A 60,948-nucleotide genomic window follows, 5' to 3' on the forward strand; every position below is an offset into this window, starting at 1 on the left:
CTCACATTCTGGATTTATCTGTTTGTGTGCTTGTGTAATTTATCTTGTTCCTCTATTCCTAATATTTCCTCAAAACAGAAAGCAAGCTCTAAAGTCTTGCTTAAATTCAGGTTAGGCTTCTTCTTGTTTTAAGTGTTTCTTGTAGGTGATGCTGTGTACTTCAAAAGGCAGTGTGTACCCTGACGTAGTGCCACTCTTAATGCACACTTAATCAGTGGGTTCAGGTGCTGACAGCCTGACTCCTCCCACTGTAAAGTTTCCCATCACCTTTTCAGCTGAAAAGTTTCATCCATTGACCTTTGTCTAAATGTTATTTTAGTAAGGGTTGCAAAATGGTGACTTTATAATTCTGTAATTCTTGCCACTTTTATTAACTAAAATTCTTCAGTAATACTGTTACATTTTTAGAATGCATATTTGATTTTATACAAACGTATAAATTTAATCAGTGTTCCTACCCATCTCCCGAACAAAACTGACCTTAGAATGAATGCCCGTCAGTTCTTCCCATCTACTGCATTGTTGTTGCCTAGTTGTTTAAATTTATCTTGTTTTAACATCTCCCTCAAGTTAGTTATTATTGTTGTTTTATGCAACCATTGCTTTTTTAGACTTGCCAATATATTTTATTTTTTCCTCACCGTTGCCTCTTTACATTCTACTTATTTTTGGATTCCATTTTCTTCTGACTCAAGGGTTAGTTGTCCTTTCAGCAAGAGTGCCCTTACACTTAAAAAATAGCTAAGCTGGATGGTGAATTCTAGATTGATAGTTTTTGTTTTTTTTTAAAATCTCAATCCTTCAGAGATATTATTCCATTGTCATCTGGGCTCTAACACTGCAAAAAAAATCTGCTGTGAGCCTACATTGATAGTAGGTCATCTTTGGTTCTTCTAAGATTTTATCTTTGCATTTGGTATTGAGTTTCACTGGAAGACATCTAGGTGGATTTATTTTCATGTAACTTGAGAGGGATGTGGTATGCTTCCTTAGTCTGAGGATTGATGTTCTTCATTTCTAGAAAATTCTCATTTGTTTTCCACTTTGAAAGAAGCTCTCCTTATTCTCCCTCTGGATTAGATTCTGCATCAGACATGTGTGGGACCTTCTCATTCCATCCTCTGTAAATTTTTTTTTTATGAGAAATGTGTGGGTTTTTAAAAAATATATTTATTTTTTGGCTGCATCAGGTCTTAGTTGCAGCACATGGGCTCTTTGTTGCAGTGTGTGGGCTTCTCTCTAGTTGTGGCGTGCAGGCTCCAGAGTGCATGGGCTCTGTAGTTGCGGCACACGGGCCCTCTAGTTGTGGCGTGTGGCTTAGTTGCCCCATGGCGTGTGGGATCTTAGTGCCCCAACCAGGGATTGAACCAGCGTCCCCTGCATTGCAAGATGTATTCTTAACCACTGGACCACCAGGGAAGTCCCATCTTCTATAACAATGAACTCTTTAATATTTTCTAATTCTTTATCTCTCTGTGCTACATTCTGGATGGTAGCCTCAAACACTAATATTTTTCTTAAGCTGTACTTCACTTATTCTTTGAATTTTAACTCTAAGTTACAGTATAGCAGCTCCATTGAGTTTTTAACTTCATTTACTTTATTTTCTTTCAGATTATTCTACGAAGATGCTAAGTTCTTTTGATGCTAATTCTCCTATTTGTTGGACTTACTGAATCTTCCTCACATTGGTTCCACGTATCCTTTGGAAGTGCAGACTCCAGGTTTCCAATGGCTCAGCCCTTTTTATTTGATCCTCAAGTTCGACTCAACCACCTGTACACTTGGCCTAGCTTCTGAATACCTTTCCCAGCCACCAGTTACCCCCCTTCCCTCACAGTCAGAATATTTAACAGCTACAAAAAGATTTTTCCACCAGAAGCCAGTAGCCAGTTGGAACCTAATCCTGGCTCTGGACAAACCAATGTCAACCCATTGCTTCTGCCTTTGAAATCCTCTCAAGTTAGGGTTTAACCTAAAATCTACATGGGCAACAGAGAAGAAGCCAGATCTTTTTTTTGGCCACACTGCAAGGCATGTGGGATATTAGTTCTCTGATCAGGGATTGAACCCATGCCCCCTGCAGTGGAAACCCGGAGCCCTAATCACTGGACCAACAGGGAATTCCCAGAAGCCAGCTCTTAATAAAACCAGCCTCTATGGAGCAGGAGGTATAGTTGGAGACCCTGAAGTTCTAAACCCCGCCTTGGTGCCTTCTGTAACTATCTCCACAAATAATGATGCATACTAAGTAACTCCCAAATTCAGTGACTTAACACTATGTATTTAGCTCATGAGTCTGTGGGTCATAGTTTAGGTTGCGTGGCTTTTCTTCCCTTGGCAGGGCTGACTTGAAGTCTGGGCATAGGCTTGCTGTTGGCTGGAAGCTCATGCTTCTGGGTCATCTCCCTGTCAACAGGGGAAACCGGTCCTCCTCCATGTGCCTCTCACATCCTGCCAGCAGGCTGGCCCAAACATGTTCTCATGGCAGTGGGAGAAGCAAGAGGGACAAGCCCCAAAGGGAAAGTGCTTTTCAGGTCCCTGTTTTAACATCCCACCCATGTCTCTACTTCCTTGGGTACATGCCCTCACAACGAAGGATGGTAGCTGCCACCCTGATGGGCATCCTCTGATTTAAAGCTATTTTCCCTCAAATGTGAATCTATAGGGGAATACGTTCACTGAATGGAATACAGAAATTCTCTACTGATATGGAAAGATATCCAATTTAATATGACACTGTGCCTCTTGGTACAGATATAAGTAAGGCATATTGGGGGGGATCAAGCAGGTTAGAAGTTGAGTGTGTGCAGTTCCCTAAGCTTTCGTTAGCCTATAGTTTGTTCGGGACATGAACAGACTACAGGCAGAGGGGGACCCCACGCCACAGTGCTCCCATGTGTATGTACAGAAGGTACAGGCGGCACTCGAGTAATCATTCAACTCTCAAAGAATGGAAGCTCTCTGGAAGAGTGGCCTTATTGGAAAAGGAGACCCTCAAGAGCTCAGGGGCTGGACAATCCCACTCCTGGGCATATATCCAGAGAAAACCATAATTCAAAAGGATGCATGCACCCCTTTGTTCATTGCAGCTATTTACAATAGCCAGGATATGGAAGCAACCTAAATGTCCATTGACAGAGGAATGGATAAAGAAGGTGTGGTATATACAATGGAATATTACTCAGCCATAAAAAAGAACAAAATAATGCCATTTGCAGTGACATGGATGGACCTAGAGATTGTCATACAAAGTAAGTCAGAAAGAGAAAGACAAACATCGTATAATATCACTTATGTGTGGAATCTAGAAAAATGGTACAAATGAACTTATTTGCAAAGCAGAAAGAATCACAGATGTAGAAAACAAACTTATGGTTACCAAGTGGGGAAGGGGAGGTGGGATGAACTGGGAGATTGGGCTTGACATATATACATTACTATGTATAAAATAGATAACTAATAAGAAACTACTGTATAGCACAGGTAACTCAGTGCTCTGTGGTGACCTAAATGGGAAGGAAATCTAAAAGAGAGTGGATATATGTAAATGTATAACTGATTCACTTTGCTGCACAGCAGAAACTAACACAACATTGTAAAACAACTATACTCCAATAAAAATTAAAAAAAAAAACTCAAAGGCTGGAATCAGTATGTTTTTCCACTGGGCTAACTCAGACCTTTAGAGTCATCTCTCCAATAAGCTACCAGAATGAGGAAGGAAGCGAACCTCCAGGGCCATCCAAATTTGTCTTAATCCACCCCTGGCCCTGGGGCCCTGCAGCTGGGTTAGATGAGGGTGACATATTCAACATCACGAGAACTAGAAGATTAGGGGAAGGACATTTTAAACTGTTGGTCCATACTTGTAAAAGGGGGCAAAAAAAAAGTTACTCCTGTCCCCTTGACCTCCGTGTATTTCTGGGGTCAGACATGTTCACACCTGATCAGTTGAGATCTGTCATCCCCCGTCAGGGATGAGCCACATCCTCCTCCTTTCTGGACTCAGGAGTTGCCATTTTCCAACGTAAGTAGACAGCGGGCAGAGGAGGGTGGCCATAGAATACCTGGGACAAAGTGTCCAAGTTTGTCTACATAGATTTGAATGAAATGAAACATCTACCCATTCATCTGTTGAGGTCAAAGCAGGCGCAAAAGTCCTTGAGTACCTAGGAGCTCAGGTAGACAGAGGCGGTAATCACCTTGTGCAAGTTGTAAATAGGTGAAGCAGACCAGCTGGCCCTGGGGAAGTCATCACTGAGGACTCTGGTATAGTTGGCAAATAATACAAGTCTTTGCAGTGAAGAGTTGCTTGCATGATTTCTCACTGGGCATCTCAAGCTTTATGGTGGTTGCTTACTCATCGTGGACTTGAGCACAGTCCACTGGTCTGTGGTAGAGGTGATGGCCACACATGTTGGCTTTTTCCACGTATGTTTGTCTCAACACTTTTCTCTAGATGTGGTTGCTTCATCTAAGCATACATATAATGTAAATATTGAGTCTGTAATTTGTTATGTTTCCAAGGGGGATGCACCCAATATGTGGTATGTCTTTACAAGTCCAGTCCTGGGTGGCCCAAAGACCTGACCATTACAGCTAGGCCATTAGTGACAGCCCATGAGCTTATATACAGATATTGTTCATTAAATCCTGGGGGGGTGCACTCTGGCTAGAAGTCCTACCTTAAGTTCAGCTCATCACAAGGGGCATCCATTGCTGTGGGCCATCGGCCGTTTGCTCTCACTGAAAGGCTTTAGCATCATAGAGGACCTGCTCACCTTGGAGGTCGGTGGGCTCCTTTGTCACTGATTCTTGTCAGCTGGCCTTCATGAAACCAGCAGCCCAGTAGGGAAGACACCTGTTTGTAAAGTTAGTTAAAGGCTTAGGGGCTGGCCTTAATTGGAAGATCCATGATATTTTCATGATAGAACTTTCCCACCTATGGAATTTAGTTCAGAATTGCAGGATGTCAAGTTGGAGGCTGTTTTGATTAGAGCTCAGTCATTCTCACAGTCACTTCTCAGCAGTAGGAGAAAGTTCTCAAGTTCAAAAGCTCAGAGTCGCAGGAGAACTGGAGGAGTGGGCATTACCAAAGGCCCCCTTCAGCTGTGCGGTTGGTCACAGACACCTGTACTTCCTCTAGGTCTGAAGGAGACAGAGGTGCTAGGGTAAGGCGTCTTCCATTGCTGCCCAAACGGCTTCCAAGATTGTTGGTTATTTGGGGCCCTCATTCAAAGGTGGCCACATGTCTGATGACTTGGGGTGGAGGCTGTGGGAATATTTCCAGGTTTGGGATGTACTACTGTCTCCAACAGCCAATATGCAAAGTGGCCAGTTTGGGGGTGGGGCCCCTTTTTTGGTAAGCAGTGGCTACGACAAAGTTTGTCCTTAATTGATTGTGAAATGTCTCTTTGGCTGTGACGCAGCTCCCAAGATGGTTAGTTGGAAGGCAGGTCACTTGGATTTGGTCCTCATTGAGAGGCCCATCTGTCTTTCATCAGCTGTGCTTGGGTGATGCAGCAAAGTAGTTTTCTTTGTGGAGCCATTACAATGCCTGCATACCCACCAACAGTTCACATGATACCAGGTGTGTCCAAACCACTGATGCTCTCTCACTGGAGAATTCAGGGCAATAAGTGTGCTGTGTGCTGTGTCAGGTGAAGGCAAACTGATTCCATCTGTCCCTCACCCCCCCACACCCCCATTTAAAAAATAAAGTGTTAGCAGTACCCCAGGCTGCAAACTAAGGGCCAGGTATGATGGCAGCAGCACCTCCATCCACCTTGGAGACGTCAGGCACTGTGGAAATGAAATTGGCCACCTTCTTATTTAAGCGCCCAGAGTCCACAGTAAAACTCCCAGCTTCCATCGGCCAGACAGCGGGGTGCAACTTCTAAGGAAGCTTGGAAGCTACGCGAAGCACCCCTGGCCATCCGAAACCTTGGGTGAAAAGACCTTGTACCTTTTCTTCTCACAGGAAAAGGCACTGTTTCAAATGCTCGGCGAGCTTGATGGGAAAACCCTGTCCTCGGCTCTGCCTCTGACCCCCTTACATGAGCCACCAACAGTGGATGCAATGAACGGATCCCGTGAGCAGGTTCTTACAGAAGAGCAGCAAGCACAGTCCAGACCCAAACCAACCAACCAAAACCCCACGAAACTACAGGCAGTATCTATAATAGAGTTCAGGAATATGTAGGGCTTCCCCTTGGGTGGGGATGAATCCCGCCACCCGATCCTGTACCTGAGTCTTGTCCCTGCTTGTCTCGTGGCTGTAGTTTATCCGGCCTGAGTGGTATCAGCTCACGCTGAGTAGTTCTTTGCTGCACAGGAGCCGTGGACTCGCTCCAGGTTTCTGCCTCTGCTGGTCCGCTCCGCCCGCCCCTTTAAGGCTGTCAATCACCTGACTTGGCTTTTAGTCGTAAAATAGATGCATCTGTGCAGGAGTTTTCCTGGGCTGCCTTCTTCCCGGCATTCAGTGGCCTCATTACCCAGGATTTTTATTTGGTAGGTGACTCACCTCTTGTTCAAACGACTCGATCATCTGAGAATCTTAGTGGCTTTCTGTCCACCCACTTCTTGGGGTCCCTGGCCGTTCACTGCCCCCTTGAGGCTGTGTATTTTCTTTCCTTGGATGAGTCAGATGCTCAGAGCTCTGGCCACTGGGGCCGCCAATCTCCACTACCGCCTTCTGAGGCTGCCCCTGAGTAAGGCTGTCGGTGCAGCTGCCGCATATTGTCGGCTTGTAACCACAGATCCAGATGAACCATCTACGTGGGCAGTGAAGCCGGGAAGGAGAGAGAACCAGCCAGTAGGAGGATGCGCTGCCGAGTGGACCACCCTGTGTGATCATTTGCATGGTCCCACGGGACTGTCCTTGGAGACACTGTATAAAACCTGCCTCAGGACAGTCTGTCCCGGGAGAGAAGGAGGACAAATGTATCCACTGACTCCTATGTCTCATTAGCCAGCATCACCCCACGGGGCAGGAACTCCTGCACCTGCGGGCTGGACACCCCTGGCGGCGACCACAGTAAAGCTCTGGTGTGACAGTCAAGAACTGTCAGTGAAGCGTGCGGCCCAGCTCCGTGGTTGCGCTGGAGTGAAACTGGTCACAGCTCTTGCAGGGCAGGCACGCAGGGGGGATTAAGAGATGGGGGGTCAAGAGGATGTCCAGTGCTTCCTAAAAGGCGGTGTCTGTTACAGCAACACTGCGTAAGGATGACATACAGCTTGGGGTTTCATAAATGCCATACTTAGCTGCACTTCTTAGGCAATACATCAAGCGACGCTAGAATTATGTAATAAGAAAAGCAAAGGTGTGGTGGATGGTAGATTCGGAAGAGAAGAGGACCAGGGCGGGGGAATGGGAAGCGTGTAGTTACAGTTAAATGGAGGCTGCGGTCACGAACCAGAGGATTATGATTCATCTGAGCGCCTGAAGTCCAAATGAAACGTGCAAGTTGTGCTTCTGTTCCCGAACCCTGGAGTCGGACGAACTGGGCTCCCCGCGGCCACCAAAAGGCGGCGCTGCGGGCGCGGGCGGCCACCTGCGGGGCCCGGTGAGTTTCCCGTTGAAAGGCAGGCCGAGCCCCCGGGGAGCCGCGGCGGCGCCGGGCAGCGCGCCTCGGGCTGGGGACCCCGCTCCCGCTCCCCGGGGAGGACCCGCCCCGGCCCAGCGGTCGGGAGGAAGCAGCTGACTTCCTGCGTCTCCCCCCGCCCCGCCCCAGCACCGCCGCCCCGGGGCGGGGTAGTAAACCTGGGGCCCGCAGGCCGCAGCCAGCCCCACGCAAGTTTTGTTTGGCCTAAAAATCCAGATTTCCACTTCGCTCAGTCACTTGGAGCATGAGGGTTTCTTTTCCCTTTTTACAGTTTTGGTCAGATCAATAGAGTGCCCATTTTCCTGGCGGCTATCACTCTTCAGAACTGAGCCCTGCGCAACGCTTCATACCATAGCATTTCCTCTTTTGCACAATTTTGTATATTAATCATGGTCTTTTTTTGGGCATAATTACTTATCTATACAGAAAATTACAGTAAATCCTCAACAAGCCACCAGTGGCCTCAGTCTCCTTACAAGGTCCAGAGGCACCAGGTATGCTCACCGCAGTCTCCTGAGGAAGTTTCTCCCGGTGTCCTGCCCCCTCCAACCTGGGCCGGTCGCTGTGTCCATTTGTCTGGTGCCCCGTGGGCAGCCTGGCAGCTCCCTTCAGTGCTTGGGGTGCCTGACTTTTTTTTCTTTTTTAAAGCAGAGATATCCCCTTTCTCAATCAAGATCCCCCATGAAATTCCATTATATAAAACAGGAAATATAGTATTCATATAAATTACTCATTTACATTTATAACATTGACTTATTATGAAGTGAGTCTAGAAGAGTAATGGGGTTAATTTGAAAAGCGTATGATTTGGAGGAAGGAGCTAACTGGGGCTGTAGCCTCATCTTCCATTCATTCCACTGCTTGGTGCTGGTGGCAGGAGTTGGAGGAAGCCTGGCTCGCCCAGGATGTCGTGGAAGGTTCTCAGCCACTCAGCTCCCACTCCTGGCGTCTCCCTGGACCAGCCCAGGTGCAAGGCCAGCCTTCCCCAAGGGCTGCATGAAACCAGGAAGTCTGTGCTGGAGCACGGCCGGCCCAGGGGTTCCCACCTTTCAGTGTTTGCCACTGATAACAGAAGAGTGTGTGTTTTAAGATGTTAACATTATTTTGCACATAAAATCGACATCTGTGAAATCCTCGGAGCACCTGTGAGAGTTCACAGGCTGCAGTTCAGAAACCACTACAGTGGGGAAAAGATGGGACTGAGAAGGGGCCCAAAGGTCTGCAGTGTTTCCATGGCAACAGAAGTTAGCTATCCTTGCTAAGGAAGAGGCCTGGGAGGTTGGTGGCACAGGGAGTGGGACAGCTCTGGGTCACCTGAGCATCCTGGCTGGAGGCCCAGGCTGAGGGCCGAGCAGGTCACCATGTCTGGAAGAGAAGCCGCCAGGCCCACTGCAGCACAAGGGCTGTGTCAGGCCAGGGCCTCCGTCAAGAACACACTTGTGGGGCTTCCCTGGCGGCGCAGTGGTTGAGAATCCGCCTGCTAATGCAGGGGACACGGGTTCGAGCCCTGGCCTGGGAAGATCCCACATGCCGTGGAGCAACTGGGCCCATGAGCCACAACTACTGAGCCTGCGTATCTGGAGCCTGTGCTCCGCAACAAGAGAGGCCACGATAGTGAGAGGCCCGCGCACCACGATGAAGAGTGGCCCCCGCTTGCCGCAACTAGAGAAAGCCCTCGCACAGAAACAAAGACCCAACACAGCCAAAAATAAATAAATAAATTTATTAAAAAAAAGAAAAGAACACACTTGTTTCCTTCTCTGGGCCTCCTGCAGACACCAGGGCTACCCGCCTGTGGAGGAAACCAGCTGGCACAGGCTGGCTCTGGCCCCGCCCTGCCTGCCCCCCCAGAGGACCTGGACTCAAATCCCAGCTCTAGCCCTAACCTCACTTCCCCTCGGCTGTCTCCTTGGGTCACCCTACTCCACGGCCCGACCTTTAGGATAGATGTGCTTCCTAGCGGGGCCCTCAGAGAAAAAGGCAGTACTATGGCTGCACGCCACCTCCTGCAGAGAGAAGCACAGCTAAGCTGTTTTCCAGAGCCTCTCTGAGCAGCAGTCTTTCTTGTGGGTAGTGAGAAAACGCCTGTGCAGAGGCCTGCAGGACAAAGGGCACCAAGCCCACTGTCCAGCCCTCCTACCCAGGTCTCTGCTGGCCAGGAGCTGCCCGCTCGTGGGAGATGATGTGGGCAGACCCACTCTGGTCTCATCTCCCAATATCCCAAGTGCCCCAGGTGCCAACACCCTATCCCGGGCCTGCGGTGGCCACAACGAACCAAGGCTGGCTCTTGGTCCTTGGGGCAGGTACCTGACTCCCATCCTCCCCCCATGGGTCCAGTCTTCCCTCCTCTCACACCTTGGCTTGGTCCTGTCCAGCCATCTGCTCAGTGGGTCACCTCCCCGTGCTGGGACAGAGTTTGGCTTACGCCTGGGCACTCCCCCTGGGTGAGCAGCCCCAGAGAGCACCTGGTGTAGAGAAGACACACACGTCCTGCAGCCTGTATCCTTTAGACCTGCGACGCTTAGCTGTTAGAACACGGCGCTGGCCTCTGCTGGACTGTGGTGCCCGCTGGGGGGTGTGCGTAATTGGACCTCTGCCTTCCTCCATTTCCCAAGTAGCTTTGCAGCTACTTAGGTGCCTTAGACAGAAGGTCCTGCATTGCTTTAAAAAAAGAAAAAATTGTGGTAAAATATACATAACATAAAAGTTAACCGTTTTAACAATTTTTAGTTATACAGCGCAGTGGCGTTAATTACATTTAGATTATTGTGCAGCCATCACCACCGTCCATCTCCAGAATGCTTTTTTGGCTTTTTTTTTCTGGCTTCTCGGCATGTGGGATCTTAGTTCCCCGACCAGGGATCAAACCTGTATCCCCTGCAGTGGAAGCACAGAGTCCTAACCACTGGACCACCATGGAAGTCCCAACCAGAATGTTTTCATCTTCCCAAATGGAAACTGTACGCATTAAACATTCACACCAGGGCCCCCTCCCTCCAGACCCTGGCAACCAACCACCATTTTACTTCCTGTCTCTCTGAATTCTGCCTACGGTATGCACCTCATGTAACTAAAATCATACAGTATTTGTCCTTTTGTGTCTGGCTTATTCATCCATGGGGTAGCATGTGTCAGAACTGCCCTCTTTTTAAAGGCTGCCTGTGTTGCTTTTGAGTCTTGTGTAAACAGTACTGGCTTCCATCCTTTATATCAATTTACTTTGAAAATACACAAGGACTTCCCTAGTGGCGCAGTGGTTAAGAATCCGCGTGCCAATGCAGGGGACAGAGGTTCGACCCCTGGTCCGGGAAGATCCCACATGCCGCGGAGCAATTAAGCCTGTGCGCCACAACTACCGAAGCCCGCGCGCCTAGAGCCCGTGCTCCGCAACAAGAGAAGCCACCGCAACGAGAAGCCCGCGCACCGCATGGAAGAGTAGCCCCCGCTCTCCGCAACTAGAGGAAGCCCGCGCCCAGCAACGAAGACCCAACGCAGCCAAAATTAAATAATTTATAAAAAAAGAAAGAAAATACTCAAATCTTGAGAGGCCAGGACCATCTGCACCCTCTGCTCCTCTTACCTCTTACCAGTGGGCCTCCAGGTAGCGCTCACTTCACAGCCTTCTTCTAACTTAATAAGAAATCCTTCTGCAATTAGCCAAGTCAACATTTTATTTAAAAACACATAAACACGTACACAATGGTAACAACAGGAAAGGAGCCAAGATCTCCTATTTGGGGACAGGCTGACAGCACGGTGTTCCCGTAAGCCTCACTTTAAGAAAGAGGGTACCTTCAAGACCAGATTTCCAAGCGAGATAAATTAGGAGGTGGCTGTGTTTTCACAAGACGCCCCTTCGAGGTCTGGGGAGAGGGGAAGGGTTCGGCAGAGTATTCAAACACCACCCCTTCACCTTAACGGGGGGAGGGGGGCATCAGTCCCTGAGGCTGTTCTAAAGCAGGAGGGAGAGATCAGATTTCCCTGGAGGCTGCTTTTCTTTCCCGCACGGGGAGGAATATTCTCTGAGGAAGTGAAGAAGGCTGGCGAGAGAGGCTGGACCCGCTCAGGAGCCGGAGGAAGGGCCCGTCCCGCACCCACCGGCCCAGGGACCCAAACCCCGGTCTCTCCTGCGGCCGCCGGCTCAAGCCCCTCCATCAGCGTGGGTCACACGTCCTGCAGCGCCTCCTACAGGGCTGGCGGGCTGTTAGGGCATCAGACGGCGGCATCTGGGGAAGGAAGCGGCAGAGTTGGGAGAGCTCGGCCGGCAGGGCCGCCCCACGGCTGCGCATGCGCTGCCTCCCCCCCCCGCCCCCACCGTCCGCACCACCTCCCGAGGGACCGATGATTCCTCTCCCTGCTCCTCTCCACCCCAGGCCTCTTCCTCAGAGGTACTGTAACTTCTTCAGCTGTTTGTTTTGGCTCTTCCTCCGTAATTTTACCTAGTATATGTATACTTACAGATTACTTTTAGACATTACCTATTAACTTTTTCGCATTCTTTTTTCATCATTCAATTTTTCTTAAACAGCTTCACAGACATATAATTCATATGCCATACAGTTCACCCATTTAAAGCGTTCAATTCCGCCGTTTGCACTATATTCACAGAATTGTGCAGCTACCCCAATTTTAGAACATTCTCATCACTTGCAAAAGAAGCACCACAGGCATGCGCAGTCATCCCTGTATACCCTCCCGCCAGCCCTAAGCAACCACTACCCTACTCGCTGTCTCTGTGGATTTGTCTGTTTTGGACATTTTTCCTAAATGGAATCCTACAATATGTGGTCTTTGGTGACTGGCTCCTTTCACCTAGCCTTCTGTTAGCTTTTTGCCAGTGGGACCATTAAGATTGAAGCGCTGCTGTTGGCAACCTCTCTGCTGGGCAAGGTAAGGTGCTTCGATATTTTAAATGTATTTTTAAAAAACAAAGAAAAAGAAGAAAGAAAGCAAGTGCTGGATCAAAGAAAGAAGTAAATTAACCGAAATAGCTGGTTTGATTTTCAGCAATTCTATTTCTAGAAATTTATTCTAAAGATAAAATATATTAAGTGTGTGTATAGGGATATATTTACAAGGATATTCATTACAGCACTGTTTAGTAGGAAAGAATTTAAAAAAAAAATAAAAAAACAAGCATAATGCCCCCAAATAGGAGACAAGTTAACTACGGCACCGACATGCAATGGAGCCAGTGCAACACCGTGGAGCCACGAAGGATGCCAGAGAAGGACACCTAATGATGTGGGGAAAGTGCCTGACAGGAGGCTAGGTAGGAGCAGAAGAGAAGGTTACAAAATAATACATGAACTCTGATCCTTTAAAAATGCACAGGTGTTGGGACTTCCCTGGCGGTCCAGTGGTTAAGACTCCGTGCTTCCACTGCAGGGAGCATGGTTTCGCTCCCTGGTCGGGGAACTAAGATCCTGCCAGCCGCACGGGGCAGCCAAACAAACAAAACAAGCACATCTCTCTCTATATATATATACTCAGAGAGGAAATGCAGGAGGGAGAGACACCCAGCAGGTGCTATTTCTGGGTACTGTGATAATGGTTTTTATTTTTTTTAATTTCTTTTTCTTATTTCGATTTTCTAAATGTACTACATTTTATTTTTGTCATTAGGAAACTCATTTAAAGAAAACGCTTGGCCATCAGAGACGTAGATGTCAGGGTGCCCCTGGGCGCTGTGGAGACGAGACGGAGCAGAGGGTCCTCTGCAGCAGGGTGGTTCCCTACTGCCGAGCTCCAGAGCCTGTGTCCTCCCGTGCCTGAGCAGAGGGAAACTTCTTGGTCATCTGTTTTCAGACCAGAACTCACCTGTTGACTGGGTCACGCACGAGATCTTGTAGGACAGCCACACACTCGCCAGGCAGAGGAAGGTGGCCAGGAAGCCAAAGATCTGCACGGGAGAAAGGGGGCAGCAGGCGCCCAGGCCAAGGGCAGTCACTCGGGCAGTCACCCTTCATCACCCTGCTTATCCCTGGGCCTGTTTCCTACACCAGCTGTGGCTGGGAGGGAGCTCAGGGACTCAAGTGACCCTCGCTCAGGTCCTCGCTCAGGTGTGGAGGTGACGCCCGGGCCCTGGCCGGGCCCACAGCTGGGACACAGTCAGGCCTCCGGTCGCCACCCCTCGCCTCTTCTCTAGGCAGCTACCTGCCCACGCTCGGATTTATGTTTACAACCGAGCTGGGGCCAAGCCACCGGACTTTAATTATCCTGGGCTAGTAAGACAGAAAAAGGAGGAACGGTACATTTTAATTTGGGTTTTTAACACATTAACGTTCAAATGGATTTTCTTGGTGTGGTAGCATCATCTGCACTTCATCCAGAAAGGCTTTCTGTCTGTCTGGCTTTACAGCTGTGTCGGAGCCAGAAGCTGAGGCCCCAATACCTAGTCTTAGGTTTGCATGTATTTAAGTAACATTAGGCTGAAGTAAGTTCAGGCAGCGCTCCTTTCCTTTCTGTGCTCAGCTGTGAGCACCTAGCCCAGAGCAGCCGCCTCATTTGTGATGAGGAAAGGGCCTCATGGTGGCTCATTAAATGATGGAGCAAGAAGTAGACAGGGACTCAGGTGTCTCTGCCTGGAACTTGGAAGCCTGCAGCCTCTCCTGACTTGTCAACAACACTGGCAGCTGCAGCAGCTAACACTGACTGAGCACTTACTTCGTACCAGGCAGTGTTCTAAGCCCTTTAAAGGAACCCGCACAGCTCTGCCAGGTGGGCACGGCTGTTACCTCTCCCCCCACCCCTCATTTTTCAGCTTAAGAAACCAGGGACAGGAGGTCAACTCTTCAGCCCAGGAATGTGGAGCCAGCAAGGGCCAGACCAGAGATCTGAGCCCAGAGTCCACCTCTGCTTGCCTGTTGCCCAGGTGTCCTCGGGCCCTCCAAGTGCACGGCTGGGAGCTCCCTGAGGTCCAGCCCAGGAGCAGCCAGACCAAGCACGGGATCATCCAACCTAGCTGCTGGTTTCCACACGTGGCTGCCCGTCACCCCACCCCCGACCCCGTCCATTGCCGTGCCTCCTTCTGTACCAATTGTCTGCACCACATAATCAGCCTGTTAGAGCCTGTCCTGGCCTCTCATTGTCTGTTCCGCACAATTAGCACATTATACACCAGCCCAGTCTCCAACTGTCCACACTGCATAACTGAACAGTTTATTATCAGGCTACACAATGCTCCTCTGGATGACAGTGCCTTGTGTGCTCATTGTTTCCTGTGCCCTGGCCTCCTAAGCTAGATCACCACTTTCTCATCAGCAGGGACCATGTCTTTTCATTTCTCCTGGCCCCTCGCCCGGCCCATGCTTGGTCCTAGGCACAGAGATCGTGTACGACAAATGGGGTTTACTGGGATTCTGGGGCTAACATTGTCATGTGCCACCTCAATGAGGAAACCCAGTGGGAATCTCCCCGTGTGGTCCTGAAACACAGCGGGTGCCAAGCTCTTCTGTCCCCGCCTCCGCCAGCCTGCCTGCAGCTGGGCAGGGGGCAACCATTCCACTTCCTGGAAACTGCCTGGGGAGGGGGGGAAGGTGCTTAGGGGGCAAGAGTGCTCAGGGGTTTGGCTGCCCCTCCGCGGTGACCTTCTGCCCCATGCAGACTCCACCCCTCCGTGGAATTCCAGGCACTCACCCACTCTTGGCCCAAAGTCCAGAGAATTTTGGTGCCGTGCGGAAGTGAGTGACTATCACACAGAGAGCTTTTCTTAAAACTCATTTGAAAAGTGAGGCAAATCAGTTCTGGCCTACAGACTTCCAAATTGTAAACAATTAGCTAAATCAGAAATCAGATGACAGCAATCTATAGATCTTTTTACAATAATGTATATACACATATGTGTATCTGTGTGATAAATATATATAGCTCCCATAGCACTATGTTTTGTCCATTTCCATGCTACTTCTATTCATGTTAGCAGATGGGCCAATTTTCACCTATGAAAGGTATAGGAGTGTGATTTCCTGGCCTGAATACTGTTAAAAGTCAGGAAGGGCAAAGCTAGGACTCACGGCAGATTATCACTAGCTGATCACAAAAATGTTCTCCTGGGCTGGAAAAAGGCCTCAGAACCTTTCCCTGAACGGGGCTGAGACAGCCATGAGCAAATGACCAGAGTGAACATGAGAATTAAAACCTACTTGCCCGTGATTTAAGGAGTGGCTGTAAGAGAAAGAGGCCTGGGCCGCTGGGGCCATTTGAGTTTGTAACAGCCCTGCCCATCCACCTTCTGACACCCTCCACCGTGGGCCCAAGTTTAAGGCTATTTGGAGACCACTGCTGGTGGATCAAGGTCCGGACTGATTCTGAGAAAGGCCCCAGAGAACAACCCCTTTGCTGCCCTGAGAGGAAGAAAATGAGCATTCGGAACAGGAATTCACTCCTGCCGCTTCCCGGAGAATGTCCTCACCGCTCCAGCCACCAGTCGGCTCTGGTTGTAACTCTTGGAAGCTGCCACGATGGACGCGATTAGGAGAAGCAGGGTACCGATTAAATAGTGCAGGAGTTCCTGGGGGCAAAAACAAAGCAGAGCAGTGGGTAGGGAGCTCCATTCCTGGTTCTCAGAGGCACCTGGGCATTAGGAGAGATGAATGGAGGGGAGGGAGTGACACTTCCCCTTCTCCCTGTAACACCCTGGCAGGAGCAGCGAAGCTCACTGGCAACGAGAAAGGAAGGCCAGCCAGGATGAGGCCACACAAGAGAGAAAAGACGCCAGGCAGGCAGGAAGAGAGGCGACAAAGAGAAAGGATGCTTCTCGGGTGAGGAGAGATGTCCCCTAAGGACCACTCCACTCCTGAGGTCAATCTGTCCACGGTACCTTGACCTCCGGCCAAAGCTACTAACAAGCAAATGAGCTGCTTCTAACTCCAAGGATGGAGAGTTTAAATGAAGCTCCAGCTCTGAGAAGCAAAGCCCCTTGAAAAGATGTGTGCCTTTGCTTCTGCTTCAGAGAAAGTTCTGGGCTAGCAATGTGCTGGTTTTGGTGGCTGCCTGGAGGGTCTCCCCATTCCGTGAACAAAAGTCCTCCCAGTTTTGTCCTCATTCTGTCTTCCCTCTTCTTTTCTGTTGGAAGTGTGCCCTCAGGCCAGACTGCTGAGGGGTCTGCAGGAAGGGCTGACGCTGCCTTTGCTTCCCTTGGGTCCACAGGGGCATCCATTTCTGCCCCATTCACTCTCCATGATAAAATGGGGTCTTTGTAGGCCCTGGATGAGGCGAGGCCTCTATCATTCGACAACAAAGGAATGCTTCGCCTCATCCTTTCCCCTCCCCACGAACGCCAGATCAGAGGAGAACTGGGGCTTAGGGCCACTGACAGTGGGGTGCGCCCCCGAGAGAAATTTATAGCTGTCAAGGCTTATATTAAAAATGAAGAAAGGTTTCAAATTAATAACCTAACCTTTACCTTAAGACACTGGAAAAAGGAAAGCAAAGTAAACCTAAAGCAAGAAGAAAGAAGGAAATAAAGATTGGAGCAGAAATGAATGATACAGAGAACGGAAGAAAAATAGAGGAAATGAATGAAATCAATAGCTGGTTCGTTGAAAAGGTCAACAGAATAGAGAAACCTTTAGCTAGACTGATCAAGAAAAAAAAAGAAAACATTCAAATGACCAGAATCAGAAATGAAAGAGAGACGGGAATCCCCTGGTGATCCAGTGGTTAGGACTCAGTGCTTTCACTGCTGGGGCCTGGGTTCAATCCCTGATCTCAAAACTAAGGTCCCACAAGCAAAGAGGTGTGGCCACAAATAAATAAATAAATAAATAAAAGCGGGGACATCACTACTGGTGTTAGAGATAAAAAGGATTTTAAAAGAATATTATGATCAATCATATGCCAATAAGTTAGATAACTTAGATGAAATGGAGATATTCCTAGAAAGACATGCTACTGAAAATGACTCAAGTAGGAATAATCTGAATAAAATTTATAATAAGTAGAATTTGAATTAATAATAAAAACACTACCCACAAGAAAAGCTCAGGACCAGGTGGCTTCACTGCAGAATTCTACCAAACATTTAGAGAAGAATCAATTCCAACTCTTCCCAAACTCTTCTAAAGAACACAAGAGGAGGGAACACTTCCCAGATCATTCTATGAGGGCAATATTACCCTAGTAACAAAACCAAAGACATCACAGGAAAACTAAAGACCAATAATATATCTTATGAATACAAACGCAAAAATCCTAGCAAACCAAATCCAGCTACACATAAACTGAATTATACACCACAGCCAATCAGAATTTGTCCCGGGAATGCAAAGTTAGTTACACATGTGAATATCAATGTAATATGCCATATTAACAGAATCCTGGGGGGAAAACCTACATGACTATCTCAATAGACAAAGAAAAAGCATTTGACAGATTCTAACACCCTTTCATGATGGAAACAACAAAGTAGGACTAGAAGGTAAGTTTTTCTATTTGATAAACCTCCTACAAAACCCCCACCTAACATCATATTTAATGATAAAAGATGAGTGCTTTCCTCCTAAAATCAGGAACAAGATAATGATATCTGCTCTTGCCACTTTAATGCAACATTCAACTAATTTCTTGCAATGAGCCAAGAAAATGAAGCAAAAAGCATCTAGATTGGAAAGGAATGTAAAACTGTCTCCATTCACAGATGGTATGCTCTTATAGATAGATTTGAAAATCCTAAGGAATCCACTAACAATCTATTAGATCTAATAAATGATTTCAACAAGATTGAGGCTACAAGATCAATATACAGAAATCAATTGTATTTCTATCCACTTGCAATGAACATTCCAAAAATGAAATTAATAATTACAGTTGAAATAGTATAAAAAGGATAAGATACTTAGGAACACACTAAACAAAAATAGTATAAAACTCATACTCTGGAAACTACAAAACATTGTTGAAAGAATTTTTCTTTTTTTTTTTTTTTTGCGGTACGCGGGCCTCTCACTGTTGCGGCCTCTCCCGTTGCGGAGCACAGTCTCCGGACGCGCAGGCTCAGTGGCCATGGCTCATGGGCCCAGCCGCTCCACGGCACGTGGGATCTTCCCGGACCGGGGCACGAACTCGCTTCCCCTGCATCGGCAGGCGGACTCTCAACCGCTGCGCCACCAGGGAAGCCCAAGAAATTTTAAAAGATCTAAACAAATGGGAAAACCTCCCATGTTCATGGATCATGACTTAATATTGTTAAAATGGTAATACTCTCCAAACTTATCTACCGATTCAATGCGATTCGTATTAGAATCCCAGGTGACTTCTTTGTAGAAACTGAAAAGCTGATTCTAAAGTTCATATGGAATGGCAAAAATCCGAAACAATCCTGAAAAAAGAGGACAAATGGGAAGACTCACTTCCTAATTTCAAAACCTACTGCAAATCCATAGTGATCAAGGTAGTATAATAAGATCAGTGCAACAGAGTTGAGAGTCCAGGAATAAATCCATGCATTTATGGCCAACTAATTTTCAACAAGCTGCCAAGACCACTCAACGGGAGAAAGAACAGCCTTCCCAACAGATAACTGGGACAACAGGATATTCACATGCAAAAGAATGAAGCTGAATCCTTGCTTCATACTATACGCAAAAATTAACTCAAAATGGATCAAACACCTAAATGTAAGAGCTAAAAGTATGGAAGGCTTAAAAGAAAACACAGAGGTGAATCTTCATGATCTTGAATTGGCAATGGCTTTTTAGATATTATACCAAAACCATAAACAACAAAAGAAAAATATAAATTAGATTTCATCAAAATAAAAAACTTGTCCTTTAACAGATACTATCAAGAAAATAAAGACAAAAAGAAAAGAAAAAGAAAAAATTATGGGAGAAAATATCTGATAAAGGACATTTAACTAGAATATACAAAGAACTCTTACAACTCAATAATAAAAAGACAACTTAATCAAAAAATTGACAAAGGATCTGAAAAGACATTTCTCTAAAGAAAATATACAAATGGCCGAAAAGATGACTAACACCGTTAGTCATCAGAGAAATGCAAATCAAAACCACAAGCTGTAACTTCACACTCACTGGAATAAAATCTCAAAGTCAGAAATAACAAGTGTTGACAAGGATGTGGAAAAATTCAAACCTTTATACACCACTGCTAGGAATGTAAAGTGGTACATCTACTTTGGAAAACAGTCTGGCAGTTCCTCAAACAATTAAACATAGTCACCATGTGACCCAGCAATTCCACTCTTAGGTATATTCCCAAGCAAAATGAAAATATGTCCACACACAAAATTTGTACACAAAATGTTCATAGCAACATGATTCATAATTGACAAAAGGTGGAAATTCATAATTGCCACATGTCCATCAATGATGAATGAATAAACAAAATGTGGTATATCCTTTCCATGGAATATTAGCTATAAAAAGAAATGAAGTACTGATATATGCTACAACATAGATCAACCATGAAAACCCTCTACTAAATGAAAGAAGCTAGTCACAGAAGACCAAATATATGAGTCCATTTATAGGATATGTCCAGAATAGGAAAAGTTACAGAGGCAGGAAGCCAATTAGTAGTTGCTCAGGGCTGGAGGTGATGAGGGATAGGAGGTAACAGCTAAAGGGTACAGAGTTTCTTTTTGAGGTGATGAAAACATTCTAAAAATAACTGAGGTAATGGTTACACAAGTCTGGGAATACACTAAAATTCATTGAATTGTACACTTCAATGGGTAATTGTATGACATGTGAACTATATATCAATAAAGCTGTTTTTAAAAAGAACATAGCGGGAAGAAAAAACCCTAGCAACTTCTGACATGTTTCCTCAGACTCTGCCAGTCCACTTTAGCTGACAAATCTTATCAATACTCACACAGTGTAAATACCCATTACCCCTATCAGCTTCTTCCTTCTATGTTCCTCCTCCAAGTCACACATACACACAGCCCATTTTCTGTCACTTGGGAAAACAAGCACTGAGGTGAGAGGCACAGCCTTCTAGTAGCTGGAAGGTGAGTTTTAGAAACCAGTGGGACATGAGGCATAGACGTGCACCCAACAGTGGGAAATTCAGAGCTGAAGCAGCCAAGGATGGTGCAGGAGGCGGGGTAGGCAGACAGGAAGGACTCCGTCAGGTCTCAGTGCCCAGCCTGCATCCTGACTCGTGCAAGCCGAGAGCAGGCCCGGCCACTCCCTTACCGACAGGGGCCAGCTGATACAGGTGAGCACGCGGTACAGGCGGAAGAGGTGGACCAGGTAAAAGGCGAGAATCATGATCAAGTTGCAAATGGTGACCACTTCAAAGTAGCTGTAGGCACTGTAGCTGGTCCACAGAGAGCTCCTCACGCAGATGAAGGCAATCAGCAGCGAGACCTGGGACGTGAACACAGAGACATCAGAGAAATGCCCACCCAAGATGGGCACCCAGGGAACGAACAACACAACAGAAACACAGACAACCACAGGGGACCGAGGAGCTGCCACAATCCAGGTTACCCCATCACAAACTGGCTGGAACAGTGCAATTTCCCACAGTACAAGCTTTTGAAACACAAGCCATTGTGAACGCTGAGGACGGCAGGGAGTGGTCTGTTCTCTCTGTTCTCTGAGGTCCATGTGCCGGCAGGATGCATGCTCAGGGAGAGGGCAGGAATTCTGGAAATAACCAGGCAGGACCACCTCCCTTATTTGCTGGACCTCCACTGAGTCAGCGTGATATTGAACCCCAGGTTTCCATGTTAGGTTGAACTGAAGGAAGTTGCCAATATTTGACTGTTTTTGACCCACCAAGATGTCAGTTCATACGTATAACCTACCAGCTGGCAGACAGTAAGTTACTGTCAACGAAAAATCAAATAACCAGCAAGCTAAGAAGAAAGAAAAGAGAATTGTATTCGTGCCAAACTGAGTACTATAACCTGGGAAACAAATTATCAGAAGCTCTGAGAACTGCTCCATTGATCAGGCGTTAGAAATGCAGTTTTATATATATTTTTAATAAATTTATTTATTTCTTTTTGGCTGCATTGGGTCTTCGTTGCTGCCCATGGGCTTTCTCTAGTTGTGGCGAGCGGGTGCTACTCTTCGTTGCAGTGCGTGGGCTTTTCACTGCGGTGGCTTCTCTTGTCGCGGAGCATGGGCTCTAGGCGTGCAGGCTCAGTAGTTGTGGCGCACGGGCTTAGTTGCTCCACAGCATGTGGGATCTTCCCGGACCAGGGCTCGAACCTGTGTCCCCTGCATTGGCAGGTGGATTCTTAACCACTGTGCCACCAGGAAAGTCCCAGTTTTATATATTTTTGAGACAAAGAAATTATGTATCATATTGACAGGTTAGCATTGTGTACACAGTTCCTCAAGTGTTTGTTTTTTTTTCAATTATGCATGTAGAGACAAACTTTTTAGTCAATGCAACCCCTTATAGAAGATGAAAAAGAAATATATTAATCATAGAATTACAATGCTGGCAATGTGAAGAAAGGGGCCAGCTTTTTCTCAAAGGTTGATCTCATCCTCCTGCTTTGAGGAGGTCTGGTTAATGTGTAATGCAGATGCACACCGCCCATGGGGTAAGGCCTACCACAGAGGGGGCATGTCATTCGTTGTTGCTGTTTTCGTTTGTTTTTTTCCGTTTGTTTGTCCTGCCATAGAAAATTTACGATTTTCCTCGTCGTTACCACTTACTGATGCTTGATGTACATGATCTCCTTGAGACTCCCCACAACTCTGCCAGGTCAACAAGATCACCCCCATGCTCATAAGGGGAAATGGAGGCGCACAAGCCTCCATTATCAGCTTAAGGCTACGTCCGCGGTAAGCTGCGGAGGCACGATTTGAACCTTAGTCTATCTGATTCCAGGGATCGTGTTCCTCCATGTCAGATGCGCCATCAAATGTGTGGGGATCCTGGCTACAAGGTGGCGCTTGCTCCCCCCGGGCCTGCGGTGAGAGCTTGCTCGGTGTACTGTGACATGAATGAATGAGTGTGCAGAACTAATAAACTAATCACCTAGTAACGAACGAACGATCAGGTCAATTATTAGCAACGTAAGAATACCATGGAAGGGCAGACTGGAAGCGGGGAGAGAAGATTCTGAGTTTCCACTCACAGAGAACAAAGTCTTGTTCACCCCACACAGGGGATAAACCAATAACACACAGGTGTTAAACGTATGTAAAGTCTCAGGGTCTATTTTAAAAGCACAACTAATTTAGGACAAAGGTTAAATATTTCACACTGCCTCTTTCCTACAGAACAGTGATTCTCCAAGGGTGTGTGTGTGTGATTTCGTGTCCTATGGGACATTTGGCAATGTCTGGAGACACTCCTGGTTGTCACAGTTGCAGGGGGGATGCTACCCACCCTCCACAATGCACAGGACAGGCCCCATAAAACAGAACTATCTGGCCTCAAGTGTAGCCTTCAAACTACTGTCCTACTGTGGAGAAACCCCACTGTAGAAAATTGAGTCTACAATGAGAATTAGATCACGAAATGGATCTAACGCTGGTTAAAGAGGCTAACGCTAAAAACTCTATTTTCCAAAGCCCCTCATTGCGAGCATTCTACCAAGGTCCTCGGGTACAGGGACACCAGCTAGCAAAGAACACTCAGCTTAAGCCTACAGTGGGCGTGAAGAGTGTTCTGCTTAACAGATCAAAGCAGAAGACTGTGGCCCTGACACACAGGGACCCTCAACATTTGCGTATTTCCCTTTGCTAATGAGCAGCATGAGGATTTTCATTTTTTCAGTTCCTCTCCAGCCAGCCGGCCACAGTGATACAATGATTCACACCTTGAGGTTGTTTTAAAGCCTCAAAGGGAGGCTTTGCTTCACTCAGGAGTGAGCATGACGGTCAGAGCTCTGCTGCCCTATAAGCCCCCATTTCCAGGCCTCGTCTCTCTGGGGAGTCTGGGGGGTCTCCCCAGCCTTTCACTGACCCTCTCACACACACTGGGGCATTTTAATTCAAAGCCTGCCTTAAAATGCAAATAACCCAGGATTATGCAGTGGATTTCTAGGTGGAGAAGCTGTTTTGCACCTAATTCAAAGACTAGAATAATTTTTATAAGTCTTCATCTGTGACAAAGTCTGCAGACACGTGGGTGAGAGTTTCCCCAACCAACGAAAGGGGCCCGGGCAGGTCTTCCCCTCTGAGCCCCGGGGCTGAGCGCCGTGCAGCAGGAAGTACATTATTGCTCTACCCCAAACTGTCTCAGACCTCTCTGGGAAATCTGACTGTGAAATAAGACTTCCTGAATTCTGACCCCTGGGTCTCAGGCCGCCTACCACGTGCTCTTCTCCAGCAGAGCCCAATTTTGGACAATCTCATTTAGACAGCGGATGGTGTGTACTTGGGCACATTACCAAAAGTGTCCTTTTCGCCGAAGCAGTCATTTATTACTACTTTAGCTAGCCAGCATCTTAGCTAGTGCACTTAAGAAAAAAAGAGAGACTTGATTGACTCTAAACTTTCCAAGAACTCCTCCAGGGCCAGTGGGTAACCTCTGCAAGTGCCCTGAATCCTCTAGATCAATACTCAGGGGGCAGCCAGGAAGGTGAAGCAGAAGAAAGAACAGACAATGGAGAGAAAAGGCCTGGGATGTGGGTGACTGCCCCGCCCCCTGCAACCAGCCCTCTCATGACCTCTTCTTCCCCCACCCTTTTTAAAAATTTGAAGTAGAGTTGATTTACAATATTGTGTTAGTTTCAGGTGTACAGCGAAATAATTCAGTTATATGTGTGTGTGTGTGTGTATATGTGTGTATACATATCTATATATCAGTTATACATATATGTTCTTTTTCAGATTCTTTTTCTGTTATTCAATATTACAAGACATTGAACATAGTTCCCTGTGCTGTACAGTAGGACACTGTTGTTTATCTATTAGGACCTTTTCTTGTTCTCAGTGAGAAAAGCCTGAATTCAGAGAAACTGAAGTGAAGAAGGCTGGGAGGCTTTTGGAAGACACATACGGTTCTGTTTATTCATTTATTTTTTCTTAAAAATTTATTATTAGCTTTTGGCTGTGCTGGGTCTTCGTTGAGGTACTCAGGATCCTCGTTGCGGCATGTGGGATCTTTTAGTTGCGGCATGCAGATTTCTTAGTTGCAGCATGCATGCGTGATCGAAGCCGAGCCCCCTGCATTTGGGAGCATGGAGTCTTACCCACTGGACCACCAAGGAAGTTCTGGCTCTGTTTAGAGTAACGTCAATGTGATACCACCTAAAAGGACTCAATTGTTTCTCTGGGTGCTTCCTAGCTCCTCTCATAAAGGTCTGTTCTTTTTTTATTTTTTATTATTATTATTATCATTTTTGGCCTCACTGCGCGGCCTGTAGGAGCTTAGTGCCCCGACCAGGGATCAAACCCATGCCCCCTGCAGTGGAAGTGAGGAGTCTTAACCACTGGACCATCAGGGAAACCCCAGGTCTGTTCTTTTATAATGAACTGTCATGAAAGTTGAAGATAAGGTATCTAACATAAATGTCCAGGGGTTTAAAAGTCATGTTGCAAGAACCCTCAACTCAAAGCCGGGTCTCAGACGCCCCGTGGCGCTGTCTACAGACACTGGCTTTCCCTCAGACTAGAAACCACTTCCTCTCCCTCAAACTGTGTCCTTTCTGACTCCATGCTATCAGAATTCTTACCAGAAAGAAGAGATAATTTTTGTGAAAGGAAGAGATAATTTTTGTGAAAGCAGCAGTGTGTTTCAATTTCACAGGAGACGAAGCACACTGAATGTTACCTGAAAGAGACGATCGACCCCTGAGAATTTTGGAACTAAAACAGGCTGGTCCCTAAGTCCACGGCCAGGTGCCAGGCAGCAGGCCCAGGCCTGGGTGGGTCTCCCTCAAGGAGGAAATGGAATTTTGAAGTCTAAGATGGACAAGTTCTGGAGAAGCCTCCAGAGGCAGTGCTCAGGAGATGACCTCTGGTGGTCTCAGGGTCCCGGCTGCCTGTGCCCAGGGACATTCCCTCGGCAGGCCTGTCCCCCGATGCCCTGCCACGTCTGGGGCACTGAGTGTGCCTGTGTCTGGCTGCAGATGGCACCAGACACCTTTGTTTGAGAGCCCGGGGCTGGATGCCAGCAGGTCACCCACCCCACCCTCTCGCAGCATTTTTATTCTGACCTTGGGATAATGTCTCAGTGAGAGAGACAGGCAGGAGGAGAGAAAGTAACTGATAAAAGGCAACATCAAAAGGCCTCAGACCAACTCTAAGAGGCTTTTCTGGAAAAGCCCAGGAGATGAAAGCCAAGCTTGTTCAAAAAGTCAGAGATGTGGACGATGATGCAGGGCTGGGAAACTGCATTTGTAGATTCAAGCAGGCCCCTAGTGACTCTGCTTGGCAGCAGGCAGGCAGGCAGGAGACTCTGCAGTGTTCCAGCTGAGCTCTGCCCTGGGGCACGGGGAGACGCACCTGTCTGCTGGTGAAGCCCCCTCTAGGGACCAGGAAATGGCCCCGTGCAATCTCATGAACAGCCACGTGCCACAGGATTATTCATTGGTTATTAAAATCCACTTATTTTGCTTTCTTGTATTACAAAGATCACATGTCAAGTTGTAAAAAGCACCTTATGACACGTCTTGGAGCTCTTTAATGGCACATATATAGATCTACCCTTTCCTTTTAATCAGCTGCGGCTTCACTGGACTCAGGGTCTCTCAACCTTGGCACCACTGACACTGACCAGGAGGATGTACTGTCGTGGGGGGCTGCCCTGCAAAATGCCTAGCTGCCACCCAGTCTCTTGTTTCACAAGTGGATTTCCTTTCTGTCACACTGGCCCTCCTTGACTTGATGCTCCACAAAGGACAGCCCTTCGTGAGCACTTACTATACCCAAGCCCAGGGCTAAGTGCTCTACAATTTTTAACCAAGTTCATCCTCACACAGCAGTCCTAGAAGGTAAATACTACTGTCATCATTTTACAAGGAAAATGAGGCACAGAAAGGTTAACTGACTTGCTGAAAGTCACACAGCAGGGAAGTAGAGCCCGCTGGGCCCCCGGCATGCGACTGCATGTCCTTGCTCCCCACCATGCTGCTGCCCTGCCCACAGGACCTGTTTGTTTCTCTCCAGGACCGTTTCCTGGCTCTTGCCTCTGTTTTCAGCCAGGGGCTTGAACTCTCTGTCCAGTTCCCACTAGGGGCGGGCACGGAACAGCCTGTGGGACTCCAGATAAAGGAAGGGAATCCTACCCTGATTCAGAGTCCCACACACTCGGAGGCAGGGCTCTGGGGCTCCAACTCAGAAAGGTGGGCCCGTTAAAAATGGTGGTCATGTCAAGTGTCCTGCTCAAACAATAGGGTTACTCTAATTACATAATCAATACTTATTCAGTATAGAAAATTAATTCATACAGGTGTCTATTTAAGAAAACAAAAGTCACCAATAATCCCACTTCTCAGAGATAACCACCACCCCTGGTATTTCGGGGTATTTCTTTCCACATATGGATGTTATGAGCACGTATGTATTATTTTTCCTTTTTGAAGATTGGATTACATGCTATATACAGTTTTATACTCTGCTTTGTAAAAAGATTAAGTAGTTTATCATTTGTAGTCTCTCCTCACTCGGCTACTCTGCTTTAGAGCCCCAGCAAGCTGTGTATTTCACCTGTTTATTTTTGTGGTCACCTCCCGAACATAAGCCCCCTGATGATGGGCGCTTTGCTCCGTTTTGCTCACTGTTGTTGCCCCAGAGCCAGGAACCCTGAATGGTGCGTGGGTTCTCCATAGTTATTTGTGGCTGGAATGAATGAATACAGTTTACGGTGCACCCCTGAGGCCTTCCACGTTCCAGGCACTGGGCAAGGCCACGCTCCTGCTGCCTCGTGCTGAGAGGGGGATAGAGAAAGGAAAAAGCATCGCCCTGGACAGGCCCTACCTTTTACGCGCGGGAGGAGACCAGTACGTTTGCGGTTCTCCTGTGCATCTGAAACAACTGCGAGCTTTAACCCCAGAAGCAAGGGGTCACCAGGGAAGCTGTGCAAAATACACATGCACACGTTCAGGTGTGGATCAGGCCAGAGTGACGCTTTGACAAGCTGGCCACCCCAGCCGAGGCCACCGCTGGCCACTGCGTTCCTCATTGGAGATGGGTCAGCTGTGGGCACATGGGCAGGGCCCAGAGCGAATTCCCTGCTGTACTCCCAGGGCCCAGCACAGAGAAGGCCTTCAGTGACGTGTGCAGAACTGCATTTGGGGTGAAACTGGATTCTCACCGGGACCCCGTAGTAAACATGGCCTGTGGGTGGACTGCAGCCTCTGCTCCGCAATCACGTCCCCTTGGCTCTCAGGTTACAGGAGGCAGCACTGGACGCAGGGGTTTGCTTTGGGGGCACAAGCAGGAGGGGGGCTGCCTTAGCAGGGGCCACCACAACAAGCAGATGGAGTGCCCAGCAATTGAGACACACCCTGAAATATTTATGGATGAGCCAAAACATAGTATAGGAGCTGCTTCACAATAATATGGGAGCAAGTGGGCATGAGGGGTCTCTGGGGGATGATGGAAATGTTCTAAAACTGGATTACGGTGATGGCTGCACAACCCTGTCAGTTTACTCAAAATCACGTAATAGTATGCTTAAAACGAGTAGCTTTTACAATACGTACATTATGCCTCAATAAAGCTGTTAAAAATAATATGGGAAGAGTAAGGGGATGAGGATGTATTTCAAGGAGGACTGGGCATGAATTGGTGACTGTTACAGCAGGTGATGAAGGTGACAGTACACCCTCTAAGGATGCGATGAGGAACTTCAGTTAACACATGGAAAGTCCTGGTGCTTCACCCCAAATAAGTATGCAATGAACCATGAAATAATATTAACAGTGAACTAACATGTGAGGGTTAATATTGAGCATGCGGGACTTCCCTGGTGGCGCAGTGGTTAAGAATCTGCCTGCCAATGCAGGGGACACGGGTTCGAGCCCTGGTCCGGGAAGATCCCACATGCCGCAGAGCAACTAAGCCCATGCATCACAATTACTGAGCCTGTGAGCCACAACTACTGAAGCCCGCGCGCCTAGAGCCCGTGCTCCGCAACAGGAGAAGCCACCGCAATGAGAAGCCCACGCACCGCAACGAAGACCCGACGTAGCCAAAAATTAATTAATTAAAAAAAAAAACAAACTGAGCATGGGCTTGGGAGGCACTGCTGGGCTCAACACCAAATAGTCAAATATCTTTTAAAATGCGTATTCTTTGACCCAGTAATGCCATCTCTAGTAAATTATCCTATTGAAACAGTGGGGGGTTTTTTTTTTGTTTGTCTTCTAGTCTTGCAGAATCTTAGTTCCCCAACCAGGGACTGAACCCGGGCCTCGGCAGTGAAAGCGCTGAGTCCTTACCATTGCACCGCCAGGGAATTCCCCAGTGGTGGGTTTTCAATTGAGGAAACACAATATTAATTTAGGACAGGGGGAAACATAGAAAATACATTAAATGCTCTTTTTTAAGATTCTAAGATCAGGATAAAATCAGATGATGAGACCCCTGTGTGCAGCCAGGGTCCGACTCAGTAGGAGCCAGTGTTTCCCAGAGGTTCCCTGATGAATAATAAAAATAAAATAAAAGAGGGTGACTGACAAGAATCTTCTCCAGGACAGGGGGAGCAGGGGCAGGGTCCACAGCCCTTGCTGGGACATGAGCTTTTTACAAAGTGCTGAAATAATGATGATTATTCTCACGAATGGCTACTACTCATTAGGTACCTCCCACGTGCCCGGCACAGGGTTGTGCTATTATGACTCCCCTTCTACAGATGAGGAAACAGATGTGGAGAGGTGCCTGCCCCGGGCCATAGAGCTATTTGCACAGAGATGGGATTCAGTCTTTTCCATCTGGTTCCCAAATGCGGTTCTTAACCACAGTACCCTGCTTCCTGCCTCTTCTATGTGTTTTTTTTCCCCCAAGCTGTGGGACTGGGCAGATGACTTCATCAGCAAAGCTTTAACTGTAAAGCTTTCCCTGAAGACTCAACGGGCTGTGGTAGGAGACGGGACCGGACCGGACCGGGCTGCACAAGAAGCTTAAACTCTCTACAACCAGATATTCTGATTCCTTCGGCCTCAGCAGTGCCGGGTAAAGGGAACATCCGACGCCCCGTTAGCACACTGTGGCTGACTATGTTTTCCAAAAACGGCCACAGCAACATTTCCAGGCTCCTGTGCTCTTCCAGAACCTTGCTGCTCCCCACCAAGAAGCAGAATCCAACCGCTCCCCTTGAATCTGGGCAGCCTTGGCACCGCCTGGCATGTGGTGGGATTGACAGGGCAGGCCTCCCACGGCTGGGTTAGGGTCCCCGACATAGCTTCCCTGTGGCCCCCCCATATGCAGACGCATCCCTGGAACTCTCCCACCAGAGGTCACTTGGTGAGGTCACGGGTGGGCGTCTGGCCAAAACCCTAGCTAAGGGCTGGTCACCAGCCAGTGTCAACCACCACACGTGAGAAAGCTAGTCTTCAAGTCATTCCAGCCCCAGCTCTCGAGGTCTCCCAGATGCAGCCCAGTCATCCTGGAGCAAAGACAAGCCCTGTTCACTGCATCCTGCCCAAGCTCCTGACCCACAGACTCTGAGCGTAGTAAGTGGCTGTTTTACAGCTACTAACCTTGGGCGTGATTTGCTGTGCAAGCACAGCAGCTGGAGCAGGCGCTTAAACAAAAAAAAAGGTCCCGCTTGGTCTGTTTTGAAAGTTGCATATGCATTGTTCTGGGTTTCGTGTTTTGATTCTTTGCAAGGGGAAGTTGAGGTCCGCTCAGAGGGCAGTGGTGTGCCCAGGTGAGAGATCACATCTGCGTCTCGCACCTGGCACTCTGGCTTAGACACGTCCCCTCTGCGGAGATGCTCTTGGGGCAGCTCAGCTGGAAGGCAGCTGTCGCCTCCGAGAACGTTGTCACTGACTATTACATAACGAAGCCGCTGTAAAGAGGACGGCAGAGGATGGCTCGATAGATCCCCACCGCCATCCCACATTGCATCTGAGAGGATGCTTGTCCTGGATCGTCCTCGACGAGAGGCTCTGATGGGGCAAAAACTGCTGGGCCTGGAGGCTCCGGGTTCGATTGAGAAAAATGAAAAATACCAGTGACAGTCAGAGGCTACATCCTCGAGCTCTCGGTCTGGGCTTCCCTGCAGCCGCGGCATCTAAGAGGGAAAAGCAGGAGCCCAGGACAGCTGCCTTAGCATCCTCTCGGCCCACCCCGAGTGGCTCAGCTGGTGAGAACCACTTATTTATGCTTCCTGGTAAGATTTCACTTGAAAAGAAGATCCTCCTACCAAATACATCTACGTATTGATTTTCTTTAAATTCAGGGCGGCAACTGTCTACACAGTGCTGAGCACAGGCAGCTCCTTAAGTCTGGGGAGCGGGTACTGCCCACCATGAGCTCTGTGACAACGCCACCTCCCACCATGTCACGAGACTCAAGCTGCTAGGCTCCCAGAGGGTGACAGACACGTGGATAGTGCTGAACCCAGCTCAGATCAGACTAGAAACTAACCTCGAGACATGGAAGCCAGCCCGGGTCATGATTAGCAGGGTCAATCCCAGCTGACCTCCGTCATGTGAGCAACAAACACTCATTGTTGATGCCACCAAGATTTTATGACTGTTTGTCATGCAGCAAAAGCTAACCGATGCATCTGTTTTCAGAATTTCCCTGGTTTCCCATTCAGGCAACCCCCGTTTTTAAAGTGGAAAGAAGAATAAATTATTTTTTCAGTGATTATTTATTGAGTCCTAACCATGTTCCCAGCCCTGCTGAGGGACACAAGGCTACACTGGTTTCCACTTTGCCAAAGACAATCCTACGGAAACCTTGATGCAGAAGAAAGGGTTATGCCACTCAGTACTTCGGCCAGATCCTGGGGAAGTAAATATTTGAAGAAGCTGTGCGGCCGGCCCCAGCAGGAGGCCTGGTATCCAGCCCTGGGCACGTGCCAGAAGTAAGCGCCTGCTGAATTTGAGAATGTGGGTGTGGGACACCTTGATTAAAAACCCAGGCAGCATGATGCCAAATCAGTGCCAGCCTGGGGGAAAAAGAAATTAGTCTGGGCTAAAAAATGACAAAGCAAGTACCTAAGCACCATTAAAGGATTGTAAGCATGTGTCACTGATGGAAAACCACAGTGGTTAAGGATGCATGATTGTCGTCTGGTATCCTGTGAGGAGTGGAGAAGGACGCCTGAGTGTTGGCCAAAGGCCACCTCCAATCAGAACGAGTGAGGCTGAAGGAGAACAGTAAAGAACGGCCAGCAACCATGATAGGTCAAATAGTCACTTAACAAACACAATTACTAATGAGCCAGTTAACCTCGCTGGGCCTCAGTTTCCTCATCTTTAAAATGGGGATAGGGTTTCCCTGGTGGTGCAGTGGTTAAGAATCTGCCTGCCAATGCAGGGGACATGGGTTCGAGCCCCAGTCTGGGAAGATCCCACATGCCGCAGAGCGACTAAGCCTGTGCGCCGTGACTACTGAGCCTGCACTCTAGAGCCCGCAAGCCACACCTACTGAGTCTGCGTGCCACAACTACTGAAGCCTGTGCGCCTAGAGCCCTGCTCTGCAACAAGCCACTGCAATGAGAAGCCCGCGCACCACAAGAAAGAGTAGCCCCCGCTCACCCAACCAGAGAAAGCCTGCGCGCAGCAATGAAGACCCAACGCAGCCAAAAATAAATTAATTAATTAATTTTTAAAAAGTCCTTGCAGAGGTATTTTGGGAAGAATAAACAGGATGATGTTTAAGAAGCTCTTAGCACAGAGCAGCACTTAAATGGTGGTTCATCTAAGTGCAGCCAGTTGTCACCAGGAGATGAGCACAACGTAAGGACAGTTTAGACATCCATGCTGTCCAAAGGGCGAGGAGCCTCAGACCCAGACACAGGTACCTAAAAAGAAAATAGGGGACGAATGCCATCAGGGAGGTACCATTTGTGAGGAAGGATGCTGGAGGAGAGGAAGGCCAGGGACGTCCTCTGTGAAGAACGGGTGTGGCCCAGCGTGGACCCATGGGAGGCAGGATCTGAACACACAGGGAAGGGAAAAGGAGGCTTCCAGCTGAGGGAACCTGGTGGGAAGGCGTAGGGTGGAAAAGCACGGGGCGTATTTGGGGACAGGTGAGTTGTTCTCCATTGTAAGCAAACCGCACATGTGCGCGACGGGAGCAAAGCTGGCAGGGGCGTGGGGGGCGTCTGATTCCAAGCTGAGGAAGTAGATATTCCGGGCAGGCAATGGGGAGCCAGTGAAGGTTACTGAGCAGGGAAGAACCACAACAGAACTGCAGGCTTGGAAAACGAATCTAGTGGAGCTGGGGGAGAAGGGGTGCGGGGTCAGTTAGGAGGAGGCTGTCCATCCTTGCAGGGGACAAGGAGCGGAAGCAGACATTCAGCCAGAGGAGTGGGCAGGGAAGGTGGGTGGCAGGGGGACGGCAGGCGGCACAGATGTTCCGGGGACGCTTGGGGGTGGCGTGGGGAGCAGCCCCCGCATCACAGCAGGCGGAGGCCAACAGGAAACTCCCCCTGCGAGCCCATTCGGGAGGGGGCTGCCTCGGATTCCTGACTGCTGACCACAGGCTCCAAATGAGCCGGCAGTCCCATCTGTCCAGACCTTGGCACAAAGCCACTCATGAAAGAAAAATGTGCCAGGCCTCCCCCTCCTGCGGGCCACCAGTGCCCCCTCTCTTGCTCTCTGGCCCAATTCTAGAGAACAACTCCCCAGAGAGGACAAGACCATGGGGCTGGCATGGACACCTCGCCCCTGTCTTCTTCCCTCTCCAGCCACCATGTCCTCGGTTCAAGGGCACAGTTACTGTGACCTGCGCCCCTAGCTTCAGTGACATCACTCCCAAAAGCAGGCCCTTCTCTGATGCCTCGCTCTCCTTTGCTCTCTCACTTTCGAGTCACCTGTGTGCCCGGTGAAAACAAAGACTTTCCTTCAGAAAGTTCCCCACCCCCTTGACCTTCACTTACAAAATAACGGGTAAGGCTAGAACGTGGCCCCTCCCTACACTTCCCCTCACCAGGCCTGCAGGGTCACCCTGAGCCTCCTGGCTGCTGTAAAACCTGCCTGGTGGTAAGACACAGGGCCTTTTGGTCCCCACGGAGCAGCCCTGCCTCTGCCCTGGTCTAGAAGCCTGTGGAGGAAGCAGGAAGGACAGAGACACGGACATAAAGTTCATCCTAAACAAAGCCCCCTCTCGTGCACCTGCTAAGAGGGAACCAGACCACTCAGATAAATGCAGCACAAATACACTGTCCCCAGGGCTGCACTGGGGCCGGGCACAGAGCAGGACCTCAGTAAGGTGAGACAAGTCACCTTGGATCTGGAATCAAATGCTTCTTTTTACATCCTGTTTCTGAATTGAGTTTCACTACGTTATGCTGTTCTAACACGTGGGCAGAAGTGAGACACAGCTAAAGCCCAAAAGAGCAGCAACCACAGGAAGAGAAATGAGAGACAAGGATTCAGAACAACCTGCGCTGGCTTATCAGTATGTGAATGTCTCAAAGAGAAGGTCTGGAAGTGGGCTGGGTCATTAGTAAGCTGCTGGATCAACTCTTTCCAGGCTATCAAAACCCTCAACAAAATATTGGTATACTGAATCCAACAATCTATAAAAAAAACATAAATGCTCAAGAATTAACTAAAGTTTGTCCCAGGAATGCACGGCTGGTTCAACATTTGAAAATCAATGTATGTACCGTATTAACAGACAGAAGAAGAAAACCCAAATACTCATATCAACTGATACAGAAAAAGCATTTGACAAAATTCAATATCCATTTATGATAAAAGCTTTCAGCAAACTAGGATAGCAGGGAACTTCCTTAACCTGATAAAAGGCATCTACGAAATAATCTAAAGCTAACAGTGTACTTAGTAATGAGAGACTGCATGTTTCCCCCTAAAATAGGGAACAAGGATGTCCTCTCTCACCACGCTTATTCAACGTATTTCCCAAGGTTGCAGTAAGAAAAGGAAATAAAAGGCATGTAGATTGAAAAGGAAGAAACAAAACTTCTTTATTTGTAAACAACATGATTATTTATGTGGAAAATGCCAACAGAATCTACAGAAAAGGATTCTAGAACTAATAAATGGGTTTAGCAATGTCACAGGTTTCAAGATCAATACCACAATCAACTGAACCTGCAGATCTAATTGCCAACTGGTAGGAAATACTGGGGACTGAAGAACTGGTTAAGGACACTGCAGGGATGCACTCAGACGCATCTACTCAATGGGAGTGAACCACAGGAATGAATGAACAGCTTTATTCAAGAAATAAATTGTAATGAAAAAGAAGGCAGAGGAGGAAGCCGTAGATTAAAAGAGACTTGAGAGACACATGAACAAAATACAGTGTGTGGTTTTTATCTGGATCCTGATTTGAACAAACCAACTGTTTAGACACATACACATACAACTGGGGAAACCTTAACAGACTGGATATTTGATATGGCTTGTCTTTTAAGCTATGACAACAGTAATATAACAATATAATATAGTAATAGTGGTCTCTATTAAAAAGTATACATACTGAAATATGGAATCTAGGATTTGCTTCAAGACAATCCATGGGGTAGATGGGAGACAGACATAAAACAAGACTGACGGTGTGTTGATAATTGTTTTAGTTGGATGATGGATGCAGGGTCATAATATTCTCAATATTTTTATGTTGAAAATTCCCCATTATAAAAACTTTAGACTTTCAATGAAAGACCCAGATGAAACAGGTAAATTAACACCCTCACTGCTTGATTAATTCCCCCAGCAATTTTGATGAGGCAGTTGACAAGGGGGAGTTGATGGGGAAGCTGACAAGGGGGAGTTGATGGGGAAGCTGTCAAAGCCTAACAGAACCATGACAAACTGATTTCTATGGCTGACAGCGCTTCCATACCTCACCACTACCAAAACGCCCATTCTGTGAACGAACCAAGAATTCTTCCAAACTCTACGCCTTTGCACAGGCCGTTCCCTCCTCCAGAACGCTCTTCCCGCCTTTACCTCCTGCCTCGCCATCATCCCACGCTCAAGCCTCAGCCTGGAGGCGCCTTTGCCGGCAAGGTCTGAGCACAGGCTGGGAGGACCCAGAGCACCCTCTGCCCCCTCCTGCAAAACCCTGGGTCCCTATGCTAATCACACTTCAAGGCTTCAAAGACACCCCGTCTTTTCACACCATCCCTTCCCTCCAGCCGGAGGCGGAGCTACGCCTGCTGCTGGCCAGCCCAGACAGCACCTGTGGAGCAGTTACCATTGCCTGCCACGTGCCAGCATCAAAACTTGCGAATGGATGTCAGCACGTGGAAGAAAATCCCAGAGGCCAGAGCAGAGCACTCTTCGAAGCCCTGGGAACCAGAGGTTGTGGCGCTGAGATGGTGAGATGGTGAAACAGGCACATTTAGCATCATTTCCAGAAGCAGGAGTCAAAAGCCAGCTTACGAGCCCAGCACCAGTAGCTGTTAGTTCTTTCATGGATTCTTCTAAAGAATGCTGCACTGCTCACACTTTGGATGGCACAGAGGACCCGAGTATGCAAAGATATTTAAAAAGGATTTCTTTAAAAAGAGTCCTTAAAAAAAAAAAAAAATTTAAAAGGGGGCCACTTTAGGAATATCTTAACCAATTTACTTTCCTTCATCAAGTTTCCTTTTTATGTATTCACAAGAATATATAAAATCTCCATTTAGTTAAGTCTAAAGGAACTCTTTCAAGGAGCATAAAATAAAATTTCTAAATGATAAGAGATTTGCATCCTCATATAGTTAACATTGGCTTCCTTTCCTAGCAGTGCCTAAAACAATGTGGCCTTGGAGGTGATGAAACACAACACCTGTATAGTGTCCAGATCTTCTGCCCAAGGGGAAAGGTCTGATCAGCCTTGTTCACCGCTGTCCCCCTCAACATCTGGCACAGGGCTGGGACAGAGGAAGCATCAAATAAATACCTGGTGCACTGACCTGAAGCAGAGCCTCTGCCCGACAAAGAGCCACGACTAGGACCACACGAAGGTTTATCACTCGAGCCAGAACTAGAAATCTGAAAGTGAGCTGGCTGCGTCAGGTCTTCTATTCTCTCAGCCTTTAATCCACTACAGCGATGCCATTGTTCAGTGTTTGCTGGTGTTGCTTTAAATTAGGAGCCCTGTCCTGACAGCTTGACAAACCAGCAGACACTTCTCTCATCCCTCAGCTCATCTCTGCTTGCTTTGGCGTTGGAACCCCGTTTTGCGTGTGTAAGTCAGTGGAAAGCTGTTGACCCAATTAAATAAAATTGAGCATCCAGCTTCTCCCCGCAGGCTCCTGCCTCCTGGCCTGCAGGCCTGAAGCGACTGCCCCAGGCCCTTCCACAGCTGGGCCACTCCCCTCTCCCTCATTATCCCTATTAATGACCTGATTAATAATTATCATTACTGGGTCTTCTGAGGAGGTCCACGTCTCTCAAGCACTTCACCCAAGCTGACTTTTCTGAAAGGAGTGCTGTTACCAGAGGCTTTGGCAAAGAAAATCTTTCATTTCATTCAAAAAAAAAAAAAAAAAAAAGAATCTGCACGGACACAGAGAACAGACTGGTGGTTGCCAAGGGGGAGGGGGTCGGGGGTAAGGATGGAGAGGGAGGCTGGGGTTAGCAGATGCAAACTATTATACACAGAATGGATAAACAACAAGGTCCTACTGTATAGCACAGGGAACTATATTCAGTATCCTGTGATAAACCACAATGGAAAAGAATATTTTTTAAAAAGAACGTGTATATATATATATATATATATGTATAATTGAATCATTCTGCTGTACAGCAGTAATTAACACAACACTGTAAATCAACCACATTCAATAAAAAATAAATTTTAAAAAAAGCAAAAACAAACAAAAACGACAACAAGAAAAAAAGATCCTGAGTGCTTTCTAAATTCCAGGCACCCTGTGGTGAACCCAGACAGGACGGTCACTGCCCCTACGCAGGTTCAGGTCCTGGTAGAGAAGACCCACCACCAACAGGTAATGAAGGTATGAGCAAGGGGATTTCAGCTAAAGAGGTGCTGGGAAGAAAGCAGAACTGGGCAACAGAACAGGGTGATGGGGGGGTGGCTGGGTGGAGTTGTGGGGGACTACTTTAGATGGGGGGGTCCTTCAGAGGCAGAATGGGGAAGCAGGCAGTCTCTAGACCTGGGATTGTTTCTGTTTCCTTATCTTTAAATAGGAAAAAAAAGGGGAAAACCACACGGTCCAGTGGTTAGGACCCAGCGCTTTCACTGCCGAGGGCCCAGGTTTGATCTCTGGTCGGGGAACAAAGATCCTGTAAGCCGTGTGGCGTGGCCCAAAAAAACAAAACAAAACCATAAATATGAAAAATACGGCCTTTGAGTCCTCTGCACACAGCTGACAGAAAAAAGAGTAGAGAATCCTGCCTCTTAAAAGCCTCAAACAGGAAGCAACAAATAACACTTCTACGCTCATTCCATGGGTGGGAACTAGCTGCATGGCTGCACAGCTGTCCACTAGAAACAAGCCTGCACCCTGGGAGAGGGAGCACAGGTTTTTGGTCAACAGCTAAATACTTCAGCTGAACTCTGTATCTGATGGCATAAATTACTGTGAACTAGGGTGCATGGCAAAAAAAAAAAAAAAAAAAAAGAAAGGAAAATAACAGTAACTAAATGATAGAGGCTGTTGTGAGGAATCCCCCAAGCAATTTTAGCCGTTGTCCCAAGGATATTACCTTTTTTTTTTTTTTTTTTTGGTCAAGCCATGCGGCATGCAGGATCTTAGTTTCCCGACCAGGGATCGAACCTGTGCCCCCTGAAGTGGAAGCGTGGAATCTTAACCACTAGACCGCCAGGGGAGTCCCCTAAGGATGTTACCTTTGAGCTAAGCCATTTTTGTTTTTTCTTTTTATTAACAGGACATGCAGTTAAGCTCAACTTGAGCTATTACCTCCAGATAGGAAGTCTGCAAAAGGGACTTTTGTGAAAACAAAAGCACTAAAAGGGAGATAAGTCACCATGATCCAAACACTTTTCTTTCCTTTCTTTCTCTTTTCCCTCTGCTGTAGCCACAAAACACGGAGAATCAGAGGGTCCCTCCAAACCAACTTCAATATCCAATGCTGGGGCTGCTCTGTCCTGGACTCTTCACAAATGTCAAAGTCACGAAAGATAAGAGAGACCTTTCCAGGTTGAAGAGATTACAGAGACACAACCACCGAAGGCAACATTAGACCAGAAAAAGGACGTTAGTGGGTCAACTGGTGAAACCCGAATAAGGCTGATAGATTAGACACGACAGCACTGGTGTCACTGATCTCCAGATGGAGGGAGCCATAATGCAGTTTGTAAGAGAAGGTCCTTCTTAGGAAATGCTCACTGAAGCACTGGGGACAAAAGGGCATCATGTCTGCAACTTACTCTCAAATGGTCCAGAGAAAAGTAATAACGTGTATATAAATTAAAAATGATTAAACAAATGTGGCAAAATGTTAACGACCGGAGAACCTGAGGGAAGGGTATGTGGGGAGTTCCTTGTGCTGTTCCTGCAAAGTTTCTGTATATCTGGAATTGTTTATAAATAAAAAGTTACAAAAGCATATATAGTTTAGAGACAAATCATTGGGCACTTCAACAAACATTTAAAACAGCAACTATTTCACAAGCAGTAAATTAAGCAGGGTTCACTCGACCATTTTAAGATGTATTTGAGCTGCACTCTCTTATCTGTAAAGATTCTACTAGAATGCGGTAAAATTTATTTGGCATTCTAACAGTTTGCGGGAATTGGGGACACTTCATTTACTGTCTGTGGAAGGCCAGACAGCACATCTCTGGAACCCACTTTTCATCTTTTGCCTCCACCCTGCCATCTGAGAATGACTCTGACGCTCTCTCCCTTCAAGTTTGCTCTGTCTTTATGGTTCTGCTTTTCTCAGCAAAAATTCAAGGACCGCTTCTCTCTCTGAAGAAGCTATTAAGGAAAAAAATGTGCTGAAATAAAGAAGATGGAGGCGTAACTGCCAGCCAGAGCGGCAGAGGGTGGCCATCACCTCTCCAAAACTTCATGCTTCTAAAAGGACAAACTAGGGACTTCCCTGGTGGTTCAGCGGCTGAGGCTCCACACTCCCAATGCAGGGGGCCTGGGTTCGATCCCTGGTCGGGGAACTAGATCCCACATGCATGCCACAACTAAAGATCCTATGTGCTGTAACTAAGACCCGGCACAGCCAAATAAATAAATATTAAAAATAAATAATCAATTAAAAGGACAAACGATGAAAAGTCTGCCCACAACTGACAGTCTTTAATTGGTTTATTAGTGTCCTGTGGCTGCTGTTACAAGTTACCACAAAATTGGTGGCTTAGAACAACAGAAATTTATTCTTTCACAGTTCTGGAGACCGGAAGTCCAAAATCAGTATCACTGGGCTGCAGTCAAGGAGCTGGTGGGGCTGAGCTCTCTCTGGAGACTTCAGGAGGGTGTGTTCCTTACTTCCCCCAGCTTCCACGGCTGCTCTGGCCGTCCTGGCTCATGGCTGCGTCACTCAAGCTCTGCCCCATCTTCACATCACCATCGCCTTCCCCACAACCCTGCTGTTGAGTCTCTTATAAAAACACTTGTCGTGGGATGTAGGGCCCACCCAGAAAATCTAGATAATCATTTAAAGACCCTTAACGTGATTAAATCTGGAAAGACCCTTGTTCCAAATAAGGTAACATTCACAGGTCCCTGGGTTTAGGACGGGGATATAAATTTGAGGGGAGGGGGATCAGATGACCCACTACATCTGGAAATCAATTTTTTATTCCTAAATGACACTAAGACAATTATATGTTGAAATGGTGATCACAGCGCTAAATACAGGCAGATCTTGTTTTACTGCATTTTGCTTTATTGCATTTTTTACAATAGCACTGGCGTCACTGACCTCCTGGAGTATCTATTGGTGCCTGTTTTCCAACAGCATTTGCTCATGTCATGTCTGTGTCACACTTTGGTAATCCTTGCAGTATTTCAAACTTTTTCATTATTATTATATTTGTTATAGTGATCTGTGATGTTACTATTGTAATTCTTTCGGGGCACCACAAACCATGCCCGTGAAAGACGGTGAGCTTGGGAGTTCCCGGGTGGCGCAGTGGTTAAGAATTCGCCTGCCAATGCAGGGGACATAGATTCAAGCCCCAGTCCGGGAAGATCCCACATGCTGTGGAGCAACTGAGCCCGTGTGCCACAACTACTGAGCCTGCGTGCCACAACTACCGAAGCCTGTACACCTAGAGCCCGTGCTCTGCAACAAGAGAAGCCGCCACAATGAGAAGCCCGCGCACCACAACGAAGAGTAGCCCCCGCTCGCCACACCAGAGAAAGCCCGCACGCAGCAACGAAGACCCAACACAGCCAAAAACAGATAAATAATAATAATTAAAAAAAAAGATGGTGAGCTTAACCAGTAAGTGTTGTGGGGTTTTGTTTGTTTGCTGGGGGTTTTTTTGGCCGCACCCCACGGCATGTGGGATTTTAGTTTCCCGACCAGGACTGACCCCATGCCCCCTGCAGCAGAAACGTGGAGACTTAACCACTGGACCACCAGGGAAGTCCCTGTTGTGTGTGTTCTGACTGCTCCACTGACCAGCTGTTCCCCATCTCTTTCCCTCTTCTCTAGTGTCCCTATTCTCTGAGACACAACAATATTAAAATTAGGCCAATTAATAACCCTACAACGACCTCTAAATGTTCAAGTGAAAGGAAGACTCACATGTCTCTCAGTTTAAATCAAAAGCTAGAAATGATTAAACTTAGTGAGCAAGGCATGTCGAAAGCCCCAACAGGCTGAAAGCTCGGCCTCTTGTGCCAAACAGCCAAGCTGTGAATGCAAAGGAAAAGTTCTTGGAGGAAATTAAAAGTGCTCCTCCAGCGAATACACGAATGATAAGAAAGCAAAACAGACTTAATGCTGATATACAGAAAGTTTTAGGGGGTCTGGTTAGAGGATCAAACCAGCCTCAACATTCCCTTAAGTCAAAACCTAATCCAGATCCAGGTCCTAACTCCCTTCAATTCTATGAAGGCTGAGTGAGATGAGGAAGCTGCAGAAGAAAAGTCTGAAACGAGCAGAGGTTGGTTCATGAGGTTTAAGGAAAGAAGCCGTGTCCATAACATCAAAGTGCAAGGTGAGGCAGCAAGTGCTGATGTAGAAGCTGCAGCAAGTTATGGAAAAGATCTAACTAAGATAATTCACGGAGGTGGCTACGCTAAACCACAGATTTTCAATGTAGACAAAACAACCTTCTATTGGAAGACGATGCCATCCAGGACTTTCATAGCTGGAGAGAAGTCAATGCCTGGCTTCAAAGCCTCAAAGGACAGGCTGATTTTCTTGTTTGGGGCTACTGCAACGTTAAGTTGAAGCCAATACTCACTTACATTCCGAAAATCCTGGGCCCTTAAGAATTATGCTAAATCTACCCTGCTTATACCCTCTAAATGGAACAACAAAGCCTGGATGACAGCACATCTGTTTACAACATGGTTTACTGAACACGTTAAGCCCACTGGTAAGACCTATTGCTCAGAAAAAAAGATTCCTTTCAAAATATGACCACTCGTTGACAAGGCACGTGGTCGCCCAACATCTCTGACGGAGATGTACAAAGTGAATGTTGTTTTTAAGCCTGCTAACACAACATTCTGCAGCCCGTGGATCAAGGAGTCATTTTGACTTCAAGTCTTATTATTTAAGAAATACATTTTGTTAAGACCATATAGCTGCCATAGATAGGAATTCCTCTGATGGATCTGGGCAAAGTCAACTGAAAACCTCTGCAAAGGATTCACCATTCTAGCTGCCATGAAGAACATTCATGATTCATGGGAGGAGGTCAAAATAGCAACATTAACAGGAGTTTGAAAGAAGTTGATTCCATCCCTCATGGATGACCTTGAGGGGTTCAAGACTTCAGTGGAGGAAGTCCCTGCAGATGTGGTGGAAACAGCAAGAGAACTAGAATCAGACGTGAAGCCTGAAGATGGGACTGAATTGCTGCATCTCCTGATAAAACTAGAACAGAACAGAGGTCACTTCTTATGGATGAGCAAAAAAGTTGTTTCTTAAGATGGAATCTGCTCCTGGTGAAGATGCTATAAAGTGTGTTGAAATGACAACAAAGGATTTAGAATATTACAAAAACTTGGTTGATAAAGCAGCAGCAGGGTTTGAGAGGATTGACTCCAATTTTGAAAGAAGTTCTCCACTGGGTCAAATGCTATCAAGCAGCACTGCAGGCCGCAGAGAAATCATTTGTGAAAGGAAGAGTCAATCTATGCGGCAAACTTCAGTTGTCCTATTTTAAGAAATTGCCACAGCAGCCCCGACCTCCAGCATTCACCACCCTGATCAGTCAGCAGCCATCAAACACCAAGGCCAGACCCTCCACCAGCCAAAAGATTATGACTCGCTAACGGCTAGAGGAGCATCTCTGTGGTGCACCTCACTCTCCAGAGCTCCCCGCAAGATCAGGCTGAGGCGAGACTTCTCAAACCCACCTGTCTAGTCCTCCTCTTGCCCTTGACTGCTGCCCTCACTCAAGGACCAGATGCACAAGAATGCCCATCTCTAGATCTCCTTTTAGGGAAGCAGACTTCAACACTCCCTGTGATGGATGTTGGGAAATTCTAAGAAAAATGCTGGTCACGCAGGTCTTCTTGTTCCCCAGACTTTTCTGGTTCTTAACATCTTAAATAAAGGTCAGTGGGAGTCTAGAGCAGTGGAACTCTGAACCCTGAACACGAAGTAGAGTCTCTCAATGGCAATGAATGTGGAAGACCCCTGAAACCCTCTGGGAGGAGATCACAGGAGATGTGTGAGAATCTAAATTACAGGACAGATGAACAAATTTCCAAGAGCAGGCAACATCTGGTCCAGGAATTCTACTTTTAGGAGTTTCTCCTTCTGATTACCTTGTACACACACAGAACTATGATATGTACAAGGGTATCCACAACAGCACTACGACATAACAAAAGATGGGAAATAACCTAAATGCCTGTTGAGAGGGGACTGATTAAATAAATTATGGTACATCTATTCTCTGGAACACAACGCAGCTGTTAAGGAAAATGAGGAGAATGAGAATACACTGAACACATACGGAATTATCCCCAAGATGGAAAGAAGATGGACAAACACACAAACACACACACACACATCGAAACATAAAATAACTCCTGAAGGATATACAAGAAACCAGTATCACTGGTAGCCTCCAGAAAGGGAAAGCAAGAATTGGAGGACTTTTTGAAATTTTAAAATCTTGATCATGTGAATGTTATCTGTTCAAAAATACCAAATACAATTTTAACAATTGTACAACCACAATTACGGTTTGCATCAGGATTTTATTTTTTAGAGTGGCTCTGGGAAGTGACCCTGGAGGACAGTGGGACTACTGGGCGGTAGAGGCTGTTCTAACATGTCTAGTAGCTGCACAGAAGGTACTTAAACTCCCCACACGGTTTCCTCATCTGTAAAGTGGAAGTACTGACACCTCTGAGGGATGTTGTAATGACGAGTGAGTTCTTGCATTTAAAGCATTCAGCATAATGCCAAGAGCAAGAACTCAGCCAACAGATTTACTCCACAGGAATTCAATGACATGTGACCACAGCCCAGATAAAAACTTGTATAACTGTTATTGTAAAAATGGCCACTGTACCTCCTGTCTCCTGCACGGCCGTTGCCCCATGTTTTCTTGCTAAGGAGCAGCCGTGAGACCACCGGATTTGATGCAGGAGGCCCGGGCTTCTGTGGGTGTGTGAGATGTCTACGGCTGCATAACAAATTATCCCAAGTTGGTAGCTTAAAACAGTACTCACTTATCATCTCACAGTTCCCACCAGTCAGGAGCCCTGGCAAGAGACTTCTGCTCAAGGCTGCAGTGTAGGTGGTGGCCAGACTGGGGTTTCATCTGAGGCTTGGGGTCCTCACCCAAGCTCATATGCTACTGCAGCTACAGGAATGAGGTCCCTGTTTTCTGGCTGGCTGTCAGCAGAGGGTTGTTCTCAGCTTCTAGACAGAACCCACAGATGCTCGCCACGTGCTCCTCTGCCAGGCCGTCTCCCAGCAAGGCAGTTTACTCCTAGGGCCAGCCGGAGCATCTCTCCTTTGGGAAGAAACCAGTACAGCAGGTCCCCTATGTACGAACCTTCAAGTTGCGAACTTTCAAAGATGCGAACGTGTGTTCGCAAGTCCAATCACATAAGTTAGTTCACATGTCTGGCGTACACGTGCGTGCATCCTCTACAAGCGGTTGTGCTTTTGTGTACTTTACTATACAGTACTGTATAGAGTACAGTAGTACAGTATCTTTAATTCAAGCCCAGGATACCCACAGAGATTCACAATGCAGGAAATGGCAAGGGGATTTTCTTTATTTGAGGAGGCACTGTTAGTTTTTGAAGCACAGGACCTGAACATAGAATGGTACATAAAGGTTGCAGCAGCCATTCAAAATGCAATCCAGTGCTACCGTGTCATCCATGACGAGAAAAAAGGAGCTACTAGCAGTGATAGCTACTACTATCACTGGATCATTTTTCAAGAGGGTAGATAGAATTGAATCCAGCAAGGAACCAGAACCTGTGCCATCAATGTCAGGTGTGAGTGAAACTGCAGCTTGCCCTCCTCCTATTGGTGACAATCCCTCAGCTCTACCATCTCCCACCTCCTCTCCCTCCTCCAGTCAGTAACTCTTCTTGCCTGTTCACCTGATGCCAGCCCCTGTATACCAGCTCTTGTACTGTACTACTGTACTTTTCAAGGTACTGGACTGTAAGATTAAAAATGTTTTCTTTATTTTTTGTGTTTGTTTTTTATGTATTATTTGTGTGAAAAGTATTATAAACCTATTACATTATAGTACTATATAGCCGACTGTGTTAGTTGGGTACCTAGGCTAACTTTGTTGGACTTACGAACAAACTGGACTTACGAACGCATTCTTGGAACGGAATTCGTTCATATGTGGGGGACTTAACTGTACCTCTTTTGAGGGCTGTCACCTGATTAGATCAGGCCTACCTGGAGATAATGTCCTTTTGATCAACTCAGAATCATGTGATTTAGAACCTTAATTACATCTGCAGCATCCCTTCACCTTGGCATATGACATAACCATGGGAATGACATCCCATCATCTTTGCTATTTCTTACTGGTTAGAACAAGTCACAGGTCCTGCCCACACTCAAGAGGATGGAATTACATAAGGTTGTGACTCATTGGGGGTCCCCCTAGGGTGTGTCTGCCACAGTGGGCTAGCCTGGGAGCCTGTCTGCCATACACAGACAGACAGACAGACAGCACACCATTGGGGGAAGGGTTGGGCCTTGGCCACACCTAGGCTCAAATGCTGGCTCCAGAATTTAATGGAATTTTTGAAACTCGGGCAAGTTACAAACCCTCTCAGCCTTCATTCAACCAACAGAAAGGGAAAATAAATAACAGTCATTAAGGGTTAAACAAAGGGAAACTGCATGTAAAATTGCCTGACATAATAAAGCAGACACCCGAACCTTAGTTCTCCTCTCAGGAGGAACTGAGGACTTAAACACAAAGATGATACTAATGGTTTCCTCTTAAGCCTTCCAGCAGCCCAGAGAGTAACATGTGAAACGCTTTATAAAATACGACGCCCACTGTCTGGCCTATACCCCAGTGAGGGGTTTTCCCCACTCTGGCTGAGTTCATCTCTGGCAAAAGGTGAAACTGTCATTAGTACCTGCTGTCACATCTCAGAGCACCTCCTTTTAGCTCTGCTACCGTCTGCCCACCAATGAGGAGACAAATGGATAAGTTATGGTCCAACCAACTACCATGTGTAGTTATCACAGCATCCTTTTCAAATAAGGTTTAATCACATGGAAAAATTCTCATGGCATATTGATAATAAAAAAAATAACCCCAAATTGTCCTTTTATGAGCTCAAGATTTGGACTCAAACTGCTTCGCTATTTATGGCTTTGTGACTTTGGGCAAGTTACCTAATTTCTCTGTTTCCTCATCTGTAAGGTGCAGATAATGATCGGACCTACCTATCATGAGGATTAAATGAGGTCACACATGTAAAACACCTAGCCCAGTGGCTGTCACCTAACAGGAACTCAATGTGTGATAGATGCTATTACAATTAGTTAAGTATCACTTTCATCATTTGAGAGGAAAAGTTTAAAAAAGACTTCTTTATAAACAATATTAGCATTGTTGCCACCTCCTTAGGGGAATAAAGAAAACCTAAGAGGAAGAAGTGAGTAAAGACATATGGAGGGTCATGCTATATTTACTCGCTCCCTCTGCCTTCCAGAAGGTCCAATTTACTCTGTACCCGAAAGCCTTTAATTTCTCCCCCCTCCTTCTCATTCCCTTCTGAATTCCCTTCACTTTCTCCATCTCTAAAAAATGAAAATGACACCCTCTTTACTCTTAAATTTCACAGCAACCCCTTCCGTGAGTAATGTGTGGCAATCATTTTATAGACAATTTCTCTTTATCAATCAATCTATCCTTCTATTTATGTAAAGTAAAAGGCTGTTCAAGGGAAAGGAAGAGCCTTGTCACTGCCGCTGCGAAGTAAAACACAAACCAGGTGAAAGGCTTTCTCAGCAAGACGCTGAGAAGCTTCACGGTGCTGATTTCCGCCAGGGAGCAGGACAGGGCTGCGCTGGGGAGAGGCCCTGTTCTCCTTGCCAGCCCTCATCTCTCAGGAAGACCCGGGGCTGGAGGACCAGCCGCCAGCACCAGGCCCTGAGCCAGGCCACGGATGCCAGGAGTTGCTAAGGACCCCAGAGAGGAATGCCCGGGAGTGAGCAGTGGGCAAAGGAACTGCTGAGCCAAACTGGTGACAAAGAAGGAGAGCATCTGGCAGGCGGCGGGTCAGAGGGAGGCTCCCAGGCAGCAGGCCTGGGGCAGCACCTCGGGCAGATGGCAGGGGGAGGAAACAGATGGACAGCCAGGGGCCCGGGCAGGAAGCGCCAGCACTGAGAGTGGGGGATGAGGGATGGGAGGAAGGGAGCAGAGAGAAGGCCTTCCCTGGTACAGAACTGAAATCAATGCACTGACCCACACAGGGAGGCCTCGCAATGTCCTGGAGGGTCTCCAGGACGCACTGTAATACCAGAAACCCTGTGCAACTCTGTCCAGACTCATGCGGGACCACGCACCAGCCCCATCCCCACCCTGGTCCCCCAGCCTCATGGACCCTCAGCTGCTGTTTGCATCAGGACCATCTTCTCTGGCCAGTGGTTCCCAATCGGGGGTGGAGGGGACAGGCAGTTATTTGGGGTGCCCTGGAGGGGAATTCTTGCCAGCAGTTAGGAAATCCACATACTCTGCAGCCTGAATAAATAATGCCTCATACCCGCGTGGTACTATCATCCTTCCGGTGTACGTGGCTATTGTCATAGCTTAAATACAAGTGCCTTTAAAAGTGTTTGATGATGGGCTTCCCTGGTGGCGCAGTGGTTGAGAGTCCGCCTGCCGATGCAGGGGACACGGGTTCGTGCCCCGGTCTGGGAAGATCCCACATGCCGTGGAGCGGCTGGGCCCGTGAGCCATGGCCGCTGAGCCTGCGAGTCTGGAGCCTGTGCTCCGCAATGGGAGAGGCCACAACAGTGAGAGGCCCGCGTACCACAAAAAAAAAAAAGTGTTTGATGAAAAGAAAGGCTGCAGTAGACGTTATACAGTTCTCATTTCATACTGGACATACAGAAGATGATTTCTCCAAGACCCCTTGCTTTTGGAAAGGACATGCGGCTGCTTCTGACCAATGGTATCACCTTTGAGCCAAAGAATAAAAGAGAACCTGTAAGATCCTTATGTGCTTATTATCTTCTTTGATTTCAGCTGAAGAAGGCATGTGTCATAGAAGGTGTCCCAAAGTCACAGTGGTGACTCCATCAGCCTTGCACCATGTGACTTGTGAAAAAGATATATTTTCACACCAGCAACCAATGACTGATATAAACTCTGAAGAAATAAATCTTTTCTTATTAACCTCTAAAAAAATAAAATAAAAGCATTACAAAATTTCCCAGTCCACCCACGTCACTGCTCCTTTTCCAAACCATCAGACACCAAAAATACTACTATGACGTAAAATGTTACTACTATCACATTTGGCTATAAAGGGACAACCACTGATTTCTAGATGTTAACAAGTCTAGACAGTTGTTTAATGCCAGCATGCCCAGCAGGGCAAGAGGCGCTCCATTCCTCTCTCTGTGAAAGGTGAGGGCCATTTATCCCTGGGAAGTATTTACGGCTTTGCACACCAAAACTTCTCTACAGGGGAGTTCATCACTGTCTTGTTCGTGAATGGGCAGAACTGGAAGCTTCTTGAGCCACAAAAAGGGGGAGGGGGCCGGTCACACAGATTAAGGGACATTTGTGACTGGCTATAAAAACGCTACTGAAAACCTAATTGCAAACAAATCTTAAGTGACACGAGAAATCATTCATCACATATTAAGCAAAAAAAGCATTTTACAAACTGTAGAGTATCACCCTTCTTTTGTAAAACCAGAACAAAACCAACAACCACAAATTATCTCTCTCCTATGAAATAGTAGAAAATCTTACTTTAAATATCAATCTTGGGGGAGAGGGAGTGGGAGACTCTAGTTTCTTCCCTGTGCTTCTCAAAGTTTCTACAATGAACAAGCATTACTTCTGTTATTGGGAATAAAGCCCATAACTTATGTCTTATCATTTTTATTTGTTTGACCATTGATGGACAGCAGTTTCTTGTTCTTGGATCGGGATTGGGTTGGGGTCAAAGACTCTAGACAGTGAGGTTCTTTGCTGCCCTTAACTCTGCAGCTTCCAGGAAACAGGGCATGGGGGTGCAGGCTGCATTTGGAAACCAAATGATCTGAAACAGAACACGGAGGGGTGGGCCATTCTGGGCTATGCTAGCTCATTCTCCACTCACAGGTCTATTCACGGTTATATCGGAGGCTGCGATCCCCCAAAGTCTAACTCCATTTGGAATCCCGGCTGTGAATGTCCAAGGGAAGACCATACTTGCTCCGACCTCCTAGAAAGTCTTTAGGATGCTCTCTCTGGCCAGAAAACTCAGGCACTCTCCCCCGACTCACACACCCACTTAGGTTCCTTCAATCGTATTTCTGACAATTCACCTCTTTAGAATCGCAAATAAGTACTTGCAGTGCCTTCGTTCTATACTGAAATGAACAAGATGCATCCTGAATATGAGCCTAATCCCTGTGACAACCAAACAAAGCTTCCACAAAGTTCCAAAATGACCCCTAGGGGGCTGTACAGCCCCAGGTTGAGAACCATCACTTCAATGGTGGGTTGATATCGACATGATTACTTCTGGGATAGTCTCAGAATAAGGACCATATCCTCAGCACTATCTGGCAGACCCTAGATGGTCTAGTCTTGGAATACTTCTCCAGACTCACCCACATCACTCCCAGCCTTGCTCCTTCCCTCCAACCATTATCACTACTCCTTCCTCCAGCCTCAGAGCCATTGTCTGTGCTCTTCCTGCTTTTGGTAACACTGTTCCCTCATCCTTCAAATATCCTTTCCTCAGAGAAGCCCATCCTTACCTCCCAGACAGGGCAGACCCCCTAGTTAATTCTCTATGACACTGAGGACCTCTCTTTCATAGCTTTTGTCCCAGTTTATAATTTTATATTTAAAATCATTTGATTAATACTTTCCCTGTTACAGTATAAAGAGAACAGGAGCTGACCTGTCTGGTTTACTCTGCTTTCCACACTGCCCTAGCATATAGTAGGTGCTCAATATTTACTAAGTAAAGGAACCTTCTTGGAATTCCCCGGTGGTCCAGTGGTTAGGACTCCATGCTCTCACTGCAAGGGCCTGGATTCAATACCTGGTCGAGGAACTAAGATCCCACAAGCCCCGTGGTGCAGCCAAAAAATAAAAATAAAATAAAGGAACCTCCTGGAAGGTTAAATTTCCATCTTTACTGCTTATGAAACTACACACTGATTCTCCTTCCCTATTATGGTTCTGCAAATGTCCCAGTCACTGCCGAAAGAATCTATCTTGTTAACGGCTGTATTCCACACGCCTCGCTTGCACAGAGGTAAGAAGAGAGCAGATGCTCAAGAAGTGAGAGAAGCCTCTTTCTACGTGTCAGGGTGGGAAGGGGAAGAACTGCCCAATACTGGCCCATGTCTCGCCCTACCTCCTTCCTTTCCACCACCCCAGCATCACCCAGCTCTGACTTACGCACACTGAATAAGGAGAGGCCAACGGGGCACGTCCAGCCCGACACACCCACATTTATCTCTCAAGATTCAACTCAAATGTCACCTTTGTCTTCCCTCCATCCTTCCTCCCTTATGTGGGCAACCACAGAGCTTTCATCTCCCCAACCAGGGAGTTTGGGGACTTGTGTGTCTCCTCAGAACCAAAGATTCCTTGAGGGCAAGGGCTTTGTCAAATCCATCTGTTTCTGCAGAAATGGAGATGAACACGGCACTCACAAATGTCTGCTGAACAAACAAACTGACGAGGAGTGCTGGTGGAGCCCTGAGCAAGGCCCTCTGGATCCCTGCAGCTCAGGCCCCTCAGGGATCCAGGTGATGCCAGGAGACCCGGCTCCAGCTTACACTCTGTGAAGTTCCAGATGGACATTCCTTCCTCGAGTAGTGGACTTGGGGAGACTCCCAGAAAAGAGGAGAAGGAGGAGGATGGGGAAGAGATGGACAAGGGGCCCACGCAGAGAGTCCTAAGTGGTCTCGCTGTTGTAATATGACCATCCAGCAAGGGCAACTTCATTCCCAGGGGCTCTGCTCAAACCAGCCTGCAGCCACACGGCAGTCCCCAGGGAAGGAAGATGTGAGAGTCTCTGGGCACAGAGAAGCAATCCTCCAAGTCTTTGTTCTCTTTGGAACAAGCGGCCCATCAGTGTCACCTGCAACTTGGCACAAGAGCCTGATATAAGAGGCTAGCTTAGGAGCTTAGAGTGAAACGGAGGTTTCTCTTCTCCATAATCTTTGTCCATTAAACTCATGGACCGAAACGGAGGATCTGACCGTGATTTTTCTCCACCAAACTCATCATTCAGCTCCTGATAACATTTTCCAATGCTCAGTTAAGGCCTGACCCACTCCCACCCATTTTTTTTTTAAGGATGGGGAGGTAGGCTGGTCCCCTCTATTTGGCTGATCAGATCTCTTAGCCTGAACCCCAAAAATGCCTTGCTCAAAACCAACACAGCTCAGCATGATTTTTTTTGTTAGAAACTAAAATGCCTCTACTTCCTAATTTTTAGTCCATCTAGAAGCTCTTCTTTGAGAAAAGGGAACTAAGTCCCTCTTTCCTTCAGGTCTGGCCCAAGCAGGAAACCAGAGCCCCCTCTACACACACTCAGCACCCAGAGTAACAGAGCTGTGGATGCCTGGGTAGCCCTCACCCCGTGTCCAGGCCTGGGGCTGGCCCACCTTGGTAGGCCCTGCCTCTGGATCTGTGACCTTGCGTCTAACCCACATTCCTTCCTTCAACCCCCCTTTCAAAACTACCACTTCCCCCTCACCATTCTGGCTGCAAACATGACAAGGAGTGGAGTCACAAAGAGCCCAGCCCAGTTTCAAAACTTACCGAACAAACGGGAAAGGTGTTTAAAATTTTAAAATTGTAAGGAAGAAAAACATGGGAAGGCAGAGAAGAGTGGGGAACAGGAGAACAGGCCGGGCAAGGTCTGCGCTGCTGGAGGTCCCTGCAGCGCCGGTGGCACTCGGCGCCCAGGCCTTCGTCCTGCCCGCTCCACAGTGACCCCCATTCCGGCGACTCCCGCTCTCCCCAGATAAGTACCGGCTCCCCAAAAGGCCTTCCCCATTGACCGCTGCCGTCCAACGGCCCCGAGAACCGGCCCGCCCTTGGAACTTGAGGGGCAGGGCCGGGGACGGCTGCCCTAAGGGTCCCAGGGCTTTCTACCCCCGTGAACGCCTGGCCTTCGGACCCCGCGCTCGGGCGAGGGTGAGCCCCGAGCAGGAAGCCCTGCGGCGCGGGGTCCGGGGAAAGAGGCGGCGGGAGAAGGTCGGCTTCCGCGGCCCGAGCGCCGCCGCCCGGCCGCTCTCCACCCCCGGCCCGGGTCCGAAGCGGCGCTGCCCGAGAAGAGGAAGGAAGACACACAGAAACTTTGGCCGTGGTTTCGGTCACCAGCTCGCAGGCTCCGCAGAGTGGCTGGAAAAACTTGGGACCTCCGAGCGGGGGCGGCGCGAACAGGCCTGCCGGGTGCGCCGAGTTCCAGCGCGGCGGCTGCACGCGCAACTCGCCCGAGGAAGCCCCCTCCAACTTGACTTGGGCGGCGAGACCCCCGCCCGGGGAGCGATGCTCCCGCCGCGGGAGCGGCCCCTCCGCGGCCACCCCGTGTGGCTCGCGCCCGGGCCTCTCTTACCATCTGCGCCACTTTCAGCAGCGCTGCGTGGGTGCGGGGGTAGACGGGGTCCAGCAGCCCCTCCGAAGAGCTCGCGCCCAGCGGCCCCGCGCCGGCCCCGGCTCCCGGGGCGCTGCCGCTGCTGCACGTGGTGCGGACGAGCCCGGGCCCGTGCGACATCGCGCGGCCCTCGCCGGCCGGCAGCCTGCAGCTGCCGAGGCCGAAGGCCAGAAGCGGAGAGGCTGGGTGGGGCCTCGGGGGCGTGGCGCAGGGGCGGGGTCCTGGGGTGGGGCGGGGCCCGCGCCCCCTGCCCGCGCTGAGGACGCCCACCCAGCCTCCGCCGGACGCGCGGAGCAGGGCCTGGCCCGCGTTCTCCGGAAAGGTGGCGGCAGCCCCCGCCCTCTGGGAGGCGCGAAAGTTGGGCTGGAGGGAGGAGGGAAACGGACGCCCTGGGCCGTGGCCTTTCCGAGATGGGCGAGGCCAGGGCACAGCTGGGTCTCAGCCTCCTGGGATCTGGTTTGGGTGCGGCTGCGGGTATGTGCTAAGGGTACTTGATTGAAGTATAACTTACATACACTGAAATGCCCAAACCTTCCGTGTTCAGCTCCGTTAATTGTTCTGTATGTGTATGTACACCTGTGTAACCACCGCCCATAGCAACAAATACCGGGCCGATACCCCCAAAAAAGTTCCCTCGTGCTCCTTCCCTCTTTCTGTCACTATAGATTCGTTCTGCCTCTTCTCAGACTTGATGTACTTGAAAAAATACAGAATATTCTCATTTGTGTCTGGCTTCTTTCACTCAACAAGATGCATCGAGATTAATCCCAATAAAGCTGTGGTGAACATTCTGGTGAGATTTTTTGGTGGACAGCTCTCATTTTCCCGGGAAAATACTTAATGAGTGGGTTTGCTGGGTCACAAGGTGAACATAGGTTTACTTCTAGTAGAAGCTGTCAAACAGAGATGCTACATTGCACTCCTTCCGGGTTACTTTTAAAATGAGCAGGCAGGACTACAGAAATGAAATGTTATCAGTGTTCTCTCTGAGCAGCGTGTCCCTGTGGCCAAACTTGATATATCTCCAAATGTTTCAAAATAACACAAAAAATCTACCTCATGACATCATTGGATGCCACTGCTGTCCTGTCATCAGAAGACTGTCAATGTGGCAAAGTCTTGATAATTCTAGAATGTGGAGATAATCATGCAATCTCTGTTTTGACAAGTCTCCCAGGTGATTCTGATGACCACTCAAGTTGAGCACCATCATTGCCAAAGTTGAGGCATTTCAGGAATCGTAATGCCAGGTTCTCTACTTGTGTGTACATTTGAAAGTTTTCATGACCAAAAAAAATTGCCTCTAATATCTGTTTTCTGTTTAGATAATAGTCACGGTGCCTTCCATTTCGTTCTCTATAAAACAAAGATAATTGCATCTCGGGGCTCCTGTGACAATGTGATAGCCGTGCAGGCGCTCTGTGACAGCTCCAGATGCATGTCGTTTTCCATACAGATTTACATCTTCACTTTTGTACTTTTCCAAGGCTTCGGAACCCATCATGGAGATGACAGGGGGTCTTTGTTGAAGTGAAGGCTTCAGGAAAGCAGAAAAACCCAGCAGTGGATAATTTCCCCTCCTTCCAGGGGCCTTCATCCAATTCTCCAGCAATCTTCTAAATCAGTGATTTTCAATGTATGGTCCCCAGCCCAGCAGCACCAGCATCACCCCGGAACTGGTGAGAAATGCAAATTCTTAGCCCCACCCCCCCATCCGCCCCAGACCTGCTGAATCAGAACCTCTGGGGGTGAGGCTCAGCAATCTGTGTTTTGGCAAGGTCGGCCCTCCACCTCCCACGTGATTCAGATGCATGACGGAGTTTGAGAACCACTGGCATTTCCGGAGTCCACTGGAGCTGAGACTTGGCTGGGTTTCTCGGACTGCCGTTGGCCCACGTGCCACCCAGCTTAGATCGGAAATAATCACTGCTGGTGGCCACTCTGTGTTAATCATTTTATCATGATCACTTAAGAGCCCGAGCGAGAGGCTTGGCAGCACAAGAGCTGTGTGCTGGCCCGGAGTGCAAGAAGAGGTTCCACAGACCAGACCTGCGGCCAAGTACACGGAGGTGTCTACACAGGGTGATGACTTCTTGGCGGGAAGGGCTGTCCCCTGGGGAGGAAGGGCTTTGGTGGGTGCAGGGCTGGGTGCACTCAAAAGAGGGGGGAAAAAAAAAAAAGAGTGAGGGGGCCCACCCACCTTTGCCATCTTGTCTTGCCACCTCTCCAGCCACATCTAGCAGCTTCCACTCCTTTGGACCCCATGCTCAAGCCTGAATGAACGTCACGCCCTCTGCTATATCACGCTTCTGAGTGTTTGTCTGAACTCCCTTCTCCACTCACTGACGGCTAGTTAACAGCTCTTTATCCTTCAGTGTGTGTGGTTGAGGTGGCCCCTCCTCCTCCAGGAAGCCTTCCCTGACTTCCCACCACTTCCCAGTAAGGGTAAGGTGACCCTGGTGGGCTCCCATCATTTGATTAGGAAGTTGCATGGTGATACTGTCAAGTCATCTTTGGAAAATACCACCTGCCATGACTCCTATGAGGATTAGATAAATTAAGGCCTGGAAAGTCCTCAGCACAGTGCCTGGCATATAGCAAGTCCTCAACAGTGTGCAGGCTCTTCTGGGCCTTTATCCTGACATCCATGGCACCAATCACAATGCCTGGAACACAACGGTGCATCTTTATTACTTTTCAATTTGATAGTGGAAGAACCATTTATTTATGCTTAATTGCCAAGAAGCCCAAGAATAATCGTGACTATCAGGTGTGACTAACAGGTCACATCAATTTCACTGGTCTATTAAATTAAAACTAAGTCTGAACATGAATGCTCACTTTGCATTATTTGTTGTGCATAAGGAATAATCTTCTACTTGAAAATGGGGGGGAAACCTATCTGGAGATTCAAGAAAAGAGTAGCGTGGAAAGAGCACTGGATTCAGAGTTAGAAGACCTGGCTGGGAATCCAGGTGCCTCGGAGCAGGAATCTCCAGATCTGCAAAGCAGGGGGCGGCGCTGCTTACTCACAGGGCTGCTGTGAGGAGTGAATGAGATTACACGTGTTCAGGCATTTGGTACACGTTAGTGGACCCTGAAATAGGCTGGGATGGAGGACGGCTGTGTCTGGCAGGTTGGGGCACTGGCAGACGGGCAAACAGCATTCTGAGCCACGACCTAGCAAAAACCAAGCAAGCAAACAAAGCAAAAACCTCTGGGCTGCCCTTGGTTCAGACCTGCCCTTTTTGTTAATAAACCTTGACCAGCTTACACGCCTTGTACCATGTCCCTCCGATACCCCCAAGAAACGTCTGTAAACAACTGAGGGACACGAAACATTGCTAACGCTTGCTGCCCCGCTCAGGATGTTTGTACTTGGTTCCTGCCTACACTTGAGAATTTGGCGCTGACTCACACAGGTGGTCCCCGAATTACCACCACCCCCCCCCCCCGCCCAATGTGTCTCTGGAAAGCCCACCCTATATGGTGGATGTCACGTTGCAGACTGATGTCTGGCAGTGGTTGATGAGAGCATGGTGACACTGGATGGATCAGCAGCGGAGCTGACCTTGGACAATTTTCTCTCATTTTCTGATAATTTCCTGTGTGTTGCCGTGACTCCTTAAGTAGACTGTAGGCTCCCTGTAGACCATCTGCTTTGTGAATGCTCTCCACTGGCTGTGACTTGCTATGCTTTGCAAGAGTGGGGCAATGGAGGACCCCTAACTCCTTTAGCAGTGGGACAATCTGCATAAAGGTCCTGGTTTTATTTGCTTGACCTTTGGAATGAGGAGATGGGACTTTGGTTGCTGGTCTGCCCACAAGTGAAGTTATCTGGACCTCAGTGTTCTTATTTGTGAAATGCGCTGATAGCGCTCATTTTTGAGGTTCAAACAGAAATGAATCTGAAAATGTTAAGAAAGGTAACAAAGCAACATACAAATGTAAGGAATAATTAGCTTTTTGTGCTAACGTTTTCTATCAGCATCAGTATTCCTATGAAGTTATCAGGACAGGGGAGGGAAGGAAGGGGAGAGGGAGAAGAGGAGAGGAGGCTCTTTTTCCTTCTTTATCCATGAAATCTTTCATAAATGAAATAAATGATGACCAAAGATGACTACACTTCCCTTCAAAAGGAGACCAAGGAATGGGCATAGTCCTCTGAATGGTTTTTATGCAATGGCTCTGGTCACCTGCCCACCTTTATAAGAGAACTTGAAGATGTTATTTTTTCCACAAATAATAAGGATCCTTTTTCTGTTTTTGACCTGCTGAAACCACTGCCTTCTCTTGTCTTTTAAAAATATTTATTTCCTGATGATGAAGGTATTTCCTGCTCACTGTAGAAAATTGGGGGAAATTCAGAAAAAACAAAGAAAACTGAAATCACCCCATGATCCCACCACCTTTTACAGTTTGGTTTGTTCTGCCTTTTGTAAACTGCAAGTTATACCACAAACATTTCCTGTTAAAAGTTACAAAGGGTTTTTAGTGGCAGCATTGATTTTTTGTGTGTGTACAACTTATTTTCCTCCATTATATATTTTTAGGAAGACAGCAATTTAACAACTGCTCTTCGTTTTAATAACCAATCTAGCAACCACAGTTCAAGCACAGCTTGAAAAATGTGTTAAAAATACAAAGTTAAATCATTAATGATGGTGACTCTGAATAAACTTGGGTTGTAGTGCATTCATTTCTAAAGTCTCATTCAATGGATTTAATTAATTATTGAATCATTCTCCTACTGTTAGGGTTTTAGGCTAATTTAGTTCTTTTTCCCCCGTATTATACATAAGACCAGGATTAGCATCTTTGTGCATGAATCAGGAGTAAGGAGCTTCTCTTACTCCTAAGAGAAACATCCCCAAGTTCAAGGGAATGGATAATTTTTAAGGCTCTTCATATGTATAGTGAAATAGATTTCTGGAAATGTACCACTTCATCCGTACAGCCTATGTAGTTTTCACCTGGTTCCTTTCCTCACAGTACAGATGTTCTCTATCCACTACGCTGGAGGAGCTGGAAGCTCAATGATGTCATCATTAAGAAGTTTCTTTCCCCCTCCATCCCTCTTCCAGTCACCTTCATCCCGCGACTGGCTTCTCCTTGTGGTCGCAAGATATTTGCCAACAACTTCCTGCCTACGCATTTCCTCAGAACTCCTTTCCCAGAACTCCCCAGCAAGCCTGGTCACGTGCCCCTGCCTGAACCAGTCGCTGTGGCTGAGGTGGGACTGGCTTAGGCCATCCCTAGAGCACAGTGGAGCTGGCTTTCCCCGAAGTTGCTGGGGTGTAAGTGGGTGGTATGGATGTGCAATAAAAACTAGGGTAGTCGGATAACAAGAGGCGGGGAGAAGGGATGCTAAGGCAGCAACAAGGTCGGCTACATCCTGGATGAGTTATTCCGAATATGCTAGAAAAAAGTCTGCCATTGACACAAGTTTTCTCAAAACACACCTTCCAAATGGAATGTCTCTTCAACTTTCTTGCCACTCACCTTCCTAAGTTTCTGAAAAATTATCACCTCTAGATTGCCAAGCACTTTCCCCCTAACCTGATCCTCTTTTATATACACCGAACACCTAAGTTTACTTATAACAACACATATTCTAATCTTCCCCATTATCCTAGGTCATCAGCACTGGAACAGTTACCTCACCTTCCTTTACAGCTGTCTGCTTACAGCTGGCAGCAAGAACATAGCCAGAACATTTATGTAAGGCCAAGTTAGGAAACACTTCTCAGGTTGCCCTTTTTCAGCGTAAGTGCGCACACGTCTGCCCCAGGCTTATATGGGCTTTCCTCGGAAATACGGCAGGTCTGGTCCCAGACCATCACGATAAGGCGAGTCACAAAAATCTTTTGGTTTCCCGGTGCATATAAAAGTTCTGTTTAGGGCTTCCCTGGTGGCGCAGTGGTTGAGAGTCCGCCTGCCGATGCAGGGGACACGGGTTCGTACCCCGGTCCGGGAAGATCCCACGTGCCGTGGAGCGGCTGGGCTCGTGAGCCATGGCCGCTGAGCCTGCGCGTCCGGAGCCTGTGCTCCGCAACAGGAGAGGCCACAACAGTGAGAGGCCCGCGTACCGCAAAAAATAAAAATCCTAACCATCACCTGAGCCTTCAGTGAGTCCTAATCTTTTTGCTGGTGGAGGGTCTTGCCTGGATGTTGATGCTGCTGATCAGGCGGTTGCTGAAGGCCAGGGCGTCTGTGGCAGTCTCTTAAAATAGGACAACAGTGAAGTCTGCTTCATCAATTGACTCTGCCTTTCACAAATGACTTCTCTGCAGCCTGCAGTGCTGTTTGATAGCATCTGACCCACAGATCTTTCCAAACTGGAGTCAGTCCTCTCAAACCCTGCCACTGTTTTATCAACTAACAGTCTGAACCCTCGGTTGTCATTTCAACAAGCTTCACAGCATCTTCACCAGGAGCAGACTCCATCTCAAGAAACCACTGTCTTTGCTCATCCATAAGAAGCAAACTCTCTTCTGTTCAAGTTTTACCAGGAGATGCAGCAATTCAGTCCCATCTTCAGGCTCCATATTTAATTCTAGTTCTCTTGCTGTTTCCACCACATCTGCAGTGACTTCCTCCACTAAAGTCTGAGGGCTGGAATCAACTTCTTGCAAACTCCTGTCAATGTTGATATTTTTTACCTCTTCTCATAAATCAAGAATGTACTTAATGGTATCTACAACAGTCAATCCTTCCAGAAGATTTTCAATTGACTTTGCCCAGATCCGTCAGAGTAGTCACTATCTATGGCAGTCAAAGTCTTATGAAAAATGTTATTTCTTAAATAATAAGCTGAAATGACTCCTTTATCCATGGGCTGCAGAATGGATGTCGTGTTAGCAGGCATGACAACAACATTATCTTATTGTACATCTCCATCAGCGCTCTTGGGTGATCTGGTGCCTTGTCAGTGAGCAGTAATATTTGGAAAGGAATCTTATTCTGGGCAGTAGGTCTCAACAGTGGGCTTAAAATAGTCAGTAAACCATGTTGTCAACAGATGTGCTGCCATCCAGGCTTCGTTGTTCCACTTACAGAGCACAGGCAGGGTGGACTTAGCCTAACCCTTAAGGTCCCTAGGATTTTCAGAATGGTAAATGAGCACTAGATTCAACTTAAAATCACCAGCTGCATTAGCCCCTAACAACAGAGTCAGCCTGTCCCTTGAAGCTTTGAAGCCAGGCACTGACTTCTCCTCTCTAGCTATGGAAGTCCTAGATGGCATCTTCTTCCAGAAGCCTGTTTTGTCTACACTGAAAATCTATCGTTTAGTGTAGCCACCTTCATGAATTATCTGATCTTCTGCACAACTTGCGGAAGCTTCTACATCAGCACTTGCTGCTTCACCTTGCACTTTCATGTTGAGACGGCTTTTTTCTTTAAACCTCATGAACCAACCTCTGCTAGCTTTAAACTTCTCTTCTGCACCTTCCTCATCTCCCTTAGCCATCACAGAATTGAGATTTAGGACCTGGCTCTAGGTTAGGCTTTTGTTTTTTTGGCTTAAGGGAATGTTGAAGCTGGTTTGATCTTCTTTTCATCCAGACCCCTAAAACTTTCTACATATCAGCAGTGAGTCTGTTTTGCTTTCTTATCATTCATGTATTCGCTGGAGGAGCACTTTTAATTTCCTCCAAGAACTTTTCCTTTGCATTCACAGCTTGGCTGTTTGGCACAAGAGGCTGAGCTTTGAGCCTGTCTGGGCTTTTGACATGCCTTCTTCACTAAGTTTAATCATTTCTAGCTTTTGATTTAAACTGAGAGACATGTGAGTCTTCCTTTCACTTGAACACTTCGAGGTCATTATAGGGTTATTAATTGGCCTAATTTCAACATTGTTATGTCT

General features: G+C 47.5%; 1 protein-coding gene across 1 annotated transcript; it reads right to left on the reverse strand.

Moving 5' to 3' along the window:
- Positions 1-11,199: 11,199 nt before the first annotated feature.
- CMTM7 (CKLF like MARVEL transmembrane domain containing 7) lies at positions 11,200-53,326 on the reverse strand. The gene is made up of 5 exons (XM_082847151.1): positions 53,043-53,326; positions 20,777-20,950; positions 16,021-16,119; positions 13,428-13,509; positions 11,200-11,833 (listed from the first exon to the last, which is right to left on the reverse strand). The coding sequence occupies exons 1-5, from the start codon at positions 53,199-53,201 to the stop codon at positions 11,820-11,822; spliced, it is 528 nt and encodes a 175-aa protein (XP_082703277.1). The 5' UTR covers positions 53,202-53,326; the 3' UTR covers positions 11,200-11,819.
- Positions 53,327-60,948: the final 7,622 nt, after the last annotated feature.

Source organism: Leucopleurus acutus (assembly GCF_964270905.1).
Source record: "Leucopleurus acutus genome assembly, chromosome: 10".
In the NCBI taxonomy this organism is placed as follows: Eukaryota; Metazoa; Chordata; class Mammalia; order Artiodactyla; family Delphinidae; genus Leucopleurus; species Leucopleurus acutus.

Coding starts and splice junctions, on each gene's coding strand:
- CMTM7 (XM_082847151.1), bottom strand. CDS start 53,201: ATGTCGCACGGGCCCGGGCTCGTCCGCACCACGTGCAGCAGCGGCAGC. Junction 20,951..53,042: donor TGCTGAAAGTGGCGCAGATG/GTAAGAGAGGCC, acceptor TTCACGTCCCAG/GTCTCGCTGCTGATTGCCTT. Junction 13,510..16,020: donor GCCGACTGGTGGCTGGAGCG/GTGAGGACATTC, acceptor TCTCCCGTGCAG/ATCTTTGGCTTCCTGGCCAC.